General features: G+C 39.4%; 1 protein-coding gene across 1 annotated transcript; it reads left to right on the plus strand.

Annotated features, from left to right (window-relative positions):
- Positions 1-15,267: 15,267 nt before the first annotated feature.
- Positions 15,268-49,672, plus strand: SYT10 (synaptotagmin 10). The gene is made up of 7 exons (XM_059472685.1): positions 15,268-15,418; positions 28,298-28,655; positions 34,740-35,304; positions 46,221-46,341; positions 46,671-46,842; positions 48,338-48,467; positions 49,544-49,672. Exons 1-7 carry the CDS (start codon positions 15,268-15,270, stop codon positions 49,613-49,615), a joined length of 1,569 nt encoding a protein of 522 aa, XP_059328668.1. The 3' UTR covers positions 49,616-49,672.
- The last annotated feature ends 22,417 nt before the right edge of the window (positions 49,673-72,089 follow it).

The following is a 72,089-nucleotide window of genomic DNA, read 5'->3' on the forward strand; positions in this document are numbered from 1 at the left end:
ATATCTGATTTGAAATCTAATGTTTCTGACCAGCAAAAATTTCCTAAAAATTTTTCTTCCATAAACTGTTATTTCAAGACAAGCTCTAAAAAGAATTATAAAATATGAGATTTAAAAAATATATGCATGTAAGTAATGAACATGTTCATTCATTACCCAAGAGCTCAAGGCATATATTTTCTTGAGGCAAATGTGAGCACAAATTTGGTGCTACAAAAGTTCCATCTCAACAATGGGAAATAAAAGGTGTCAAACAACACATGGTTAATTTGCCATAGCTTGGTGTTGTTCTGCTTTATGCTTACCATAAAAACTGAGCCATTAAATCTCTAAATCTCCTGAATACAGAATGGATAAAGCAGTGCAAAGACCCCTGTTCTGCAGATGGCTTTGTGCTGACAATCTTCTGTGGCTTACACAGAGACCCAGCAACAGAGCTCACCTAGAGAAAAATTTGCAGACTAAAATTTTTCCTCTTTCACCAACATATTTTGTTTAAGAATTAAGATTAAAATAAAATTTAACCTTATAATGAGCGCTGTTCACAAGTTCCGTAATTCCTTGAGAAGCCTAAAAAGCCCATTCTGCTGGGACATTTACCAAAGCTTGTGCACATTCAAAAACATCTTTTAATGTAGCTGGCAGTTACAGTTTCTTCTGCATTCACACTTTTATTCATTTATCTATGCAGGTGTGGCATCTTGGTATAAAAATCCACATAAGAGCATTTAGAGCTGTGTTTGGATGAGGTCAATGGCATATATATTTAAGTAGGAACAGACTTTTGTTTGAAAAATCATGTTTTCAGCAATGTAAAATGTGTTGTGTTAGTAAAAAAATGGATAAAAGTCTTCTCTTTTGGTATTTTATTGTGTGGATACAGTAGATGCTGTTATGCAAAACAACAATGATTCCTCCAGCCATCATTAACATTTTATTTTTCAAGTGAAAATAATTAAGTTCCTTGTAGTTATTAATATTTTAACATCATAAATGTGTATTAAAACAATCAAAAGCTATGTTGTTTGCTGTTGAAAGAAATGCAGACCAAATTAGTCCTGGGCAAAGAGTGTAAAATCATTTCTAAGATTAATTTGCTCTACAATGCTTATAATCAAGAACATTTTTGTGTTTGACTTTTACAGCAAATATCCTTTTGGCAGAAATATATAAAACACTGAACTTTAAGTGACCACTGGAGAATATTTGTGGAAAACAAACTGAATTTATAAACATAAATATTGCATTCCCATCCTTAGTTAATCAGGACATGAAGCTTCCCATCTGATCTGAATACACATTTTAAATCAACCAACACAACACAGATTTCAGCTTTTGAATGCTCATGATAAAGTGCTTCTGCATGGTTTATGGACCAAGGAATACTAGTGAAAATTAATAAGATATCTAAAGTATACGGATTTTGGGTTGTTTGGGCACTGACTGCATTACAAGTTGTAGAGCACATAAGAAGAGTGGTGCAGGATGAAACCATTGGTGTTGAGAGCCTGACACTGCTCTCACATTTTTAATGAAGTTTAAGGTGGTTCCCTGATGAATGAATGAATGAATGAATGAATGAATGAATGAATGAATGAATGAATGAATGATGATTAATCAATAGTGGATATAGGATGTTAGGCACACTCCTGGATCTCTTCTTCAAGGTTCTTTCCCTTAGAAAAGAATCCAACTCCTAACTCTGAGAGCACCCCAAGATGCAAAATAAAGCACAGAGCAAAGGAACAGCAGGACTGGAATAGGTGACCTGAAACACAGCCACGGCTGCAGGTGTGTCTTGTGTGTCCTGTGCTTGCTGTCAGAATTTATACTGCAAGGTGCTTCCATGCAATATGGAAAAAATCACTCAGTGTTTCTATCCAGCACTTATATTTCTGAGGCAGTCCTAAGTATTAGTGTAAGAAACAAAAATGCTTGCACATAAACACAAAATACTATGCACACATGGATGTTTCAAAGAGCATGACTATGTATATTTATTTCCTTTTGAGTCACAGTCTTCAAACATAGCATATAATTTTATGAAACACATTTAAATTAATTTCTGATAAAGATTTTTTTTCCTCACCAATCAATCCAAAGCACAGACTAGCTTCCTTTAATGAGAAATGATGTTACTTTAATTTCACAGTATGTACTTTTTTGACATGAAAGAGAGATAATATAATAAATTTTCTTCTACTATGATCTTCAAAGTCAATACCTAAATCACCAGGGTTACACATTTGAAACAGTAAAAGCCTTGAATTATGTCACACAGCAAGACAGGACTGTCTAAACTTTTAGAGTTAGCAGTATGGTAGATTAGTTTTCTACCTTTTCACCTCCACAGAAGCAGCCTCACATGTTGGTGACAATTTAGCTCAGAAATAAAACGAGTTTGCAATTTTCCTGCTTATACCCAGTGGTTAGTCCCAAAGAACTGGTGCCTGGTTCTGGATGATTACCAGGGCTAGTTTAATAGAAACTTATCACTATCATAGCAGGGGGAGTGCCATATTAATGACACACCAAATATCAGTGCTCCTCCGTCCTTGGTCTCAAAAATAGTGTGCTGGAGATTAACCTCAGCATGGCCAGGTTTCAAGAAGTTATGTGAAGAATTAGCATGCAGATGGAATAATTTCCTTCTTCTCCAGCAGATCAAATTTGAGTCACCCACTGGGAAAGCCATGAGAAAATTTGCTCTCTTTGTGTACATAATCTGTAGATTAAAAAAATGTATAAAAATGTGTAAAAATATCTTTGGAAGAAATTCTGTGATTGATGTTTCTTTCAGTGCAGATGCAGATGAACACACCTACATTTTCTGAGTTTAATCCAGACATAATAGATGATTTCCATGTAAGCATAGAAGGTCTTTGTGAACAGAAATTAAGTGTTCATGGAACACTGTGTGTGTACAAAGTGTTGTACATGAGTGTGCATGTACATGAGTGTACATGAGTGTGGGTTCATGTTACTAAGTATTAACTCAAAAAGTATCCATTTTAGAAACTACATACATAACCTAAGATATTTGTGTGGAGAAAAAAAACCCAACCCAAAATCACAGGAAATACAGCTACCCTTTCTATTTATTGAGCAAAATGGAGCTCTTATATAACAAAGAAAAATATCAAAATTTTCATGCCTTATATTTGTTATATTTCCTTGTTACTTGTTGCATGCCCTTGTAAAAGTCTTCGAAGTGACACAGGTTGATTCTTTTCTTGAATTTTATTTAAAATTAAGTTCATTTGAATCTGCATTTTTCTTCATGAAAGCCAACATAATCAAATTGTTTTATCCAGATTTACACAGCAGTGCTCTTTTTATAATGATGCGATAGCTGCATTCATTAGGGTTATACTGGTATAAAAGTTAGATAAAGCTAGTGAGGAATCAGAACCCTTTTCTCCTCATATGCAGATCAGTTTCTGCTGGAAACAAAACCTGCATGTTTTCAACTTTACATATTTTAAATTAGCTGTACCAAAAAAGGGAATGATGTCTATTACCAAGACCTACACTCACTATTCATTATATCCAGAAAGAGAGGACAGGCTCAGTTCATTACAAGGTTGTTAAATTTTTTATTAGACCCTGGCTAGTTAATCCATTAAATGGAACAAACTTCTTTTCCTCAAAGTTTAATAGCTTGCTTATATCACACTGTGAAGAACATAAGAATGTGCACAAGAGACAGCTCAAGTTTTGAAAAGTTTTATCTTTTCATAGAGTTGCTTATCAGATGAAACAGATGTAAATATATAGTAGCCTTGTTTAAGACACAGGAGAGTTTTTAATGAATACTTTGCATCATGTTTAGTGTCTTTTATACATTATTTTGATCTATGATTTGTTCTGAGTGCCCTCTACTGAAAAGTAAGACGAAGTGCTTAATTATTTAGTACCCAAAGATGTAATGCTAACAAAAAACAGTAGAGAGTTGTACATTCTTAAAAGACACATGTATTGATACATGAAAGGCTTCAGAGCAAATTTACTGCTTCAGAGATAAATGCATTATGTGAATGTGTTTATGTGTATATTCAAATATGGTGTATTTGTGCCTTTTGCTTTCAACTCTCTGAACATATTCTTTTATTATTATCTAAGATTGTATAACAGCAGGAATCCAGTGCATTTGTTGAGTAACAGGCATCTCTTGAGAGTTTGCACCAAAACCCCTGGAACTCAACAAGAATCTGCTCATTAATACAAGTGGATTGGCCCTGAGTAGGTACTGTACAATATTAATCAGGTACACAGACAAATTCAGGACCGTTCTGCTACTGTAGGACAACAACAAATTAGAGGAAGAAAAAGCAGTAGGGGGCTGGAGTTTGGACACAAAGAAACCAACTTTAGATGCATATATGTATTTTATGCATATACACATATATAAAAATGCAAATCTCTGTCTCTCTAAACAGCTAAAATGAAATGTTCATCTTGAATGCTAGTTGAATGCTTACTGTTCAACAAGCTTCCCATCCACCATGAATTATCATGGCTTTGCTCAACAGAGATTATACAAAACTCATACTTTTAAAGTGCTGCATTATTATATTTTTTAGTCTTTTATAGCCTATTGGCATATATTTTTTAAAAACAGAGTCCTCTTTGATTACTCCCAGCCAAAGGACATGCAGATTTTTTTGTTGAAGTAAAACAATAATAATTTTTAAAACTGCATGATTTTCTGTTTGATAAAACCAGCAAGATATAATGCTTCCTCATGGTATTGGTTAGTAAATGTGGGTAAGGGATTGTTATCTGGTACTGCCAACCCAAGTGCATGAGCTGGAGATCCCCTGCCAATAAAGCTCTCTCCATCCCACTGCAATAAACATGATGTGTCACCTGCTCCTGGATCACAGCTCAGTGCTTCTGAACCTTATTGGCCACCTTCACCAATTGTCTCTGCACTCAATGCACTGCTCACTAACATTTGGGCGTCAGTCTCACCTCCTGTTGCAGCCTGCTTTTCTTCTTCAGTTCCTGTCTTATCTTAATGCAAAGTTTTCTGCTTTTCTGGGGGGATTTTTTGCTAGTCAGAGCCGGCATAACTTTAAACATTCATTTATCTTTTATTTCCCCGGTTTATTTACAATTTTTTTGATTTTAACTTCTCCAACATGTTTCCTTAGTCCCTCTGAAGAATTTCTTGCTGTTAATTCTCACTCAAGTAGCTGACTATTACTCAGGTCAGTCTTTTTTCTATATCAGACTCTATCTTCTTTAGATTTGTTCACCAAATATCATGTAAATATTGTACACTGCAACTTTTTCTAAATTTTTAATGGATCTCTTAAATATCAATCTCCCTTACATCCTCATGATGCTTCTTCCACAAAAACTGCTTTCACCATCACTGCCATAAAAAATATTGTTATGAAATTATTAGTTCACTAGCTCCCAGCTTTGCTGTTCTTTCCAATGAGTTCAGATTACCTTCAGAATTAGAAATGATAGAATGTTATTTTGTTGATGATGTAGAAAAATTGAGAAAAATTGCTACAAATATAGTTTTTATTTAGGTTAGTTCCTCACACAGAATTTGTATAAAACACACATAAGTGAATTTGCAAATGTGCAGAAAAACGCATTTACTTTATTCTTTTATTGAGGATGTTCCACTCCAGACAAGTTTGAGCTCATTTTTTGAAGAGATTTACCACTTCCTAGAGGGCACACCTGTGTTCATTGAAAGTAATTCCACATACCCACACAGCAATGTCAGCTGGATCCATGGATGTTTCATGAGTCATGCTCTCATGTAGGAGACCAATGGAAGGGTTCTGGCCTCCCAGAAGATGAGTGGCTGAAGGAGAAGGTTCTACAAGAAGACTCCAAAAGTATTTTGGACTATGGCTTCCATCTCAGATGATGTTCATCATGAAAAAAACATTCCAAAACTCCCATGAGATCAGTCTGTGTGCGAACTATAACGCTAGTGAAAGGGTAATTCCTTTCCCCAGAACCTCTGACTTCCATAGTTTCACAGAATAATGCAACATCTGGATGCTTTCTGTGTGAGCCACTGTCTTAGAAGACTGAACTTCTCAGTCTCAGAGTTGGACTTACTGCCCTGCACTGCAATTCCTGTTCCTGTTTGGGCTGGCCATCCCTCCCCTGTCACTCTCATATTTTACGAAAAATCCCTTAGCCAGGGTTTTTCTCCGGAGAAGATGAGAAGCCTCAGAAACGAAATGTAAACAGTAATTATCTGATTGCTTGGAATGTGGTTTTGAGGTTGCTTACCAACAGCATCTTTGATTGGTTCCATGTGAATTGTTTTAACTTGATGACCAATCACAGCCAGCTGTGTCAGGACTTTGATCAGTCATGGGTTTTTTATTATCGTTCTTCTCTAGCCTTCTGATGTCTCCTTTGTGTTTCTTTAGTATAGTTTTTGTATAGCATTTTTAGTATAATATCATAAAATAATAAATGGACTCAAGATTCTCATCTCTTCCCTCATTCTGGGAATCCTCAAACACTTCCCAATCAATGGAGAGTAGATATGCCAAAAGAAAAATTTATCTCATCTGAAGGTAACCAGTAAGAGGGCTCAGATAATTCACAGCGCAGTGCCCACTTCTGTCCATAAGCTATGAGCAGATGGCAGATAATACATCTACACTATAAATAGGTAAATGCAGGAAAGACAAAGAAATTCTTCTACACTCTTCTTTTATAGGCCAAGGCCTTCAGAACTCGAGGGCTCTGAGTTTTACCTGATTTTAAGCTGATGGACAGGCACAATGGGTTCACTATCTATTAGTGTATATTCGAAAAACATTTTAGGATGCTCTGAAATAGAGCAAAATATGAAATCTTCATCAAAATATTAATATATTACCAGTCTCACAGCTAGACCTACAAGTAGCTTCTTTGTGAGCTTCTTTCCATTAAATCAAATGATAATTTGATGTGGAAAAGAATGCAGCAATATATTTATCCTTTTTGGCAGAAGAAATCGCTGTCTACAGTGCCTGCCACAGAATTTGTGCAAAAGCTTTTAAGTTTACAAAAAAAAAGCCTCTTTTATGTTTTTCTGCTTTTACTTTAAAACCTGCATTTTCAAAGTTCATCTCCTAGTTTTCTCCCTAAGTGCATCATTCACAGTTAGGAATATGAAACACTCCATGTTCACAGTTATTTGGCAGTGATTCTCCCCTAAAACTGTGTCTTGATTTCTGAATTTTACAGTAAATGGAAGATGCTGTAATTGCAGTAGGCCAGTATTTTGCTCTCAGTCAGGTAATATATGACTTTATGGAAGCATAATTATATTATTTTATCATTATATTTGCTGCCTTTGACTATATGCATTGTAAACCATTTGGGAAAAACATTTTTAATAGAAAAAGCACCTGTGAGAGCTAATTCTGAAAAACAAATGTAGCATTTTGCAGGTGTAGATTTTCTTTTGAAATGGTAAAGCATCCTCTACAGTGCTACCATGTTCCTGCTCAGATAGTCATTTCTGGAATTAAAGAAACACTACAACACCTCCCTGTAAGGACACAGAGAGCAGCTGTCAGGAGAACCTTCCCATGAAAGTTAGTGAATCATGTTTTAGAGACTCAGATGTCCTACCATGAATGGTTGAAACTGCTTCCACCTCTTTCATGGTGTGCCTCACCAGAATGTATTTATTTAAATACTGTTCATATACATACACCATGACTATATGACAAGTTAGACACCCATGATATGAAATCTTGATGAAGCATTCATGGTTCAGCCACATTTGAGACATGATTTTTATATGTTTGGGTTATGTGTATTTACCCATACATATTTTTATATGTATGGGTAAATATCCGTATATCCTTACTCTTTCCAACATCCCCATATGCACCCCAGGACTCTTACCAATGTTGGGGGGCAATCTGCCAGCATATTCAAACAAGCTGAAAAATATTTTCTTTCCATAAACACTAAAAAAAAAGAAATGTGCTTAAAATAAAATACCCCTAATACAGCCTTCACATTATTAATTGCTTTGACCTTTAGGCAGGTTCTGCTGCTGTCAATCTCCCCAGTGCTCACACACCAGATCAACAAATTTGTAAATATTGTACTTTGTGATATGATTAGTAACTCAAGAGGGGTAACCAGACTTGGAGGTGAGGTGGAAGGCATCAGCATCCTTACCATTTATTTAAGCCTTTTGCAAAGCCTCAGTTGTGGGTCCCCACCAGGAAATGTCACCTCCTTGAGGCTGAGGGCAAAAATTTGCAGCTCACTTTTTCTGGTGTGGCAGACTTGGCCATTTTGTCAACCTGTGCAGGAAAACACCTGATGCCACATAACAGCCCTGTGTCCTCCCTTCCCATCCCTTCTGGGAAGCTTTGCCCACTGCCAAATAGCTCTTCCAACCCTTCCAAAGACTCCAGTCAGCAGCAACCACACTCTGCTTTTATGGAAGACCCCACAAGCAGCTCTCTGCATGGTACTAATTCATTGTCTTTGGGTATTGTGTCTGACTTATTCCCCTGACTGTTTACAAAAGCAGCGATTCAGGGCTAGGAAGAAATCCCTGTATTGAATGATTATGGAAAATCGGAGCTGTGTTAATTAGAATTACCAGGGATTAGCTCCTTTCTCTCACAGAAAAACAAATTAAATGACAAATTATTAGAGAATGGAAAAGCTCATTTTAAACCCAACAGAATTTATTTACCATGATCCAGGTGGGAAACTGGCTTTCTGAGAACCAGAACATGAGATATCACTTTATGTCTGGGCACACTGTTAAGGTTCCTCGACCCAGCCAAAATATTATGCAGCAGGAGTTATAAGTGCAAAAGGCACAGCGAGGGGAATCAGATTAGTTCTCAATTACCTAAAGGGACTGCTCTGGTTGAGGATTGTGAAGGACTACTGTGCTCTTGCTGGCACTGTCAGACCTTGCAAGAGCCCCTGTCACTGTGCAAGGACGTGTCAGACACCCGCAGGCAGCTCTGCCTGTCCCGCAGCAGAATGGGAAGGGAGCAGGGTGACACTCGTCCCCAGATGTGTGAATGGCACCTTCTCTCTCTAAAAGTTACTTTGCTGTGCTCATTTTCCAGCGCCTGTTGTGAACAAGGAAAGTTGTTCCTTGTTCCATGATCCGCTGGTTAAGAGCTGAGAACCGAGCAGAGTCCTGACGCAAATGAACATAATTTCTATTGTGATTAAAGGACACTGTACCCACTTAAGTCAAAGCTGAATTTGGCCAGTAACATGCACCAAGCTTCAAACTAGTGATGACAGAGCTAATTAAAAAATAATGACAGTGGAATAGAACAATGTCACAGGATAAAGGTCTCCTGCTCTCAACAAATGCTGAAATGAGGCTCATTTATCATGAATGAATGTCGAGGCAGAGATGCTATCTTCTAAAATCATGGAGCTTCACTCTTTTGACAATACTGAGTAATAATTATTTGTTTCTTTTATGTGGAACTTAATGATTTATATGGATGTAATAATTTTATTACCTACATGTACATCTCTACAGTGGCTATTGATAGTGTAGGTGAACAGGTGTTTATTCCATAATAGTGGATCTATTTCATTCTAATTATCTTGGGATATGAATTTAATGTATTGCAGCAAAAGTGTTGCCCTTCAAAACAAATGTTTTTGCTGTAGCTGCGCTACCACAAATTAATTCAGTGAGTTTTGTGCTGTTGCATTAGGACCTAATCACACATTCACTGAATAGTGTTGCTGTGAGAGCAGGACACAACCAAATGGGCCACAATACCCTTAATTTATCAGGATTTTTAAATTAAATATTTTTAAGCAGAATAAATTTGGAGCTGTTATAGGAGGCACTCAACCATGAAAATCAAGTAGAGAGGAACAAAACTGGAACAAAAATTATATTCACCAAACAAACTCCTTGTGTCTGTGTTTAGGTTGATAAAAGAGCTTGAAAATCATTAAGGAGCATGCTCACAGCTGTATCACTAGAAGGCACACAGAGACAGAAATTCATTAGGTGCAGAGGAATAACCCAAATTAATCAGCAAAACCTGGCTGCATTGAACAATTCTAGCAGCAAAAAATACCTTATTTCACCAAAGCTTAGGGTTGGCTTGTATTACCAGAGAGTATTTTAACAAAGTTGGCTTTCAGGAAAAACCTTGAAAAGTATGCTGAGAAAAGAAAAATTTTTTTTCCTATTATTCTATGGGTTCTTCAAACCAACCAACTTTGCAAATCATTATTTCAGTGTGATATCTTGTCCTGAAGCTGAAGAAACCTTGCTAATTCCAGCGACAGCCTCATTCCTCAATAAGTGCAACAAAGAGAAAGAAGGGAAGGCAGTAGGAAGAAAAATGGCAACAGAGATTGTTAACATGCTATGATCCAATAGAACATGTCCTTTTGAGGCACCATGTCACACACACATGCTCCAACACATTGCTTCTCTGTGACCTTGCTTTTCTTCTGCTTCAAAAATTCTGGGAAAATGATAAATGAGAGGCTGTGTGGAGACAGCCACAGAGAGGAGGCAAGGAAGCCCTTCAGGTGAGAAATGGCAGATATAAAAGGTTGATTGGACCCAAAAATACTTCATGTACTTAAAAAAAAAAAAAAAAAAGAAATAAAAAAAAAAGAAAAAAAAAGTATCAGAGGTGGAAACTGTCTTAAATTTACCCTTCTAACCTCTTCCCAACAGTCTGGACACATCAAGTGAGGACCAAACTTTATCCATCCTCCCTATGAGCCAGGACGAGCTCTAGGGATCTGCTGGCTGCTCTGCCATTCCTCCTGCTCAAACAGCCATAAAAAACACCACACTCCATGCTTAGGGTTTTGCAGTGAAAAAAGGGATTTTATGTAATTACCTGCTAAAAAGCAAACAACAACTCACAGTGGATGCAGGGCTCCAAAACACCAAGAATTTGTCAATGCCATGCATCACATAAAAAGCACAATTTGAAATAAAATACAGTAGTAATCACTTTGTCCTCTCTCCCTAACCAATTATTCTGCAGGACTTATAGTAAATCTTCATAAATTGTTCCAAGCTATACATCTTTTAAAAAGTGTTTTCACAAAACTGCCAACACTGTTAGCTGCTGGCTCTCAGAAGTGGCTTCATCTGTTTGTGCAGGTCCTGAAGGACTGTCCTTGCTCAGATTTGTAGTCTAAAGTACCAACTGCACCAAATCAAGTGGAAAAAAAATAAAGTAACAGTATTTGCTCAGTATTTCTGAAAATTGAAGAAGCATCTTTTTGGACAAAATATGGGGAGCTCTCTTTATGATTATGAATTTTATTCACAGTAAATTAGTAAATTAAAAGTTGGAAGAAGCAACTCAGAGGAGGACTCTGTAGTACCACATATTATGAAACTGTGGAAGCAAGAAGAAAAAAATATAAGAATGGTAGAAAAAAAAAATTAAATTAGATGGTTTTTGTATTACTGCTTAAACTAAGGAAGGGTCCCTGTTTATAAGTGCTCATGGCAGTCTCCCTTTCTAATTTGCAGGTTAGGAACATTCAGCTTTGACTGGCTCCTGGACTGCTGTGTGCCTTTTTATTTCCTTCACTTCTTACTCAAAAGTAGAGGATTAAAAATATGTAGATAAAGCGATCTTTAATATTTCAGGGTTTATTTTGCTGTTTACAAGGAATTTACAGAGATGTTATCAGAGAAAAAATGTAACTGTTACAAAAACATTTGTAACTATTGCAAAGGCAAACTGTGTTTGCAACCTATAGTTTCCATCTTTTCTTCAACTCGCAGCTTCTTAAAACCTGAACGTTGAAATGTCTCTTTTCCCCCAGTCCCAATGTTTGTTGGTTTGTTGTTTTGGTTGTTTGTTTTTTTTTGGCATCCTTATTGGATTCCAAATCAAGAGATCAAGGCCAAAATTTTTATCTGTGTTTATATATAGGCTACCTATGTTGCCTAATCTTCAAAACCCCCCAGTGAAGTATGCCCATTAAAGGATGCTTCTCACAAAACCGAGCGTTTTGCCCTGTTTTTCCTGTCCAGAGCATAGTACCCTTACCTGTGGTTGGACACTTCATGGACAACATCAGGATGTGAATACATGCAATTGATTTGGAGAAAAAGAGGAATTTTCCCCCTTAGCCAAGAGGAAGCTGTCAAGGCAGTGTGAAGCTGGTAATGACCAGCATCAGAACAGCAGGAGCTTGTATGGCCTGCTCTGATGGCCCTGCCTGGAACCCACTAGGCAAGAGGTTCCTGTGTCCTAAAACACCGTGTGAGACCCCTCCCACAGGGAAAATTAATGGTCTTGGTGGATACCAGGGCACAGGATGCAGCTGCATATTAATTTAAAAATTGCCAGGCTATTGAAAATCAAAGCAGTGGGAGTTGTAGCTCGAAAACAAGCTGTTATGTCCTTCCATATGCAGAAAAAGTTGTTTTCCACTGAAAGAACATATTGGAGGGAAAAAAACGCCGTGATTGGTAATCTGAATTTATATTTAAGACTAAAATTCTCAATAGAAAAACATTTACTTCATCAATAACTTGACTCCAAAAATAAAAGTTGTTTCTGGAACTGGTTTAGGACAAGTTAGTCAGCATATCTCACCAGAAGAATCATTAATCTCCTGGTGAAACTAATCTCATGGTACTTAGAATGAGAAAAACTATCCTATTGATTAATTTAAGTTTATATCCATGCTGCTTACTGAACAACAGGATTTAGATAATTTAGATGCCTCTGATAAAGGTACAGTAGTACTAATTAGGGTGGCTGGTGTTTGCTATATACCTAAAAGCATTTTTTAAAATATTTAGGCCATCTAAGAGAGATGAGTTGGTATCCAGTTCCAGATACCTACCTGAAAATCTTCAAAAGCAGGAGCCTTTTTTATTATTATTTACTGTAGAATACATCTTTTTGTGCTTTTCTGCATCTATGTATATGTCAATAACATCTATAACACCAAGGTGGTGTGATTTTCACTGAAATGAAGTTCTTGTGTGCAAAGACAAGCAGTTGAGAAATGCACCAAAGTCTCACTACACAAATAAAAAAGCAGGATAGCAAACTGGTCTGTGTGTGGAACTTCACTATAATCAGGGGCAAAAAATTTCATTCATGGGCTGTGTGATTCCTCCATGGGCACAGTCTGTAGAAAAGTTCAAAAGTGAAGGAGCTTAGCTCTCAGCCTTTAAATGCAGTCCTTGCTCTCATTAATACCAATTTCTGATTAAGACCTTTTCTATGTATGTGTGTCTCCTGTTAGCTTTTGCTGGAGTTCTGGGTAAGTCTCAAAGATAAACAGACTGCTTAATTATTAGTTGGTGATGCATGACAGAATTTTGGGAACAGGACTGTAAATGTCACAAAGGCAGTAAATATGTTCATATTTTGAAGTTTGGATGTAGGCAGCAGTTGCCTTCACTCTAATGAAAATATCTACATACATTCTTATTGCTAGCAAGTCTATTTTAATAATTATACAGATTTAGTTCCCTGTGAGGGTGAAAGGAGTCTTCAAATAGACCTCCACAGTTCTGTGCCCTGCCTAGCTACAGTCTAAACATGTTAAGATTTGACAGAACATTTTGCAGCATTAACAAAGGGTTTTGACAGTGCTAGTTTCAGGAAAGGCATTAAATGGGGAACAATTTCTTTAGTAGCATCTGATATTTCTGAAATAGGTGTTATATCTCTGAAAAAAAAAAAAAAAGCTCTGTGGAACAGATTTTGTGTTGATGTTACAGTTTCTGTACAACTCAGCCTACTACTTCCCTAAGATTTTGAAAAGTGCATGTGCATGAATTCATCTGTGTAAATGCATGCTCCTTCAAACCACCAAAAGGCTGGGGTTTAGAAATATCTTCTTGTGTTTTTAACAAGTATCTATGCTATATAAAGTATAGAATTTCAGAATTAAAACTGGAATAATAATCCGTTTTCTTATTCTGTAATTCAGGTATCAAAGGATGGCTTTAAAGTTTTCAACAGTTAAACTTGACAGTTTGCTAGAGATATTCATTTACAGGTAATAGATAAAAAATTCAAAATCCAGGGGGGAAAAAAACCCACAGCAGCACAGAAGTTAACTTCTCATGCCTATGAAACCAAGACTCCCAAGCAGCAGATTACAGGCAGTGCTGCTAAGTAAACTGCTGGCAGACACCCTTCCATCTATGCCTAGTTAGAATTAAGCATTGCAAGACATATTTATGCAGTCAAACTAGAGGAATCTTCCCTCAGAAACATAAAATTGTGTCAGAATTTCAGTAAGCAGATGAACAAGTTAACAGACGAAGTCTTGCTCAGCTCCATAGCCAGCAACTGAAACAACCACTAGTGGTACACACTGCGCTGATTTTTAGAAGTATTTTCAAACACACACCATCGCTACAACTTTTTTACCTATAAAATAACCCAGCTTTACAGAATTTGTAGAGGAAACAAACCAGACAACAGTAAGGTTCCTCTAACTCCTTTAGAAGTCAAAGAAATCGACAGAGTCAATGTCGATCGCGGGGAAGCGGAGCGGAGACGGTGATTTGGTCAGTGAAGTTACTCGACGCAGCGAAGATCACCTCGCCGAGGTCACCTCGGAAGAAACGCGGGGGGACGAACCGGCGGAGCGCTGGGGAACCGGCTCCGCTGGTGAGCGGTCGAGGAGCAGCGCCCGGAGCGCGCCGCTGTCCCCGCTGTCCCCGCTATCCCCCCGCTATCCCCCCGCTGTCCCCGCTATCCCCCCGCTGTCCCCGCTGTCCCCGCTATCCCCGCTATCCCCCCGCTGTCCCCGTTATCCCCTCGCTGTCCCCGCTATCCCCCCGCTGTCCCTGCTGTCCCCACTGTCCCCGCTATCCCCCCGCTGTCCCGGGGGTGCTGCTGCCGGGCGGGGACCGCGCTCCGCCCACCGCTCCGCACCGCACCGCACGGAGCGGGGCCGCGGGGCGGGGGCAGGAAAAGTTTCCCGGGGGATGCGAGGGCCCCCCGCCCCCCGCGCCGGGCTGCCATTGGCCGAGCCGCCTGCCGGAGCCCGGAGCCACAAAAGGCGTTGCTAAGTGGATGTTGATTTTTTTTCCCCCCTCTTTTTATTTTTTTTCCCTCCCCCCCCCCCTTTTTTTTTTTTTTTTTTTTTTTTTTGCCTCCCCCCGCTCCTTCACTACTTCTTGGGAGCACTCGCGCCGCTCCCGCCGCCGCCGCTCCGCCGCGCTCCGCTCCCCGCGGAGGCAGCGCGGGTCGGGCGCGGAGCCGTCCCGCTCCGGCCATGGCCTAGCGGCGGCGGCCGGGGCGCAAGATGAGTTTCCCGGCGGAGGACGGCGTGGGCAGCCTCTGCCATAAGGCGCTGCAGATCATCTCGGAGCTGTGCCTGGGCGGGCAGGTGGAGCGGGAGAAGTGCGCCGGCATCTTCCCCCTGGAGAGCGCCCGGCAGGGCATCGGCGGCACAGGTACCGGCACCGGCGGCGGACGGCCAGGCGTGGGCGGCCGGAGAGCGCAACTTTTCCCTCCGCTTTCCCTGCGTGCCGAGGGGGCGGAAGGGGGGCAGGCACGCAGCCCGCTTTAAAATCCGCTCCCTCTCGCAGCGCGCCGAGGAGCGCTGAGGGGAGCGCCGGCACCGGGAGCAGCGCGGCGGGGCAAACGCGGGGGCAGCGGGCGAGGCAGCGGGCGTGGGGCCGGGGAGCACGGACAGGTGCCCTGGGGACGGAAATCGCCGCCGGACACGGCCCCGTTCCCGCGCAGCTCTCTGGTTTGCCGCCCGCAGCTCCGCTTCGGCGAGGTTTTCCTTCCCCACGACGGGAGTTTGTCTGTACGGAAAGCCCGGAGCCGGGATGCTGCTGCTGCTGCATGTGTTAGCGGGGCCGTGCGGGGGGGCAGAGGTCCGTGCTCTTGTCACGGGTGGGAAGCGGGACAGAGGACTGTGATCCGTGCTCTTGTCACGGGTGGGAAGGCAGACAGAAAGCTGCGGTCCGCGCTCTTGTCAGGGGTGGGAAGGGGGACAGAGGGCTGCGGTCCGTGCTCTTGTCACTGGTGGGAAGGGGGACAGAGGGCTGCGGTCCGTGCTCTTGTCACTGGTGGGCAGGGGGACAAAGAGCGGTGGTCCGTGTACTTGTCACGGGTGGACAGCAGGACACAGAGCTGTGATCCGTGCTCTTGTCACGGGTGGGCAGCGGGGCATATAACTGCGGTCCATGCTCTTGTCACAGGTGGGAAGGGGGACAAAGAGCTGCGATCCGTGCTCTTGTCACGGATGGGCAGCAGGCTGCGGTCCGTGCTCTTGTCACGGGTGGGAAAGGGGACAGAGGGCTTAAGTCCGTGCCTTGTCACGGGTGGGCAGTGGTTCGGTGCCCAGGCGCGCCACGCGTGGTCTGCACCCGCTCTCCCTCTCTTGTCCCCTCTCTTGTCCCCGCTGTCCCTGTGCGTTTGGCTGCCCGCACTGCGTTTGGGGCCCGGGCAGGGCGGGCAGCCTGCAGGGATCGGGCGCAGCTCGGCACGTCCCGCCTCGCAGTCTCCCCTTTCTGAGTGGGGTTGGAGGGCTTTGCATCCTCTCCGCTCATCGCTGGGGGAGGCAGGAGAGCCGTCTGACAGGCGCTGGGAACCTGTGGAGTCAGGGCAGAGCTTCGGTCCGGCCCGGGACACTTGCCCGGGAAAATTTGGGCAGGGTGGGAGGAGAAAATTTGGGTTAATTTAAACGTTCCAAATTCAGAAAAATTGTCATATTGAAACTAAGATTTTGAGTCTTAATAGCGGTGCCTTTGCTCCCTGATATCTGGACTTTCTGCACCTTTTGGAACCAGCTCTGCACTTTTACCTTGTCCTGTGTGGTGCTCTCTGGACACCTCGTTTTCCTCGGCACTTATTTTTAGGACAGGGCTTGAAAGTTGCTCAAAGTTCTGTGCTTAATTTCTGCTAGATGGGATTGATAACCTCTACTGTCTATCCATAGAAGCAAATGAACAGCTTGCATTATGGCCAGCAAATGCCAAGTGTAACAGTGCAAATTAAATAAATTAACACCAGGTCATGTAAAGCAGCAGGTTCTCAGCGTGTGCCCCAACTGCGCTGTCGCTGCTGCTGCTGATGGGCTTTTTGTTGGTGTCTCCTTTTCTTTCAATACCCACAGATTTTACCACAAATTTGGGGTTATTTGTAGTATCTCAGATCAAAATCACTGTTGTCTGACCCTGCCCTAGTCAGCCCAGCCAAACCCAGCTGCTGGGTCAGGGCAGCAAGGCGAGGAGGGTAGAGGGGGCTGCAGCCTTTCCCCCAGCACGGAGCATGAATATTCTGATCATGCTCTGTGTTAGTCTGCATAGTCTGAATGGGAGAAGGTTGAATGAAAACAGCATTATCCTATGGAGCCTGGAAAACTGGGCTCTGCAAAGGCGGTGTATAAACAGGTGGGATATGAAGGACACAAAACATTCCATGAGGTAAACCAAGATCTGCTGTTTGGAAAACGAGAATCTTCAACACTTGGTTCAATGCTGCATTATGTATAATAAGATGAGCTTCTTTTTAAGCATTCTTGAAGTCAACAATCTTCTTTGATTTCCATTTATAATACCTTCCAGTTGTTGGATTAGGGAAAAAATATAGTTAACAGGAGCTGGAACCACTGGGTGCCACATCTCAGCTGAATTCCTGAATCTCACTTTTTCCCCTTTAAAAGGAAACCAATATTAGATGATGGGTGTCAGCTTTACTGAGATGCACAGTATATTGAGCATTATCTCGTTAACAACACTGCTAATGAACATATAGTAATACTCTGTCTCCAGAGGAGGACCAGACACACTGTCATTGCTGATAATTGACAATATTTTAACATGTAAACACTTAAGTAGATGAGATATAAATATAACTTTCATCAATTTTATGAGCATAAATACTCTAAATACAGTTTAAGCTGAGAGAAGTGGTGTCATTAAAAGGTGAGCCATGCCACATCTCCTCTTCAAATGCACGTAGAGTTCCTTGTAATCTCTATGAATAAAGCTAATGTTGTCCAGAGCACTGAACAACCATGGATCCTCTTCATTCAAGGTGGAAATGTTAAGTTCATTCCATTTTCCTCATCTCAGAAAGATACCTAAAAGTATCACAAAGGTTGATTCCAAAAATCACTAATGAGATGTCACTAAAGGAGAGAAGTCTAAGCAGCACCAAGCCTGACAGAGCTCAAGAAGCATTTGGACAATGATTCCAGGCACATGGTGTGGTTCCTGGGGATGGTCCTTGTGGGTCCAAGGATCCTTCCAACTCAGAATATTCAGTGATTCTGTAAACCATGAGGAGACACATATTTGAAAAGGAAAGAACAGTGCAAGCAACCTTTCAGAAAGTAAAAGAGTAGATGGTAAAAAGGAAAGGAGACCATTTCTATTTAATACAAGGATAAAACCATGTTCTGGGAGTCAAAAACACTGTGAAATGCAGCTAGAACTGCATTGGTGTGGTTATGTTAGTGAGTGTGGGGATAGCCTTCTGTTCAGCCAGACCATGAAAAGCAGCCCAGCTTCTCAGAGGAATCAGCAACTTGAGGCAGAAGATGCATCGCAGGCTCAAAGCAAAATATGAGACAGTATTGACCCCATGACCCAAGAAGTCTCAGAAGGAAGCAGAAACGCTGGGCAGTGAGTTTTTTTTTTGATAGTGTATATGCCTAGATGAGAGAAATAAGCATAAAGAAGATAAACGAACAGAAGAGGAAGCTGGAGATATAGTCAGAAGAAAAAATGGTGAGTATGGCTCTGGGAAGGCAGCCTGTAACAAAATGAAGCAACAAAGCAGAAAGGAGAGATATTCAGGTTTCTTGCCCATAAGGAAACAGACAGGTTTACATCAAAGAAATTACAGATTATTCAACAGGTTTTTTCCTCTCAGTGCCAGCACCAACACCTTAGGACCCTCAATTACTGCTCACTACTTGGGTCAAGAAGGGGTGATCATATTTAGTGTAATGAAAAATCAATCTACAGAACTCATAGCAAATAATCTTCATGAGACAGAAAATTTAGTAAATTTCTAAGAACTTTAGACAAGTGTATATAGACATCTGCTGTTATATTTTCTGCCCCAGCAATGACAAGAACTATTTATTTGCTAATCTCAGGGGAATGCTCAAGTGAAAAGATTAGGAAGATGTTTAGGTTTATAGTACCTCTGTATGATTAGATGACTGTGAGCTTTCTTCTGAAAGTTGTAGCATTTTTGGCAAAATGCACAATTAGATGTGCAGCTGTTTTGTTTTTATTTTACACCTCCAGTACATTTGGGCAAAATAATTAAGATGTCAATTATAAGAGTTAAGGTGGAAAATAAGTGGGAGATGGATGTGCAGGATTTCACATAATAAAATTTATCTCTAAACTTATTAAATTACTCATTTTCTATAACTGTCCCAAACTCATATAAGCAGTGTGGTTATACTGGTGTCTTGGCTCAGGTTATCTCATTAAAAAAGGACTCTAATTAATTTTTTTCAGCTAAGCATCCCTCCTCATTTTCAGTGGAACCAAGCACATCAAAGGTCCCAGTTGTGAGCATTTCTGAAGATTAAGCCAATTGCATACAGCATAATGAGAGGAGTTTGGACATTCTGCTCTAGGGACACATGTTTAAAATTCATTTTATGTCCTCTGCAAATGGTGGGTACTTTGTGCTCTTTGCCTTTTTTTAGGCCTGCTGGTCATGCAAAACTTTACTCTCTCATTATCAGTTCCCATGGGTGACAAATGTTTGTTACAGAGCTGCAAACCCAGCTCTGCTATAAACATTGAGGGCATATTTTAGCCCACTAGAATGGGTACTGAATATCCTGCGAGTGATGTTCACTCTTGCTCCTTTGTTTCAGACAATTGATTTTTGAAAGTTGACCATGCAAAGAGCATCAGCTTCTAGGGGATCATTTGTTATTCATGTAAATATTCTACTGACAGTTATTCTGTTAACATAACAGTTTAACATACCAAGTTTTTAACCCTACCCCTGACTGCCAGTTTGCTATAAAAGTACAGAGGGAGCAAGAAAGCACTGGAGCACATCCTGCCCATGGCCAGCGTGTAACACAGGCTCACTCTTCCACGGAGAGCAATGCCTTTTGTCCTCCTGCTGTAGCTGCCATGTGCCTCCTGTTGGCTGTCAGAAGCTTCTCTGACAGCTCTCAGCCTGCTGGGTGGCAGCTGATTTAGTTTACATTTAGTCCTGGCTCCTTTGAACACGCTGTGCTCATGCACACAGTGCACACACATCCACAAGCAGTGCGAGCTGTGCCTGTATCTATTTAGGGGAGGGGGAAGAACAGATTTACCCCACAAAGTGCTTGTAAATTCTGCTCAGCTGTGCCAAAGCGTGAAGGGGATGAGAAATGACTTGGACAAATGTGAAGGCTACAGTGATCAGGCTGTCATACAAGAAAGGAGCATTTTTCTTTGTGATAAAGTAACTGTTGCGTGAAACAAGTGAGCATTATGTTACAGAGAAATGAAACTGTGTCTCTGCTACAGAGGAATGTGAGAAAATCAAATAATAAACATTTTAACAGGTAACAGACGGACCAGATTATTTACCATACAGTTCATCACCTGGTTAGATCAATGTTGCTATCAGAGAAGTAAGGCTTGGTGGGAAAAAAAGTGCAGGGTAACTAAAAAACATGACTTACAAAATCAGTATTAATAAGCTGTGAAAGGCAGAAATACATCTAATTCAGCAGCATAAAGGCAAAACCAGGGGGGTAAAAGTACCACTGAGACCAGACTTATTTACAGAAAATATGAAGGTAGTCACAACAATGCAGACAGCAGCAATACACAGGAAAAAAAAGGAGTTTACAAAATAATCTTACTCTATACACATTTCATAATGAAATACAGGGGAGAAATACAGAAAGATTTATACCATCTGGAGAACAAATCTATAAAGATGATGAAGAGACACAGTGTTTCCCTGGGTCCTGTCATATGTGTGAGGTGTTTGTTACATAATGCTGGGTGAGAATAATCATAGCCATAACAATTCAAAGGTGACACTTGAGCTGCAGGAACCTCCTCACAGCTTTTGGTGTGCTTGTGGTGAGCAGCCCAGTGAGCTCATGGTGTGTTCTGACTGAAAGAGGATAGTGAGGGCTTCTTGCAGACACAAAGAAATCCTTAAAAGTGTGAGAATTGCACAGGCATAAGGCTGTAGTTTGGTTTTTTTTTTTTTTTTCATTTAATGGAAAGCTAAATGGGAAGATGTGGGTCTAGCAGAGAGTCCCTCCTGTTGAGATTAAGTGAGAGTCAACAAGCAGAAAAGCATGTAGGCTAGAAAAAGCCTTGAGAGTAAAGACCAAAAATTTACAGACCCAGCCAGGCAAAAGTGAGACCCATCATCTCTAATATAGCTTAGATAAATTGATTTTGACAAGAGATTAATAATTCTGCATGCTGTGATCATGTAGTAAATCACAGTGATCCCTGAATTCATTTGGCTCCCTTCCTGTCAGGAAAAAAAGCTATCACAGAGTTCTGCTAGCATTAAGAAGTGATCTATCAGCCAGAAGATGGTGGTGGCTGAGTGAAAAAATTCAGACACCAGAATGAATTAACAGGGAGGGAACACATTCACAATAAGGCCAGAGTAAAAGTCTGAGGAAGATCTTCTAAGGATGCTTCTCCATGGGAACAGGAGAGGAGGTCACACCTACTCTTTTAAGTGAAAGGCTTTTTTTGCCATTTGATATCTAAGTCAGGTGTTTTGACAGGTTCAGATTGAGAGAGAAAATACAAGACTCTGCACCTGCCACTTTCTGAGGCACGCTAGAGCATCGTGTCCCCATCTGAAGGGATTTGGATGAGACAGGATTAATTGTGGAAGATCTGCTAATGCAGAGTGAAAATTAATACCAGCAAGTTTTTATGTGCTTAAAATTTCCCCAAGGAAACCTAACAGCAGAAATGATGTGTTGAACCAACTACTTGATCTACATGGGGATAGGGGAGATTTATTGGCCCCAGACCTTTTATAATTTATAAGGGCCCTGCTTCCCTTCAAATCCTAGAAAATCAGAGACATTAGTTTATCTGATTGAGCTGACTCCTGGTGTTACATACACAAGACTTCCTTTATTATGGAAAGAATGGCTTGATGAACAATAGAACAAATTCAAAGTTAAAGAAAAATATGTTTGAACACAGGTTGCAGACATTGCCCTTTAAATATTTAAGGGAACCAAGAGCAGATGTAGACAAAGAAATGGGCCAGAAGGGACTAGATCCCTCCTTTCCCCAGGTGTTTCTTTCACCCCTGCTCATTTTCTGGGAAGAATCCATTCTCTTTAAAGTGGCTCATATCAGATGTGTCTGACCCTCACACCTGGGCATCTACAGCACAGCACTGTATGTGTTTCTGTCTCCATTCAGTACCATGGGTTTCTGGAGTATGTTTTTACAAATTCAGCCTCATGAGGCATAGGTTGTCTAAAATGTAAGTGACCTTAATTTGGTCTTGAAGTGGAAGTCTGCCAATGTGCATGTTTGCAAACGGATCCATGGGCAGAACTTTTCTGAGGCAAGTTCCGAACAAAAACTTTTTGAAATCCATAGTACCAAACCCAATACTCATGACATTACCTAGCATACAGAAAAGAAAAAAAAAAAAAAAAGTAACACATGGGGATATTTCTGAAGTACTTGCCTGATACGAAAAACTGACTATCAAGAAGACTTCTATGGTAGAAATGTATCAGAGGGTGTTTATAAAAATACAGAGAATTTTTGAGGCTTCTCAATAGACATGATTTACTTAAATAAGAAATATAAAATTGCCAAAAATTTCATATCTTGAATGAGTACTTTTAATTACAAAACCATGAGGAAACAGGATGCTTTCAGTTACTAAATTTTATCAAGACTAGAAATATGACATTTAGGACAAACATCAGTAAAGGGAGTTCACCAAGAGTGAAATGAAGCCATTGGAAGGTCTCCCTCTGACTAGAAGGGGATGGTGTGAGGCAAAAAGATCTTGACATTCCTGAGTATGCCAAGCATGAGAACAAGAATGGGAAATGCAAAATTCTGCAATGTTTCTGAATTTTCAGAGGGATGTCCTGTTCTGTGCAAATCTAAATCATTGCAGGCAATCTGCAATTACCAGTTCAGAAAGAGTTGTTCAAGATCGGTTTTGGGTATTTTTGGACCAGTGAGAACATTATTAACAATGTTGACAATTATTGCTGTACCAGCATTATTTCCTTTGCCATTAAAAACTTAGTCAGTCTTTGAATTTGTCACTAGTTCTATATCTTAAAATAATACTTTTATGTGAAGTGCAACCCTGGTCTGATGGCAAATCCATCCTTCAGTACCCATTTTTTTTCACAATCAGGATTCCTTAGCAGGGATGTGAAGAAGCTCCAAGTCTGCGGAACTTCATCTTAATGTTCTGCATTCTTGAACCAAACATCCTATAAAACCTTAATATAAGAGGCATATCCAGGGTTTGACTGCTCTTCAGATGATTTCACTCTTCACATAACAACAAATCTCTCATAATTTCTCAGTTGAGTGACTGACAGAAGGAAGGACATTTAACATTATGATTTTTATGTAAATTTTTATTTCATGGCATAGTGACTGTTTTTTAGCAATTGTGGCAATAAATGTAATTAAGCAGTTTTTTGTAACGAAGTATTTTTTGTAATTTTTCTGGCAATTCAAATATTTCCTGTATTTTTTCACTATGAAATTCAACATGTGAGGCTGTTAAATTTATTAATAAAATAGCAAAAACACGAGACTACAACTGTTTATAGAATTAGTTCCTTATCTCTGCTTGTAAAACTTTAGATATTTCATGAGATTATTTTAAAGATATAAAACATATTTTCTGTAGAGATTTTGGGAGCTTTTTCAACTTTGAAGTGGCTTAATGGAAATCCAGAAAAACAGCTTAGAGAAAGTTGAAGTACAGGAGTAGGTGTTGAAAGGAGACAAGAAGTTATTTGAAGGCTTGAAAAATGTCTTGCAGTGAAAAACTTAAATTAGAATTGGCTAGAAATGCTTTGATGCAATGTTTTTCAGCTGATAGTATCTATTCATCAAATTGAAGCTCTGCTGGAAGGGATCAATTTTCATATTTCTGGTTTTGAAATGTTTCCAGCAGTTTCAAAGTTGTTAAAACATCCTCCTTCAACATTTTCCAAATGGAAAAAAAACCCTACAATTTTCAGTTCTAAAAGTCTTCCTCTCAAAATAAAACCCAATTATGCCAACTGTCCCTAAACTGAGCTGGCAATATTGCAAATCAACCAAAATTGAATTTAATTTTTGTTTTCTTCTCTTTTTTTTTTTCCTAATTTTTATTTATTTCTGGTAGACCATCAACATTTTCAAGAGTTCCACTTTTTGTAGAGAAAAAAATTTGGCCAGGTTGCCTGACAATTGGTCTGGTCCAATCTATCAAAGAAGATTCTTCAGTGAGGCCTACCTCTGTAGGAATATATTAAATTCACTTTTGACTGTGCATTGGGTTTGCCTGGCCAGGTTTTGGTGGCAGGAGGGGGTTTCTGTGAGAAGCTTCTGGAAGATTCCCCCATGTCCAACAGAGCCAAGGCCAACCGGCTCCAGGATGGCCTAGGCCGAGCCCTCCAGATACAGGGGTTGCAGAAAAATGTTTTTAAGAAGGGAGAAAAAAATTAATCTGCTGTGCATCATCAGCTGGAGGAGGGGAGTGAGAATTTGTGAGGAACAACTGTGCAGACATCAAGGTCTGTGAAGAAGGAGAGGAGGGGGAGCTCCAGTGTGATGGTGTTCGCAGGGGTCCCGGGATGAGGGAAGAGACAAGGATCTGACTCCATGTTTCAGAAGGCTGATTTATTATTTTATGGTATATATTATATTAAAATTATACTAAAAGAATAGAAGAAAGGATTTCATCAGAAGGCTAGCAAGGAATAGAAAAGGAATGATAACAAAATCCTGTGACTGATTGAGGCAGTCCAGGCAGCTGGACTGTGATTGGCCATTAATTAGAAACAACCACATGAGACCAATCACAGATGCACCTGTTGCATTCTGCAGCAGCAGATAATCAGTGTTTACATTTTGTTCCTGAGGCCTCTTAGCTTCTCAGGAGAAAAAATCCTAAGGAAAGGATTTTTCATAAGATATCATGAAACTGTTATGCTGCACTCCAGGTGTGAGAGCGAGGCGCCTCCCACTGCAGGTCTTCACTGCGGCAGCCCATCCCAACCCCAAGGCAGGTGAATTCCCAAAGGAGGCTGTGACCCTGTGAGGAGCCCACCCTGCAGAAAGCCCCCGGCAGGACCTGTGCACCTGTGGAAAGAGAGAGGATCCCTCACTGGAGCAGTTTTGCTGGCAAGTTTTCCTTGTCGCCACATTTCTCTTCACAGAGAAAAGCAAGGCACAATTCTCCCCAAGAATATTTCTGGGTTTCACATTCTCTGAACTTCAGAGAAAGGAAAAACAATTATTATCATTTGCTGTGCCTGTGTTTGTGCAAAAGTAGAGTGCAATATGGACATTGTTTACCCAAAATGATGGTGTTTTGTTTCCTTGGCCTATCAGGGCCTAGCGTGTGTGTGTGTCGGAAGTGCCGCTGACAGTCACGAGATTCTGCGCTGTTGTGTGCAGTTGAGTGTTCGGCAGATTCAGTTTAGATGTAATGTAATATAGTGTAATATAATATGGAATAATAAAATATTATAAAGTAATTAATTACTCTTCTGATAAGATGGAGTCAGATGCATCATTCTCTCCCCATTGTCAGGGGGAAAAATATCTACAGTGAGTGCTGACCCTGCAGTGGGCTGGTGCTGGAGCAGTGTGCTCCCCAAGGTCTGCTGCCAGCTGAAGGGACACCCTGGAGCAGTGTATGGGAAGGATTCCCACTGGAGTTTGTGCAGGACTGGCTCCTGTGCCAGGGACCACGTACTGCAGGAGAGCAGCAAGGCAGGAGTGTGAGGAGTCCTGAAGAGGATGGAGCAACAGAGACAATGTGTGATGAGCTGATGCAGCCTCATTGCCCCTGTGCTGCTGCAGGGGGGAAGCAGAGGAAGCAGGAGTGAAGCTGAGCCCCAGAAGAAGGGAGAGGTGTAGAAAAGTGTTTTATGGCTTGGATTTATTGATTTGATTTGTAATAAATTTATTTCCCCAAGTTAAGTCTGTTTTGCCCATGACAGTAATTGCTGAGTGATCTCTCCTTGCCCTTATCTTGACCCTACAAGCTTTTTTGTTATATTTTTTCCCCTGTCCATCTGAGGAGGGGACTGACAGAGCAGCTTTGATGGGCCTCTGGCATCTGTCAATCAATCCACTATAGACCATTCCCTGGAACTGAGGTCATGCAAGAGCCTCTCTCATTGCTATTAATGCTTGTCATCTGCTGAAACAGAAGGGCACATCCAAACCACCCTCTAAGAATGATCATTTACCTATTGTAATTCCTGATCCCTGACTAGGAATTGGCTGGAAGGCTATGATCTCCAGACTACAACATTTTCTATACATTTTTGCTTTTCTCATGCATTTTCATGAAGAGTGGTCTGTTTGGTTCAGTTTGGTTCTGTAAGTTCTGTTTGTTACTGAGAGATGCATCTGGATATTATATATTAACAAAGAAAACATTGCCAAATTTTCACCTTCAGCTTTCCATCTTCATCATTCTGCTTCATCTTTCTGTCTTCAATTCTCATAAGCACTAGTGAGGTACATAATGTTTCATGGAGCTAATCCATACCTTTATGCTCACATGAAAATCTATAAAAATATGCTCAAACCCTCTTTGCACTTTTCCAGTGATTCAGTTTAGTAGCCTGTAGCCTGGAGTTATGGATACAATCAAGTATTAGCTGTTAAACTGCCAAAACCCATTGTAACAAACAGCAGCAGCCATTACTTGAGGGATATTTAAGCAGGGCTTAGTGAATAATTTTAAGGCATATAAAAGACTGTTTTGAAAAGAAAAGGGATGTTTTGGTTATAGTATTACAGGATACTGGAAAACTCAAATGGAAGCATGTCACATAGAATAAAACTCCTAATTAGGGCTCAACTAATCACCAGGCAGTCCTGGTGATCCACCATCTTGTAAAGCTCGTGTGCGTCCATGGAATTTTGTTGCTATGAAATGTGTTCTCCTATCTCTGGCCAGGCTATTGGATATTCTAAGCAGTTTTGGCAGCAAAAGTCAAACACAGGGCAGCCAGAGTAGCTCAGTGTACAGCATGATCTCTGTACATCTCGGGGCATTTTGCTGTGTTCTCTGAAGCCAGCTGCAATTCCACAGCAGAATTGTAGATACTGATATATCTGTGCTATCTCGGTCTGACACAGCCTTAGTCCAGGGCTGGTGATTTAACCACAGAAATCTCTTATTTATGACAGACTTTATCTTGTTCCTATTTACACCTAAATGTTGGGGTTTAAAATGTTTCTGAAGCAGTTGGTGCACAGAGTCAGAAGTTTGGCAAATCTCAAAGAAATTTGTGCATCAACCTTTAGCAGTTCAGATGTAATCTCTCTTCATGTGTACTGATAGAAAATGTTGACTGTGGCTTAACTTTTCCAGCAATGTGTTCTTGATGTTCTAAATACATGTTCTAAAGAACTAAGTATCAACAACCTCTGACTGAAATTAAAGTTGTTGATGTTTTCAGCATCTGTGTCCTCCATCTGAAGCTAGTAAGCAAAGGCATGTGTACATTACCCATCAGGAGAAAGCTGTCTATATAGGTGCTTGTTTTCAAAATAGGAAATCTAGACTTGAGAACAGAATTCTCTTGTGTTTGCTTTAAATCTCAGTGAGGATATTTGTTATTTGATTATAATAACTTTGCTTTAGCAAACTAGGTCAATATTACTTACATCTACTGATCTCAACATCCTTAGCCAAGAGTGGCTGGGAGGCTTTGGGGTTGTTTCCTTACTACCTGAGAAAGGAAAATTCCTGAGAAGGATGTCTGAGTATGTGGTGAGAGGTACACATACTGGCCCTTGGCCTGAACAGCTAAAGGAATGTTTGTGAAGCAGATATTAGAAAATAATAAAGGAATTGTTTATTTATAATTTATTTATTTAATTTATTCATTAATAAAGAAAATAATAAAATAATAAAATAATAAAATCTTAAAGGTGCAGGCTGAGATATCAAAATGAAAAAGAAAAAAAAAGACAACTCAACAACTCACAACTTTTAATAGGACTGTAAAGCTCTACACAGACATAATAAAAAGAATGCTTCTATCTTCTTGCTTGTGTCATCTTTAATTTTTTTTTCTCTGCATGTTGTCTGTCACGATGTTTTTTGTTTCTAATTCCTTGCAGATGTCTCAGTCAGTCTCTTAGCAGTGGTTGTCAGCTTCTGCGGGCTCGCCCTGCTGGTGGTCTCGCTTTTTGTCTTTTGGAAGCTGTGCTGGCCCTGCTGGAGGAGCAAACCCCTCACCTCCAGTGCCAGCAATGTCCCACAGAGCAACTCCAGCGCTCCCACGGAGGTTTTGGAGAACAGCGAGAAAAAGGAAGTCAAAGAAAATGGGAAAGCAACGACCAAGGTGCTCGAGGCAGCGCTGAAGATCAGCCACACTTCCCCTGATATCCCAGCAGAGGTGCAGAATGCGCTGAAGGAGCACCTGATCAGACATGCCAGGATGCAGAGGCAGATCACAGAGCCCACGTCCTCATCGAGGTAGGTCAGGGGCACCCACACCTGTGGCACCTCTCCCAGGAACAAGGAGAGCAGGAACACTGCTGAAAATTTCCAGGATTGCTGGATTATTCACAGGTTTCTTAGAAGTTATGGGTAAAACATCAGTCATGTGAATGTGAAGCCACATTGTTCTTTGGGCAGAATATTCTGAAACATTTAGTGTACCTTCAGTTACATAATCATTTTAACATATGAAAGGGAAATCTACATTTTCTACTACTTTGTAAAGATAGCTGTTGCCACTTTAAGCATTTCCCTTTTGGGTTTTGATTACAGGAAAACATATTTCAGTGCTTTTTTAAAGAACTGCAAGTCTAGATTTTCGCAGAGATGTTTTTTATAGATGCATCAGTTGTTTTTGCAGATGAAAGTTTCCCTTTCAACCAAATGAGTGATAGACTCATTGTTAATGGCACATTTCCTGAAGACATGGTTTGCTGATTGTGAAGGAAATTAAAATTCCAGTCTAAAAATACAGATCCTTATGGACTGATCTTAAAGCTGCACAGATTCCATATAGGTCTACAAATAAATGAAAAGCATGCAGCATTCCTTAGTGGTTTCTTTGGTATTAAAGTGGAGGAAACAAACTTTAGTTTTGCATCAGGTGCCACTTTATACTGAAAAGCAGTGAAGATGTGTAGGGAACTATAGATTCAAATGGAACTTTCTTCAAACACTGTCAGGAAATTGAATGCATGGAAACAAACAATGAACTGCAAAGATCAAATCCTGAAATAAAAAGGGGATTTTTTTATAAGCAAAGATTGGGAAAATTAGGGCTGAAAGAGGCACCTGAAGTATTGTGTAATGCCATAAGTTACAGTACAGGTACTGTGTAGGAAGTAGCATTTTTCTCAAAATGCTGTTTGCTAAAGAAAGATATATTACTAAAAAAAATCCCCAAACCAACCGTATGAGAAAACCCACTAAAACCAAAGAAACACACAAACAAAAAAAGGCTCACATTCACAATAATTAGAGGCAAAAGGAGGAGAAGACACATGCTTTACACTGAGTGGGCACATACTTTGCTGGCCTCCTGGGAGCCCTAAAGACAAGGTTTTGCCAGCTCAGTGCGCTCATTGTGGCAGTGAATGCTCAAGTGCTTTTTCTCAGCTGTTCCAGCCTCACAGACCAGCCAGCGGGAAGGCACATGAAGCTCCCAAAATGAGAGCACTCCAGCCAGAGGAGGTCACTGACTGGCTTTAGCAGCCCAAGCATCTCCTGAATTATGAGACTGTCCAGCTGGCTTTAAGCCACATTACCCTGGCTGTGCCTGGTTCCTGCTACTGTATCCATCTGCTCAGAACAGGAGCACAGCATCCAAACACTGAGGAACATTCCCACCACACTCCAATAATTCTGGACTTGCAACTGTTGCTCTAAACACAGAGGAACAAAGATTAGTACAGTTTAGCATGGCAAGTCCATTACCCAGCTCACTGCTGCCTAAAAGGGTATTAACTGAAAAAGTTTATCCATCAAATCCAAGTTTTCAGACTGTCTGACCTCCTGAATAGACAGAAGAAATAGCTGGCTGGCAAATGGACTTGAATAGTCCCAGTTGTACTATAGGGGGAGAAAGAAGTTCCAGGGATATGCTCCAGATCTACTTCAGGCAGTGAAAATATTCTCACAGGTCTCTGGAGCGATTTGGACTGGGATCTAATTGAATACAAAATATTTGTGAAGCCAAGGACAGTTTTACATAAATAAAACTTGCTGTCAATACCAGTCTTTCTGCAGCCTTGTAAGGGAGGTTTCTTTTTGTCTTATCAAGATTATCAGGGTTAAATCTCCTCTGAAAGGGACAGTTCCTGTGCTTTGAGTAACTGATTGTCCCACCACAGCCAATCAATAGCAGGGTGTTAGGAAACATCACCTTCTTTTAGAGTTTGGTGAAAAATTCTTCATCCTTTTACAAAACATGTTTAGAATGGCAGGTGCCTTAAAAATTACCCAGAAATTGTGATCTTTCTGTTTGTAAACATTTTATCTACACCCTGCCTGCCTTAAGGGAGTCCTAACCTAACAGCCCATATTAATTGCTGCTGTCAAGAATATCATATATGAGAATGAGGCTGGACATTTAGACCAGGTTTCTGAATTACTCCTTTTTTTCTTTTTTTTTCCTTTTTTTTTTTTGTGTCAAGCCCAGCTGGCAACAATGTACCAGCAAAATGACTGAAATCTGGCTCTTATATTCTTGACTAAGGAGCCTCTAAATATAAAGGAGGCAAAGGCAGATGCAGAGGTAGCACAACTTCCCTTGCACCATTTTCAATGCAGCGCTGCTTTGTTGTCCTCAGGACTCCTGAGGGATTCAGATGCACCCTCTCCTAAATGTATTCCTTTGTTAGGGTCTGAGAGGAGTGTTTGCTCTCTGGATTGTCTCCTGTGCACTCAGCTCACCTGAGATGGGGCAAATTAAAGGGTTGTAACCAGTTCTGTGATGGCTTCATGCAGCCATCAGCTCTTAATAAAATAAATTAATCCATATTAAGCAGTTGTAATTGAAGCATGAGGATTTTAATAAGCCAATCAGAGCAACAATCAAATGTGCCTGATCACATTTTTTAGATTGTACATTAGAACAGAGACAGCATGGGAAAATGATACCTTTCTGTTTAGTTATAACATATTTTAGTTATAAACATATTTCTGTTTAGTTATAACATATTACATATTTTTCATAGTCCCTGATAACATGAAAAGACCTGTTTCTTAAAAGCTCTTTAGTCCTTGATGCCAATTAACCACTACATTAGAAGAACTGCAGCAGTGGTACTCATTTGCAAACAACTTTGCTCTGTGTTTTTGAGAACCACCCTATCTCCTACTTTGTGATAGTATTTTGCAATATAGTTTATTGCTCCTATGGAAATCCATTCTTAAAACATTCACCTGTACTTTCCAAGAACGTGCTTTTTGCTCTTTAGTGTCAGCTGGAGAGGAACATGTTGAGCCAGTCAGTTCCCAAGAGGCACGAAGGCAAAACTGAGGTGCTTGGGTTTGTTAGGGTTAAAGAAAAACAAATATATCTGTTGATTTTAGTGGTTGCAAGGAGAAGCTTTTGTTCTGTCTAAATACCACCAGTGATCATGCTCTTTTCTGGATTTGGGCCAAAAGATTGCTCAAATGCATCTAGGAAAGCAAGACCCAAGTCATCCTCATAAATCTCAAGTCACATCATAAACCAGCACCCTATCCCTCCCTTTTGTCACACATGTGGCAGTCTCACTGAGTTATAAATAAGCTTCATAGTGTCATTATGCCCATGGAAATACAGTTTTATATTACATTTACATACAGATTTGCTAATACTCAAAATGCATTTGTTCTGCTAGCAAGTCTACTGTAGGAGTGCTGCATGTAAGAGTCAGTAGAGGTTGACATACCTGGATTTGCATTTGTTGGTAGCTCTGCCACATTTTAACAACCTGGTTTTCTGACATCCTTGTATTTCATTATCACAGTCATTAATCCCTTTGTTACTGCAGAACAAAGGAAGATAAATATGTTGCCATGACAACAATGAAACATCTTAATAATTAGCAGACCAATTAGCTGTCTTGGTGAAATGCTGTGACTCAGAACAAATACTAGGCACTGTGTAATTAGGACTTTGGCTTACTAGAGCAAAAGTGCTGCTGATTCCCACAGGGAACAGCCATACAAATGCATTCTTTTACTTGGTGACATCTCACAACAATTCAGTAGAGGATCTGAAGTGCATGAAGTCTGAAAATTTAAAAGAAGTCTAAAAATTTAAAAGAAACCTTGCACCTCAGAAATCATAGATTTGGGGTGTCATATATTGCTTTTGCTTGCATTAACACAGATTGTCAAAAATGCAAGAGAAGCTGAAGAGAATTTGTCATGTACCTGTTTCTGGTCAAACAGATGTTGTATAATCAGCTTCACTGTTTCCCATGCAAAGGCAGTTTTAGCCACACAAGTTTTGTACACAAGTTTCGTGGCTTGTGTACAGCAGGGTTTGAACACCATCCCCCATGGCAGGGGGATTGGAACTGGATCATCTGTAGGGTCCTCTCTGACTCAAACTATTCCATGACCCTGTGATCATCTGGGCATCTCAGTAGCACAGCTGCAGGTGTGAGGAGCGCTCAGGGAGCCCTCTCTGCACAGGTTTCCTCAGCACTGACAGAAGCAGCACTAACACAGATCTGCCTGGACCTCCTTAGGGGTCAAAGATACTAAAAAATAGTCCCTAAACTGCTGCCTGCTCAGGAATTCATTGCCCTGCATTTTGGGTTGAGTTCAGCCCCTTCCCCATGTTTGGCACACCCATGAGCTCTTGTGCTTCTTGGAGGCAAAAGCACAGGAACAGCTGTGAAACTCCCTGATGACAATATTCTACTTTTCTGACCAGTCAGGGCCTTTTCATTCCCCACTCCATTCCAATGTGGAAATTAGACACTGTGAATCCAGGGAGTTTTAACATTTAAGAGAGAAGAAAATCTTTCCACTTGTCTATCTGTAGAGAAAGAAAGGCCAAGTGTGTTACAAGAGGGGTGCAGTGCTCATCTAAATTTGACATCCAAACACCTGGGTTTTTTTGAGCTACTTCAAGTCTAGACTATGTAGCTCTCCCTGCCCTGTTCTTGTGTTGAGCTAGGACTGCTCCCTGCACCTAGCAGGGCTCAAACAGCTGAAAGGGGAAAGGTTCTTGTCTATTATTTAATAGCTGCAGATTACCCTCTTGTGTCTCTGCTCAGCTGAACTGCAGCAGTTTTGTGCTCCTTGCCTTCTGCAACCTCTTCACTTACAGCAAAAATACAAATAGTATCTATGAAATGAGTCCTGGTTGCTTTCAAATGGACAATTTGCATTTCTGTTTTAAAGAAAGAAACACACAGCTGTGACACCTCTTGTTTTCAGAACACAACACCACAGGGAAACCAAGCAATAAGGCAAGGCTACATGTGGCATTAATAAGCAATTGATTGCAAAAAAGCAGAGGAAATTCTGACAATTGGATTGTTCTTTAATGGCAACCAAGTGTGCTCACAGGAGGAGGTGGTAAGCTTCTGCAGCACAGATTGTTGGGGTAGGGAAGTACCAAGGAAATGTGAAAATGCCTAAAAAAGAAACTGGATAGTGTAGTCATAATGGCATCTGCTGCTGATAAATGCTGTGAAGCCTTTTGTCCAGTGTTTTTATACTACTCTAAGGTAGTATGGCATGCCAGGGGTTTGATTTCACTCTTAGTAGGAACAGCAAAACTTTCCATTCAGATTCATGAGCCAAGATAAGCCCATAAGTACACATTGTATTCAGAATTGCAAGGAATTTAACATACTGTTTCTTGCTAGTGGCACAGGAATCAGCTTTCTAATTCACTGCATGGCACACCGTGAGAACAAAAGGAAAAGCAATGGCAGAAAATTGTTGGCAAAACTCTGAAATGCTTTGCAAGCAGAACAAAATATTCCCAGTGCTTCTGGAGAAAGCAGCCTGCACCTCAGTGTAGCAGATACCAAGCAAGTGTATATAAAATGTTGTAGGATGGCAAAGCACTATGCTAAAACCCTCCAGACACAGCTCTGTATTTCCCTTTCAGGTGCCTTTTACAGTCATCAGTGTGAAGGCTGGTAAATATTTAATTGGAAAACCACCATGGAATGCCTCCAAAAAAGCAGAGAGTACTGAGGAAAATTCTGCAAGTGCTTTTTTGTTTCCTGTTTGACCATACTTTACTCAGGCCCTGGCAAAGTGGGATCATGCAATGTTGGAACTGTCAACTTGTTCTGTGAAGGAACATGAATTCAGTTTCAACTGCACAGTCTGAAAGCAAAGCTATAAATATATTTATTTCTGGGACAGTGGGTGTCTCCTGGGCCAAGAAATTAATTCTGAATGCTCATTTCCTCTCAAGGATGCTTGAACTCTTGCAAAACACTGAAGGGGGTGTGGAGAGGACTATTTTTTAATTATTTTAGTCTTTTCACTAAGTTGTTCTTATATTTTCTATTGAGAGATGGTCTTTTCCCAGAGATAACCATGGCTTGCTTTGTGTGTCTGTGTGTGTTTGTGCAGGCACAATTCCTTCAGGAGGCACTTGCCAAGGCAGATGCAGGTGTCCAGTGTTGATTTTAACATGGGGACAGACCCAGTTTTGCAGAGGGGAGAGACCACAACCAGCATTGGGAGAATAAAACCAGAACTCTACAAACAGAAGTCTGTGGATTCTGATGGGCAACAGGAAGATGTGAAAACATGTGGAAAACTAAACTTCACTCTCCGGTACGATTATGAGAATGAACTTCTGGCCGTCACAATTGTCAAAGCCTTAGATCTGCCTGCTAAAGACTTCACAGGAACATCCGACCCCTACGTGAAGATTTATCTGCTTCCAGATAGGAAAAAGAAGTTTCAGACACGAGTTCACAGAAAGACATTAAATCCAGTCTTTGATGAAACCTTTCAGTTTCCTGTAGCCTATGATCAACTCAGCAACAGGAAATTGCATTTCAGTGTTTATGATTTTGACAGATTTTCTAGACATGACATGATTGGGGAAGTTATTCTTGATAACCTTTTTGAAGTCTCAGATCTCTCCAGGGAAGCCAATGTATGGAAAGACATCCACTGTGCCACCACAGTAAGTAATGTTACAGAAGAATTAACATCATATTTTCGTTTCTCTTTTGTAGTTTTTGGCAATGCACCCTGTTTATCAGCAGAGTCCAAAATAAAAAAAACATTTAAAAAGAGGAGCTGTCAATATTTTCCTTTGAGCACAGAGAATAATGCTTGGGAAGATATAAAATTTAATTACCAAAAAATCTTCTGGGAGCATGCTGTCATCTTTATGGCTCACTGTCTGTATATAAATCACATTTGTTAATTAAATGCTACATCATGAAAGTCATTGCTTAGCCAGAACTAATAACATTTTCCTGTTAGCAAAACACCTTGTCCTGCAAAGTGACCATCTATTAAGAAGAAGGGCCCATCCTATCCTGCTCTTGTTAGGAAATTTTCATAGGTTAGAAACCTTGGTAAGGAAAAGAGGCTGAAAATTCTTGAAGTGTAAAATGTTTTTTGCTGACTGCACTGTGCTTAGGGTCCCCAGTAGTTGTATCTGCATTGCTGATGGTTGCTAGGAAAACTCAAGAGGCACAAGCAAGAAGAATTAGGAAATAGAAATTAACATTTTTATTGTTGCAAGCAAGAAAAGGAGGTCTGTGCACAGGTGGCAGGATGAATGACAGGCTACCAGAGAACAGCAGTCTCCAGATATTGCTTTATTAACCTTAAATTCCAAACTCATCCTCCCTGATGGGAATTTGAAAGGGGAAAAAAAAACCAAAACCAACAGTCAAAATAGTGAGGTGTAAGGTGTTTTTTTGGTTTTGGTTTCAGTTTCTTTTCAACTAGCATGCTATTTCTATAGAAGTTTTGCCATCCTTGGTTCTGTGGGCGTATCCAAACAGTGTGACTCATCCCAGGGTTTCAGCACGGGCCGGGTTTCCACATGGGGGTGAATGGAGGACAGAGCTGGGCTACACATCAGTGACAGGAGCTTCACACTGTCCCTTCCCTGCAGCCAGAGACTTCCCAAGCCTTTTTCACCAGAGGCTTTCCTGATGTTCATACCTGCTGGACAGGGCAAGGTCTGCATGATTAGAAGGACAAGGAGCACTAAATGTCCTCACCAGTTTGAGCATGAGCACTGTGATCCCTGAGGAAAGAGAAATATCAAAGAATGTCAAATAGTGGAGTCAGTATTCAAAAGTGAATTCACAACAGCATCTATTTATTTCGACTGCTGGGCCTATCAAATTGCTCTGAACAGCCTTCAGCACACCTCCAGAAATCTGTGTATGCTTAGTTTGACCAAGCTCAGATTTCAGGTAAATTTAAGAATTGTGTTCTCAAGCTTAAAACTGAATCTACGTTTAAGGTCTTGGAATAATAGTCCACATAACCATTTACAAAATTTCTTCTAGCTTTGATATTGTGTTTAATACTTTAGTAATTACTTAAAAGCACTGGTCACTGGCAGCAGGTGCATCTATGAGATTTTCAACTGATAACTAGAATGGTTTCAGCAAATAATGATCTCTGGACTGTTCATCACTGGTTTTGAGCAGATGGAAACGCCATACCAGGTTATGCATTTGGGACTGACACTAAAACACATATGGATGAAAATGGTTGCTAAACTTGGCACTGGATCCTGGTTCAAGTTTCTTCCTCACTAAGAGTTAAGGTTAAGACATGCAGTTTTAGTGCCTAACTCACTCTGCTGGTGTTTTCTCTGTGTCAAGCTTAAAAGAAAGCATGAGGTTTTTAGATTTCAGCCTTTCAGTCAGTTTAAAGTACTACATGTGTGTGAAAAGGTTGTCTCTACTTAAACCATCAATAACAGGCACATAAAATTGAGATATGTTCTAGTGCTGAGTAACCTCATCAGCTTTCACAAACCTTATCCTATTCTCAGAAAATTATGTAAGAACTTGGCAATTGATTTTTTTTCCTAGAAAAATTAAGCCTTCCAGAAGATGTTCAGTAACTGTGTGTGCAATGTCCTGCCTTGTGTTTTACTTGAACTGTTTTATTAAATAGGGATACAGGCTTCTAGTTTTGTCATTTCAGAAGCTGTAAGTTGAGAGAGACAAACCTTCAAAGGAATAAACACTGTGTGAGATGTTAATCAGTGAGGACTCACTGTCTTGAACACCAGATATAAAGTTTACCAAAGTCACTAACTAGTAGTTAAATGACTAGTGATGGCCAGAGTCAACTGGACTTTGATAAAACTTGAAAAAGAAAGATACAGCTGGTTCTACAGTTGGTGGAAAATCATTCTAATCCAAGCAAATGTGCTTTGGTGTTCATAAAGAATCCTTGCAAATCAAGCAGGCTGCGTGAGTGGAAAAGGCCATACCCACCCCCTAGAGCCCAGGAGCCAAGGTGCCATTCTGCAAATATATTTCTATCCTGCTTTTACTTCTTCACCCTTGCTCTGTTTTGTTGTATGTTCTGAGAAGTTTTTTGTCTCTGTTCAGATGTGATACCTACACCCAGTGGTCTGCTTGTGCTGTTGCTAAATGATAGATGTGGAAAATAATAGAAGTGACAGATCAAATAATTAGTCCAAAACTTACAAAAAACAATGGAAGCAGACTCTCCTCAGCTGTGAATTTTTACATCTCTTCTACAGTCAAGAGTTTTCTACTCAGAAGTTAAAATGAGGGTTAAAACCATTCCTATTACCAGTCTGAAAAGAATCTATTCTTATAACACCAAACTCTGCACTATTAAACGCTACTAGAGAGATTTACCAAGAAGACGAATTGCAACATTTTGCCTATGAAGGAAATTGCCACAGGAGATCAGGGGATTCTTTGTTGTGCAATTAGTCAGTAGCTAACATAATTTTTAAAAGATTTCTTGTCCAACCATAAGGAGTTTTTATTGGGTACAGGAAATGCAGTCTGGGAAAATCAGACTGGATGGTTGCATTGAGTCCTTTTGGCTCTAAACCAAATGATTCTGTGAATCTACATTTTTAATACACTTCATTTGCTCCTAATAATAATTTAATTTTTTTTTCTAGAAGTGCAGGATTGCCCCCCCCACACACACTCATTTTTATTCTCATTGTTTTCAGATGCTGATATTTATTCACATTTTGTAGTTTGGGGTTTTGCCTTCATTTCTTCATTCATACCATTGCTTCTCTGTTGTATTTCTGTGTTGTTGTTGTTTCTATATTGAAAACATACCACATTTTATAATATGTAGCACGTACCTGTTTTAAGTGCTAAAGTTAGATTATTAATGTAAATTGAGAGTGAAATCAGTAGTGTAGGAGGAGTATCTTAGACATCTGATGTGTCCCCAAATTTTGCTTGAATAGGTGATTGAATTTTCAATTAATAATCCATCATTTGCTTCTGTTCACCTGATTAATTAAAAAAAAATAATCAAGAGTCAGTTTTGGACTTCCTGTGAAGGTTGTTCATTATATTGCAATACTGTAATTCTCACTACACTTGAGAAAATTAATTCATTACATTAGAGGCAAACAAATAATATCAAATGGATTGTTTAATCAACACATGAAGCTTCTGTTTTTGTCAGGTGTTTGCAAGTTTGCATAAATTTCTTTATCAAACTAGAGTGCATACTTTAAAAAAAAGTAATCTCTCTGTTTGGAATTGCTAACAAGCACTTCTAATTAAAAGCACTTTAAAATTTTCTTGGAAAGAAGTCCACTGCTTGTGATCCAACAATTTCTGCATGTAAACATTTATTAGGTTATTATTATACTTTTAAAAATACTTATCATCTGCTTTGGAAACTTCCTCTAATGCTGTTGCCTAAAAAAATTGGCAAGTGACTGTCGGAAAGCTTTTTTTTTCTGAAGGTATCCTGTGAAATCTGTTAGAGCAACCAATTATAGGAAACCATGCAATTGGGAAAAAAATAAAGCTCAGAATTTAGAGGAAAGCCATTCCCATTTCCAACAGTGGTAGTCTCTTGGGGATCTTAGTCATCAAATTGTCATGTACTTGTACCCTCTTGAATTATCTCATGTAGACAGATGGAAATTGATTATTATTTAGTTCCCCAACACCAGGCATTTCAGTGCTGCAGTTTGCTCATTTGTGAAGTGGAATGCAAAAGCAGATTTTGTAAGGACATAGTCTTCATGTGCACAACTGCTGTTTCTAAAGCAATTGGAATATAATTATTGGCATCTCTGGGAAAGACAGAAGTGCTTAAATATATATATTTTTAAATAAGTAGGACAGTAACATTTGTCTCAGCTCATTTATATCAAACTCTTGCCAGAGCAGGAAATAACACAGGTAATTCTGCTGGCTGGTGGCCTCTGTTATGGAAATAGATTCTTCTGATTTCCTCATCAAACAAGAATGAAGATCACCTCTGAATTTCACCCAGAGCATAATCTTTGCTTCATTTTCTCCATCTCCCCTGTTTTGTAAGTGGACAAAGCTTTAGACCTTTTTCTGAGTAAGGCAGTTGTGGTAGAGAGCTGGCAGAGACTTTTTTTGTAGCCCAGCCTTGAGGCCACATTTCAAGGATTGTCCTTTTTCCTTGTGTTCAAAGAGCAGCACTATGAGGAAATGTTTCATCACCAGCAATGTGGTGGGCCAAGCCCTACAGCTACCCATCTTCATCAGAACGCGCTGAGACTTGTGAATGTCTCTGGAAATGCACCTGAAGGGTTCAACAGAACCTCAAACAGGTTCCTAAAAGTCCTTAAAAAACCTTTAAGGAGGTTCTTAAAAGTCCTTAAAAGACTCAGGGCTTGTCAGTGTAGGAGCACTGATCATCTCTGCAAATGGGAACAGCCCCTTCCAAGGCAAGAACGGCTGGCACTTGCATTTCTGCTCAGGGCCAGTGATGAAAGGGATCCATGTGACCAATGCTGCTGCTGAGCAGGTGAGAGAATACTCTGGAGCATTCTTTAAACCTTTTGGAGACCTTCATTTACGATTGGAACTGCTTTAGGTCTGGTTGATAACTAGAAAAGGCAATGGAGAAAGGGTGGGTTTCTGTCCAGTTACTGAAGGCAGAGAAGGTTTCTATTATTATTATTTAATGTTTTCTTTTCATTTGAAATGAAAAATTATTTTAATATTTTGATTTTCTACAGGCAAACTGCTACTTTCACTCTACCCTAAAGGCAATAAATATTAGGTGAATGAAGGGCATGGTTTCCTCAAGGGATTTTAATATCTCTGCAACTGCAAAGATATTTTGCAGGCATTGCACTGCAGCTCTAGAGAAACATCTTTCTGTGGGGGACCGCAGACAATTTGGTTCATTCTCCTGTCGCAGCTGGTTCACAGAAGCCCTCTGCTCTCAGCTGTTCTGAGGCAGGAATGGGCAACCCCCCAGTGCACCAGACAGATGGTTCTGTACAGAGGGAGCAGCACAAGGAGCGCCCAGGAGGCTTCCAGGGCATTCTGCAGCCTCAAGGAATTCTCCCTCTGCCATCAGGGCTGCAACCAGCAGCAGAGCTTACCCAGAGCAACCAGGGTGACAGGCTGAGCCAAGCAGAGGACACAGCCATTATAGAGCACAGGCCCCACAGCTTCCATACTGTCCCCCACAGAGGCAAGAACAAACACAAACTTAATTGATTCATTTCCCAGGGCAACAGCTCAATCAGGAGCTGGTGCTGAGAGGAAGGCAAGAGCTGGGTTTGATATGCAAAGAATAACAGGAGATGAAAATAAATATTAGCGGTGGGGACAAGGTTTCCAAAGGGAAATCCCCTCGGGAGGTGGCAGAATTAGCTCTGCAGCCTGAGCCTCACAGAACTTTTAATAATTTCTGTGATAGCAAGGGTGCCATTGGATTCTAAATGCATAAATGAGAAAACAGACTGGTAGATTTCTCTTCTGTTCTGTACTATCACCCTTTGAACTCTTGCTATATGCTTCAAAAGCAGGAATGCCTTACTACATTCTTAGCTAATTTTCTCAGGGCGTGAGTCTTCTTTCTCCATCCATCCAACTCCCAACATTCATTTTTATACTTTTATCCCTGATTCTTGAAGTTTAATGTCAGTAGTTTTTTTACTGCAAAGCAGAAATATATATAATATGTTTCTAAACAGAGAAAGAGAAATCTGTGCTATGGGGGAATTATCCTCCTGCAATATTTGAGTAATCCAAAGGTCTAACTCTGCCAACGCATTTTTCTTTAAATTTAAATTTAAATTTTCTTTAAATTTACATACTATACAGAAGAACAGTTTTCAGTATTACTAAAGGAAACAGCTAAAAGTCTAGAGAAGCAAATGCTTGAATACCGTCTTAGGTAGCTAGAAAATTACTATTATTATTTATTACAGTGACTTACTCAAAATATAGCAGGAAAATTGAGAATGAAATTTGCAATTAATTTGGTTAGAAATCAAGTACAAATGGAATTCATGCTGCCATTAGTATTTTTGTTGTGCTCCTCTTACATGCAGTCTTTTTAACATCATTCCAATTACAATTAATAGGAAAGTAGTTCCATATATTAAAATTAAGAACTGAATTGTTACTGTGGATTATTATAATATGAATGATAAATAAAGTAGCAACAAGTAATTTTTTTGAGGGAATCTAATTTCTACTGCACTACTAATTATGCAGATACTTGTTGTTTTAACCATGGAAATTAATGACAGACAAGTAACAACAAAATCATGTAAATTTTCCAGTTCCTGCAGCATTTACATAGTTCATTGTAAGAATAGAGAGCAAGCTGCTGTTTTAAGATTTTGTTTGAATTTCAAAGCTTGAAAAATTAATGGAAAGTAATAGGAAACAAACATCAGTGAAAAAATGGTCTAAAGTTCCCTTGTGACTCAGTAATGACACCTTTGCTCATATATCAGGTCCCTATAAGCTTTTCACCCCTGCTGTCATTGGTAATCAGTTAAGATGTTGGCACAGAAGAGGGAGACTATGAAAGTCATAGAAAGTATCAGTATAGGCAATAAACAGTTTTCCTGTTCAATTTCAGAGTATTTCTACCTGAGTAGAACCACCCTGAACATGGAAGGATACATAACCACCTTCCCCACTGAACTTGTGGGGGTTCCTAGTTAAAAGTTGTCTCTTTTATTGAATTTTGTGGAGACTGCTGAGAAAATTAATTGGCAGCAAAGCTTTTTCCAGCAACAGCAGTTCAAAAACCTCGATCAGTTTAATTGATGCTCCCCTACAAGTTCTCCAAACTTCTCTTCATATCCCTTCCCTTTTATCCATATTGTGAGTGGGGAGCACAGCCTCTGTAGAAGTGCTGCAATTTTTACAGGCATATGTGTGGAAATGAGAGCACTGGTTTCCATTGGGTATGATAACAAATAGAATAGAATAAGAATTTTTTTATTTCTGACTGCGCCGACTCCTGGACTGATTTCCCAGGAGCCCACAAAGCAGAGAATGTGGACAGATCCTAATGGATCCATCCTAATGGAAGTAATGGAAAAATATTATTAGCACATTCATTCACGTGGTTACTAACGTGGGATGAGAATTATGCTAATTTTAAAAATCTGCATTCTGTAGCTCAAAACCCACAAAGTTCATCAGAAAAACTGATATGTGCATGTGAGACCATTTTTTTTAGTTTGTTTTATTTTGTTCTAGACCCACCAAACCAGAAAATGGATGGGGTAGAGGTAAAAGGGTGGCTTTGAAAGTAGAGTTCTGGGCACTGTTTCAGGTCCTTATTGCTGTGTAGTGGCTGGGAAGGGAAATATTTCACAGGGAAATAAGTGAAGGAGAGATTTGAGGTGTCAACTGCCATTTGCATAAGTGCAGCTGTGCTCAATGCTGTTTTTTCTGTACCTGTTATTGGAAGCCAGTGGGAGGCAATCATTACAAGAATCCATGAAGCTGGCTGTTAATTGAAACCCAAATTTAGTTCAAGAAGAAAAAGAAAAAATCAAAATAAGTCTATGAAAGAGATGAACTGTCATGGGACTTAAGTCATGGGCAATTTTCATAAAATATGTGATACATGTAAGGCAATCTGAGGATTATTTTAAAATATGCACAAATCACAACCACTGGATTGTGTCCTGTGAGTAGTGTTTTGTTTGAGGCACACTGTGATGCAGATGTGGTTGTTGGTGGCAGTCTGTGCCTTGGTTTTTCAGGTTTGCTTGCACTGAAGGGCTCCTGTGAGACTACTTGTGTCAACTTAATTATCTAGTGAATTACAAAGTGAAAAAACTTATCAATTTTCCATAGCACTGCGATTCTAAATTAAATTGAATGCTATATTTAAATCTCAACTAAAATTAATAATGTTTAAGGATCCAGGGAATTTTAAAATGTTACTCATGATAATTAATGTGATTAACAAAACTGTCATGAGAAGTTTAAAAAAAACCATAAAAAACCAAAGTTATTATGTTTATAATCTAGGTCTGAATCTGTGTTTTCAGATCCAAATTTATGAATTTCTAGTGCTCAAATTGACAATAAAAGTGTGTGTATGAAAATGAGATATCTCAGACAATTTTCAATACCCAGTTTCTTATACTATTAATTATGTAGGTACCATTTTAATCTTAATTCTTCCAATGAACATATAGAACTTCACACATTCACACTCTTGTATGAAAAAAGATCACCAGTCTTGGCAGATCCTCAGGGCAGAAACTGCTTTTCTCTGCCCCTCAAAAATGCAAAGTAACAACAGAGTGAGTTTGGCAAGCATTTTGAGCAATGCTTCTTTCAAAGTATTTTAAAATATTAGTACATAGGCTGTGTTCTGCTTATATCAGCTGAGCTCGCACAAACCTTTGAGTGTCTGCCCAAATCCTCTTCAAAAAGAAATAATAGAACACTCAAGTTCATACTTCTATCTTCAAAAATTATTTTTTCTCTATTCAACTACACAAACCATCTCTTTGAAGAAGAAAAAATTAGATCTTTTTATGAGCTACCCATGGCGTTTCATGATCCAACCCATCTTCATCACCTTTCTCTACACAGACCTGAGGTTACTTTGAAGCACTAAAACTCAGGGGACTCTATTTTCTTTTCAAACAAAAGAGTGAGATCTGTTTGATATATGGACATGAGAAACAACCACCAGACTCTAAATTCAGAGAGCAATGCCAGTAGGAGAAGCTCTGCTTGAAACAGTGTTCACATATGTCAGAACTGTAAAATTTAATACATCACTTGCCACTGTAACAAATGAGTGGAAATAATTGCCATTCAGTTGTTCAAGTTTTATTTGTTTTCTGAAATAGAAAATTTGGTTTGGTAATTTAGTCTCTGACACAAAATTCTGCACTCTTTTTGGCAAAGAAAGGTGGAGGTCAAATAGCTGTATTTGTCCTGTGTGAACTGAATGGGCCCAATCATTTTGAAATTCTGGGAAATCTGAAATTCTGACAAGCAAGAAATTTGCCCACAGTGCATGTTCACATGCTTATCAAACTAGTAATTGTCAGAACAAAATCCCAGCAAAACGACTGAACTTGTGAATTGACCAACCTGCACAAAAGTCGATATTGTATTACCACTGCAACAGAGACTTTAAAGCTATTCCAAAACTGTATTCTTCAATCTAGTCTGCAATGCAGGGGAAAAAAACAATAACAAAACAAAATACAAAAACCTCACACCCCGAAGCATGTGATTAAGTTCATCTTTACTCAAGAAAGATGTGAAATACTTGTTTCAATTTAGACAGAGTATTAGCCTGAAGGAAGTCAATAAAACTGTTCACAGCAGCTGAAGAATGTGAACAAGTAGCCCAGTCTTGTCTTGTAACAGTAAACAATATATTTTTCATTGACACAGCAATCATTATTTTAATATGTTTCATTTAAAAATATATTATGTTTGCCTTCCCTTCTGAGGCTAGAACAGCTGTATAGTAAATCCATCAGCTCTCAAACAAATTTGTGCTCTCAGGGTAACTGTAGGTTAGACAGATAAAATACTGAAGCTGAGATGCTAAAAATATGCTTTTTAGTATTAGTCCAAAAACAAAAGTCCTTTAAGATCTCATGAGCATGCTTGAGAGTGGCTGCCTTACAGAGTGTCTTCCTTACATGCCCCTTACAAACTCATATCCTAAGTTCTTAATGTGCAATTTTTGGAGGGTCGGGAGGTAGATGTAGTTAAAATTCAGAACAGGAAAAATTTAGAACATAACAAACATCTCGAAACTTAAACTTTTGCAGTGCTAGGATAATTGCATAGCTGAGAAAAGGAAAAAATAAGAACTGGTAGAAACTCCCTCAGGTTACTCACCTCAAGTATTGTAGTATCTAAACTGTACGGCAACATCTTATTTAATGAGTACTTAGCACATGGTCTCGATATAGAAACTGTTATTAAAATTTGTATGGAACCTATCCATCCTTCTGAATATACTATCCTCCAAAAAGTTGTTGTTGATCCAGAAAAGCTGTAGGTGCTACTCCTTTACTTTGCTTTTCTTCTGAAACAGAACAACCTCTTAAAGCACATTGAGAGCAGTAAAGAGAGCAACTTTTACGAGCATGTTCTTCTTTTTGAAGCACTTTGACAGGACTAGCTTTCTATACACATATCTGTGCAGAAATTATTCTCCTACATAAATCCCAGAGTCTAAAGGGCATGTAAATGTGCATGATCTAAATATTCCATCAGATTTCTTTCTATTTGCGCTGATGGACTATGAGCGTTTTCAAGAGCAGAACTTGACATTCTACTTCCAGCACCTTTTCATTTGTGTGAATTCAACACAAAAATATCAGGAATCCAGAAAGTTTTGTCTCTGATTTTGTTTTAATTTCTCAGTTTAGTAATTGAAGATCTTGTCTCTAAACTATTATTTTGTGGTTACTTCTCCTGTACTTTACAGAAATAATTTTTGAAAATTGCTTGTGGTGGTTTCTTCAGAAGCATCTGAGGCTGCAAAAGAAGCCTCTCTCTGTGTTAAAAAAAATATTACAGTTTTGCATGATCTGAACTGAATTTGGGTAGCATGATCAGGTTTCTAATAATTGCTATTCTTTTTCAGGAAAGCATAGATTTGGGTGAGATCATGTTTTCCCTTTGTTATTTGCCTACTGCTGGGAGAATGACTTTGACAGTCATCAAATGTCGGAATCTCAAAGCAATGGATATAACTGGTGCATCAGGTGAATCTATTTCTTTTAAAAAAGGCAGAGTCCTTTCAGGAAGGGGATGAGTAAGAGCTCCTTGGGTTTTGTGTGTCTAACATGGCTGTGGGATGGAAGTAGCAGAGAATGAACACAGACCCTGTTTGGATGGACTGGCAGCCAGTGTGTCTGTTCAGAATGGCCGTACCTTTCCTTTGCATTTACAGCATGATGTGTTTTCCAGGGTCACTCAAATCTTTGCAACCTCTTATTTTAGCAGTATAACATTCCTACCACAAATATTGTCCTTATGCTACCATTTGAATGGTTTTGAGTCCCAATGCATGAGCTGATTATCTGTTACTCAGATCCGTACGTCAAAGTGTCGCTGATGTGCGAGGGACGGAGGCTGAAAAAGAGGAAAACAACCACAAAGAAGAACACACTGAATCCTGTTTATAATGAGGCCATCATCTTTGATATCCCTCCAGAGAACGTGGACCAGGTCAGCCTCTCCATTGCAGTGATGGATTATGACAGGTAAGCACAGTTCACTTTCTGACCAGAGACAATTCCTGATCACTGCAAATGACTGCTTACTGCCTTGAGCTTACAAGCAGCTTCAGTGTCACAAAAGATAAAACCTTGGGGCTTTTTCATGAAGAAGTTTAAAGCTTCCACACCTTTTAAAGCACATGGCTTTTCATCTGTGTCATAAATGACTGAGATAAGGAAGAAATACGGCTCAATTTTCTTCCAGGCCACTAGGCCTGACATATATTCCTGCCCAATTCTGGGGGCTGCACTATGTACAAACTTTATAAATCAGGTATGTGTTCTAGTTTAAAAGAGTTCCTCACACCTCTAATTTCTATTTAAATAGCAGGTATTTGAAACTAAAGAAAGTTTCAATGACTAAAAAGGAATTAAATGCGAATTATGTTATTGAACTAAGTCGTTAATTATTTCTTTGATTGATTCAGTAAAATAACCTTTCAATGTGTAACCTTCAATATGGAACCTTTGGGTTCAGCACTCACTGATAACGTCTTAGGCTAATTATCTATGGCTTCACTGAGAACTGACAGGAAAAGACTCTTGATCAGAGCGGCTCAAGGACTGCAGGTTGATCAAGACTGTGACTGACAGAATCCTGCCCAAGCCAAGTCTGCTTCATTCAAGAGCTATTAGTGATGAGCTCTTGAGATTGCAGGGCAGATAAACAGTGAAAGTCCAATATAGTAACATCACCCTTCAGATTGTTTTCCCTTGCCATCAGATTTCTGGTTGTTCTCCAAGCTCTGCCAGGAAGACTCTCTCACTCAGACGTGAGAGTGGCACCGTGGTGCCATTAGCAGGGAAGGAGCAGAGCAGCTTGCACACTTCCAGTCCTCCTCAGCTCCTCCCTTCCCAGAACTTGCTAAGGGGAAATTGGAAAGCATTATTCTAAGGTACACAGAGTCAAGGTACAGAAAATTACTTTCTGGTGTTCCTCAACCAGTTTGTGGCACTGTGAGGAGCACGAAGTATTAAGGTATAGCCTATTATGACTATGACTCTTACCTTTCACAATTTTGACTGAACTTCTAAAGATCACAACAGCTAGAGCTAAGAAATAGTTACGAAATTATGTCTGAAGCATTTGCAGCAGGAAATGTATTGCCCACCATTTTCCCTCACCTTCCTCTCTCACAAAATTCAAGCGTGTTTTCCTTCAGATAATTTTGTGTATTATGCTTCTTTTCTGTCCTTGTGTCCTTTGGGTTGCAACCTTTTAATGGCAAGGATTATTGTTTTCATTGCTATTTTTATAGCTGCTAGAAGCACTCTGGTCGTGGCTGGAGGTTTTTGATGTTACCATTACAGAATTTAATATTACTCTACTACCATTACAACTAATATCTGTAATAAATGATGCGAAAACTTTGGCCATGTATTCTGTGCCACACCAAGCCAGTAAAGAGGATTGTATATCAGATGTTATTAAAACTAATTTTTATTAAAAGTTAATCATTTCTCACTCTGCAATTCTCAGAGTAGGGCACAATGAGGTCATTGGAGTGTGCCGGACAGGAATTGATGCCGAAGGCCTTGGAAGAGATCACTGGAATGAAATGTTGGCTTACCCACGTAAACCAATAACTCACTGGCACCCACTACTAGAGGTAAGAAGTAGCAAAATTTTCTCCTTGATATTGAATGGTTTTGCCCCCCACATTTATGGGCTTTTGAGAATCATGAAAATCATTGCAGCACCAATAGAGCAGGTAGAAGATCATTAGCACAGCCTAAATCTACTTGTATGGGTTTATCTATCATTTAAAAGGGCCATTTCAACAGTTTCCATGATGCTCTGATAGCATTGTAAGATTGCATTTAGGCATTTTAAATTCCCAGAGATAAAGAGCTTACAGCTACTTAGAAGAGATCATTTGCAAAAATTTCAAAAGCAATCATTTCCTATTCAAAAATCTTTAGCATAAGCTGCTGTTGCTAAAACATTAATCTGTAACTGGCCTGCAAATTAGGTTAAATTGTGGCAACATACCAGCAGCTCCCTCCAGAGTTATTCAACAGATGCTTACTGGAAGCTTTTTCAAATGTAGGAATGATTATATCTACAAGTCCTTGGGCTTGGACTCCCTCTGTGATCTGCTGTGGCCACACATTGTTGGTGCTCTGTACACAAAAATCCTCACAGCTCTGGACTCAGAAAGACACATATTGAAGCCTTAGGAAGCAGCAGGGGCACAGAGGGGCTGTTTAGCCCATCACAAAAGCAATCTGTAGAAAAATGATTTGCTGCCTGAGGCCATGTGATTCCCCCACTCTGTAGCGCATGGCTGCACAGCATGTCCTGTGAGAGGTAGCAGAAGCATACCAAGGGTTCAGTAAATCACCACGAAGAGTGTGGGGGCAAGAAAACTGAGTCAAGGAAGTGTCTTTTGGAGGTTCATGGCTCTGTCTAGTCTATGTAAGTTAGGAGAGAGAGATGCCACCCCTGTTGGTGAAATAAACCCATTCCTGTGAAACGAGTCAGAGCATTTTTAGAAGGTCACTTCAGAAATTTTCTTTCCATTATTAGTCCTGCTGGAGACTTTGACACCAGAGACTTTGATCCAGAGTCTAGAAAGGGTCTGGATGTGATCTGGATTCTTTTTTGAGTACTCTCATCCTCTGAAATGAGTGTGATGCACAGCCAGATGTGATGACATTTGTAACAATAACACTTTTCTTGCAGCTACCTGGCCGAGCAACCAGTTTTGACAGCCAGGGATCCTGTTCCTCGCCCAAACCACCGCTCACGCCCTAGGAGCCAGAATGGATCCATCCTGCTCAGTGTCCAGAGCTCCCCCCTAGCTCACATCTACATCAACGGAAGGTTTGCATTCTGCAGATGAACTGTATCCATATTTTTTTATCAAAATGCATCTTTCCTATTCTAAGTCTTATATGACAGTTTATAATAATTTGTTAAAGCGTGAATGAAGTTGACTCGAGTCAAATATAACCCTTCCTTGTGCAAATCCATTCACCTGTTTTATCTCTGGCATGTATCCAGAGTCATATTCAAGCAGTGATTTGATGGGGCCTGTATCTTTTCAGAGGCAAAGAAACCAGACAAAAAGATCCCTTAAGTAATTCAAAGTTACTGCACATTTTAACACCTAATTCTTTTGAGTAAATAGTCATATACAGCTCATGTAGTAAATTCCTTCTAAATTGCGCTAAAATCTCTATGACTTTGCAAGATAGCACTTCAAACTGAACGTTGCACGAAAAAAACCAACTGTTGTCATGTTTTGAGTAGCTGGAAGATCAGTTCATTCCTTGGGCAGGGAGGCAGGGCTGATTTAAAGCCCTCTGGAGCCAATGAGGCAGATCTACTGACTTCAGTGGGTTTTAGTGCAGCCCTTCTGAAACAGGTATGAGAACTGGATCTATGCAGTTATAACCTTCCAGCACTCATGATGACAGCTGCATCTCCACACAAGTCAAACTGCAGAGGAGAGAAGGCTCAGATGTAAAGGAATTGATTTAATGTGATTTATCTCTTCACAAAATTGACCAAATATTGCAGTTCCTCACGACATTTCTGTGATTCTTGATTTAATGTGACAGACTTAGATTTCTTTGAAGTTATTTTGACTGAGTGCACAGCACACATGGAATTTAGTTTCTGGTTGCTGGCTGGATGCCTCTAGACACATATGCTAAATATGAATTTGAGATGTGTTTTCTGTCAGTCTATGGAGAGTGAAATCGAAATGTGACTATTTTACAAGCAAGCAAACTCATTTATTAGAATACACAGTGACAGCAAATGCAAAAATCTATTTGCTGTAGTCGGATATTTTAAATCTAAAAGAGAACTACATATTATTTTGTGGATTTATCTCCAAACACTGCAGTTTACCTCAATCAGATAAATAAGATAATTACTTTATTTTTTTTTCTTTCTTTCTGTGAAGAGTGTAGCACAGACAGTATGATTGGGTCTGAGGTTTTGAAAGCTGGACTGTAATTAGAAAAAGCTAGGAGGTGGCACTTTTTGTATCTTTGCAATATATATGAAGAAAACAGAGGAGACAGTGTTTTCCAAAAGAAGCATTTTACAGAAGTGCCATGCAGGAGAAAAACTACACAGAGAGATTGATTTATGATAATGAAAGGTATTTTGAGAATTCATCTGGATATGAAGGGAAAAGGTCGTTTTGGCAAACTTCTGAAGAATCATTTGGAGTTGGTTTAGCCTGGCTGACACAAAATACGTTCCTGAAGATCCAGTTCCTCCATGCCACTGAGTGATCTCTAAGACAGATAAAAATACCTTTAAGTGTCTTAAACTGCTCCGGAAAAGCAGGGCTGGTCTTAACATTACAGGTGTATCTAAGTCAAAGAAGGAGGCACTTTTATACCTTGCCTCCTGTGCCTATGGACACAGCAAGCAAGTGAATAAACATAAAAAACAACCTCTCAGACAGTCTTTACAAATAAGGGGGAAAAAAGAAAATAAAAGAAATAAAAAAGGGAAAAAAGCAAAGGCTCCAGCCCAAGTTTTTTAATCCCTGTTTCAGGTTGTTTTTCATGGCCTCTAGGCAGAAATGTTTTCTCCCAGAGAGGATTGGTAATGCTGAACTCTGATCCTCCCTGCTTAAGATTGTATTTTCATCACCATAAATACAGAGCAGCCTTGCAGAATTTCATTCCTCCTTTTGCTCTGGATGAGTAATTTTTTTAATAGGACAACAAACTCTCCTCTGTGAGGTTTTTTCCCCTCCCATTGTTGTTATGCTAACAAAATTCTGTGGCCTAGATAATTTTCAACATGATTCTGCAAGGCTGATATAGAAACAGATATATATGTGTATATATATATGTATGGAGATTGAAAAACTATTTTATGTATACATTTATCTTAATATAAATTATATCAACAGTGCCCTTTGTGGCCTAGAGAATACTTTTTGTAATGTGGTACTGTAACAGTTAATTAAATATTCTTTGCACTTTTTTGCACCTAATATCCAAAAAGCGAACAAATTCACGATCAAATGTAGCATAAGTGTTCAGCAATGAGCAACATCTTTTTACCTATTTTACTGTTCTCTGAGTATCCTGTGTGTTTCATCATAGGTAGTAAGGTATTTCAAGATTCATTTTCTTAAATTTTAATTGTTGTCAAATACCAAAGGCTCAGCTTGTGCCCCCTTGTTGTGTTATTTTTGATATTGTTAATAACAACAGTGAATGACTTCTGTGTCTAAACCTGATTGATGGGTGCTCTGCATCTAGGAGAAATCAGGCTGCAAAATTGTCTGGGCATCTAGCTTCAAAAATGATCCCTTAAGTATTTATCTTTATTCTCCTAGCAGTAATTAATAGAACTAGTGAAAAAGATATTTTTTTCTCCATTGTTTCCTTAGCCATCTCAAAAGACAGGATATGTACTTAGCATAACCCATCTATTGGATTTAGAGCCTGGTTCACAAGTTACTCCCAGTGACATCACAAAAGCACCAAGGAAGAGCTTACACAGTTTAAGTCAAAGAATGTGTTGCTTGATGCATATCTTTATTAAAGAATTCTAAATATTTGAATTTGGAAAATTGGAGAGGTTGGAAGTTCTCTCTCCCATCCTGATTTTTTTCCCTGCTTATCCGCATTTCTCCCATATCTTATCCATTACCCTGATTTGGGATAAAACAAATGTGGCAAAAGGCTGGCTTAAAATATATTGCAGTACTTTTACAACAGTTAGTAAATCTTCCTTTCCTAAAGACCTAAGTTATTTTGCTTGAAGCAGTTTACTGGAAATAGCACCATACTTAAGAACTGTGTTTGCATGGCCTGGATTTCTTTATATTCTCACACTTCACAGCTGAGCACAAGCTCAGAAAGATTTAAGTCATGTTCTGCACTCCATGACCTCAACTTTGGATTCCAGCATTTTACAGTCCTGCTGACATGGCCCTTCCCCTCACCCTCCCAGCAGCTCCTTCCTCACCATCTTTTGTCTATGCTGGTCTTAGGGATAAGAATATTGGTCAGAGATAAAGTGGACAGCAACATCCCCTGCAAAATTTTTTCTTCAATAAATGAAATTCTTTGGACTACTTATTCTTAAGTAACAAAATTATACATTTTTCTTAAAGAATCACCACCACTTCCAATATTTTTGAAGAAAATATTGATCTACCAATAAATGTTTTCATTGGATTGATTTTTTTTTTCCAGGGAAAAAGAAGCTAGCTAATTTCTTTTTGTGGATGCATTTTTGGAGCAATATTAAGAAAAAAGTTTAGTTACAAGACTCATTTGAACCATCTTTTTCTCCTTTTTCTCAGCTTTTCAATTGGATTCAATGCAATCCCTTTTAAAATTTTTAACATGATGATGTACAACATGTACATCATAGTCTAGTTACAAGATTATTTTGCTATCTCTTTTTTATAAACTTTTGTATGTACTAACTTTTTATTATACTCCATTGATTTAACAGGCTTTATACATCTGAAATCATTTGTCTGTATTTTTTGAGTGAGAAAACATTCAAAATTTCAGAATTCAGTAATAGATTTCTTCTGCTGCTGAAAATGTTACATTTTTCAGAAATCCATAAATGTGCCTGCCAAATTTGAAAATCACCTTATTTGAGCATGCAAAAACCTAGGTTTGCACATACAAGTACTTGCACTTGCTGGATGTACAATCACTGTTATTTAGCACTTCTGTTACAACAGAACCCTCACAGCTAATCAGAAATACATTTCAGTTCATGATAAACACTTGACAAATCTGTACTGAGTGACAGTTCCTTGACCTGAGAAGTTCATATGACATTATTTCTACAAATGAACAGGCTTGAAAATTTGACAGCTGCTAAAATATGATGTATATGTTAACCAGTGAGGTGACTTCTGGGCAAAGCTCATGCAATATGTGTTGGACCATCCAAAATATGGATAAAATATACCATATATATGAGAAATATTAATGCAGGTTTTGATGGGACATTTTCTCTCTCATTCTCACCACAGCAGACACTCAGTTTAGCTCAAGATTCACTTTCATTTAGCTTCTGAGTCTTGCCAGACTAAGCTGAGCTCTCTGAAAACAGCTAAATTATGGCACAGAGCAGACCAAGAGCTAGGAAATGATGAAGGAAAATGTGGCAGTAGACACAAAGCTGTTCCATGCATCTGCAAATGCCCTGAAATTGAAACCTTCCTCCTGAAACTGAAATAATTCCAGTAGTTTTACCACTTGTACTTTCTTTCTCTGCTGTAAAACAGGACAAAATAAGCACATTCCTGAAGAAGCATCAGCATTAAGCATAGGAATTTATTGAGGTGCTGATCACAGCCATTTGCCTTTTCCAAGGCAAATAATACCTTAACTTCTAAATGTCTTTTGTTTACTCGTTTAGATGAACAAATATCTCCTGCACAAGGCACTTTTCCTTAACCCTGGAAAATGGCAGGTTTTTTAACAGCATGAAGGAAACCAGGAGCTAGAAATCTAAGAGAAAGTGAATCTGCAGGTGGGATTTGAATTTCACAGGGCAATCTGGTCAGGAAAATGGAACTAACACCTTCAATCTTGTGCTGAGTGCTAAGGGATGCTTGATGATAGCAGGTGCTCAGGGCTGTGATTTGATGTTTTATCTGATAGCACCTCTACAATGTTGCTGTTGCTGGGAAACCTTTTTGCAGGCTCAGAGAGGAGAATGCCTCTGCTATTGCCACGTGAATTTTTTTTTCCACCCAAGTGTAGACTGTGATTCTTGTGTTCCATGGGGCCCAGTCCCTGGAAGGGCACAAAGCATGTTAAATTTGCAGAACAGGAAAAATCAATTTGGGACTGTGCCATCATGGGGACTAGTCACTTTGCTGGTATTAAAGACAAGTGTTTGTGCCTTGCTGATCCAAGGGAGGACATTTCTTACAGCACTCTGTGGCTGAGCCATGCTGATGCTATTGAAGATCCTCAGTACCAACATTGTCAAAATATAACCAATACATATAAATACAGCTTAAATGGGTGGCCAGAACTCCAAAGCTCCCTCCTGTGGAAAAGGAATGATGGCTTCCTGAAAAATAAATCAAGGCAGTATGTTCTGGAAGTTGGATCTGCAGGTAGTCACAGAGCTGCTGTGATGAAAGTGGAACTGCTCAGTAATAATTTATGAATACAATATGTTGAGTTGACTATTGGTCCCGAGCTAGGTGAGTTCCAAAAAAATCTACTTTAGGGAAAAACAGGCAGAAAATGTTTGACAGGAGAGTGTCTCTCAGGAACAAATGAGTTGTATAAAATGTTAATGTCCATCTCGGTGGCCTGGGAGAGTCTGCTGATGCTATAGCCAGTCTGAAAAATGCATCTCATCTAAAATGGAGAAATCCCAAGCAGGCATAGGGAAAAAGGCACAGGAAAGATCAGAGCACACAAGATTTATGTCTGAGCAGGCTGGGGATGCAAGATGGTACTGTGGTTCACAGAGAAAAAAGGCTTGGTTGCTCTCCCATGAATGGGTGGGAAAGCTTGAGACAGAACAAATATGCATATAGACTGTTATTTTCAATTCCATTTATTTGAAATATTTAAGTTTGCATATTTAAGATTAAATATTTAAATAGCATTCCATTTTTAATGAAGTGGAGAACTCACAGGCTCTCTAAAAGAAAAGCTGCACATCCATTCAGACTGCCTGCTTTGGCACAGCTAAGTCAGACACTGTGTCCCAAAGCCCAGCAAAAATTAAAGAATTGTGAAATCCTGCCTCTCCCCTAGAGAGGTGAAGTCAGGAAGCCTGACATAAAAAAAGGACTGAAGACAGACCAAGGAAAGGATGAGGGCAGGGCTATTTCATCACAACTTTAGGGTTCACAAAGCCATTGATTAGGAAAGAGTGCCAGAAACATGTTTTCATGGCAGCAACCTGCCTTTTATACAAATTTCCTCTCTTTCAAAATACAAGCATTTAAGTGTCTTTGAGAGATTGCTTTTAAACAGTTCAGGATATTTTCATACCTTACAAATACAAGACCCTGAAGTAAAGTAAATCCATGCATCCATCCATGAGGAAAATAAAGTAAAATTCAAACAAGAGTGGGGAATAAAAACTTTCTGAACAATAAATAAAGCTCTAGAGCATGCTCAAAACTGCTTTTCTGTGTAGAATAATGGTATAGATATAAGACCTAATACCCTGGGACCTCTTAGTTTAAAAAGGAAAGATGTGCTTCTGACTGTAAAGCAATATTTTCCTGCAGGTATAGGATTCCTAGTTGCCAGGCCCTGTGTGATTCCAAATATCAGAAATGTTCCAACAAATATTCATCAACCTCACAGATAGGGATTTTAGGCACTTAAGATTAGCACTGACAAAAAGGAATCTGGGTTTTTTTGGGGACACTTTCTAGGTTAATTTCAGGAGAAATTGCAGGCTGTTGGATGTTTTTGTGAAGCAGATACATTTCCATAAAAGTAGTCTGCAGGAGGAGAGAGAAAAAGGGTCGAGTTGCTTTTTTTCAATATGCTATGAGTTGAGACTGATAATAGGATCAAAAAGTGAAGAGGACTGAACAAGAAGATATTTAAAATCTGAGCCATAACAGGAGACAAGAGAGGACAGGAAAAGCCTATAGAGTAAGAAGAGAGCTATCTGGAAAATTAAACAAACAAACAAAACAAACAAACAAACAAAAAAAACCTCCAGAAAGCAAAAAACCTGTTAAAAGGCAAAGGGGAAAATATAAAAAGGGGTTGAAGAGTCTGTTCAATAGAGAAAAATATATGAGTAAAAAATATTCCAAACAGAAAGGGATTTTTGACGTGATTCTCCACTTCAAATCTTGTACAGCCATTTGCAAGCTCACAAGGGTAGTAGGAGCCAATTTCAGAACCTGAGTCTGTTTTTAAAATAAAAATAACCCTCTGCCCCACAGATCTTGCTCTCAGAGGATCCACGGAGCAAAGAGCACTGGTAGTTGCTCATGGCACATCCCATCCACCTGGTCTTCTTCTAGCAGGACAATTGAGGCAAAAAAGGACATTTCCCACATGTGCTCTGACACATTCCTCTCTGGATGCTGTCAGGGCCTCCTATTTATTTGCACCTGACATAGGTTGGAAGCTCTCCAACAGGTGAAAAAACATTTTTATATAATGTCACCTCTTCACATGATCAAAGCTCCTGACAAAGAGTGCTTAAATAAGCAATAGGAAACAGCTCTGGAAATGCTGCTGTGGTACACAAAGTACTGGTTTTGTTCTCAACTCAAGCCTCAACTAATACCACAAAATGGTGGAGAAGTCATTGGGCTGCCGCAGGTGCTAATTCTCTGATGACTCAAAAATATGAAGTCATAATTATGGTGTATTTCTCCGTTAATATCCCACAGGTCTTTGTGCATGAATAGGGTCCTGGAACTGAGGTTTCAGCCAAATTCCGTCTCCTCCTGTTCTTCCTATTCATGGAGGTTCAGCAGAATAATGAATTCTTATTCCTTTGTCCCAGATTGTCACAGAGTAGTGGGTGTACTGTGACTGTTTCACCCTGGGATTGGCTGCCTCTTATTAAAAATCAGAGTGATCAACAGAGGACCATTACTTCCCTCACCACGGTTTTCTGAGGCTTAATTGTGTAATAATAGCTATGAGGGAAATGACTGCATAGCTGAACAAGACAGAGAATTGCCAGCTGTAATTATTTTTGTCAAATGGGTATGTGTGGATGGGTGTGTCTTTCTTCTCCATGTAAATGGAGATTTGGCTACCAAAGAAAATGAAAAAGGAGACTTTGGGGACTCTCCAAAGAGCATGTCACACTCTTACATCTACTCCTTTCAAGCCTCATGTATTATAAGTGTTTAATGATCTTAATTACCCTTATAGCACAAGAACCTGATTAATTTATTTAAAGCTACAACCTTTTCAGTTCTTAGTCCACAAAGGTAACTTTGGGCTATGGAATCAGAGTCACTAATGAGAAAGTGTAGCTTTATCTCAGCCAGCAGCCGAAATCTGCGCAGCTGGACCTTTTCTGTGTTCCTCTGGAAGGGAGCCTGGCACTACTGCACTTTAGCTACTTGCCAGTAGCAGACAAACAGTTGTAGGTCACAGCCAGGTTTCAGAGAAGCTCTGAGGATTAACCCCTCAAATCCTGGCTCTTATTCTGCCTGCCCACCAGGCACAGGGCAGTCCATGAAGTCAAAGAGCAGTTCTACCCAAAGAGGGCTTGATGATGAGCAATCTGTGCTGAGAAAAGAGATTTCATTCAAATTATATCAACATAGCTTTTAAATTTTTCTTTCCCTTTTTTTTTTTCATGTACTGTTGTTAAAAATTGACTTTTTCTCTCAAGATAGAACATTCTTATTTAATCTCTAGCAGGGCAAAAAATAAAAAATGGTACTAGAGTACCTATCTACTCATGCACTGAAAATAATGCTGATGCAAAAAAAAGAAGTAAAAAAGCCTTTCAGCAAAAAATATCTGTGGCAGCAAAACACAAAGATGCTGCCAAAAAGGCATATTCCCTTATATGTGACTTTTTCTGACTAGAATTAGAATATTCCACCTCCATTTTTGGGCTGAAGAAAAACACAAAATGGTAAATGTATCTAATGTAGTTTTAATAGTTATTGGAATAATATAGCACAATAAAAGTGATTTAATTCATCCTCTTAAGGTGTAAGTGTTAACAATACACATTTATTTATATATTTTGGATTGCTAAAAAATCTATTTATCACCCTATTCCAAATATACAAGAATTCTAGCATGCTTTCAAAAGGAGCTTTCTTTTGGGCTAATCACTTGCTACTTTATACGCCAATAGTTCTTGTATTGATTAAAACAAAAATATTTTCTTAATATCATGACAATAGAGCATTAAATGGATCCAGCAAAGTCACTCTGTAGGTCTTTTTAATACGTAATTTCCTCTGAGAGCACTCTGTACTTGGCCAGCCCAACACTGAAATCCAGCAGGACCACTGCTGTTGATTTTGGTGCACTCCGCATCAGGTCACATGTGAGGATGTGCCAAAGCATCCAAAGAAATGAGCCCAGTCTCAAGGCAAGCAGAATGATTTCTCTTACATCCACCATGGATTTTTGTCACTTTCTGACAGCTCAGACTATTTTAGAAGTCTTCAGCACATCCCTGGGGTATGAGCTAGTATTGCAAATGCTGATTTTACTAATACAGGTAGGAAAGATGAGCCTCAGCTGCCTGACTTGGTAAATAAAAATGTCTGCTGTATGTAGTCAGACATGGAGGTGATGTGTTTTTACAGATTTTTAATTTAATGGTGGCCTGCAGGTTTCCACAAAATGCCATTTTGTTCTGAAGCTCAGAGGGTGTGTGTATAGAGTAAACTTTGATATGGAATTTTTAGATAGTCCTGTTGCACATCAGATATAAAGCACTTCTTTTCAGTCTATATTTCTATGGAAAAAAATATTGAACAAAGTTTAATTTTGTTAAATAAATAGAAAACTATTTCTCAATAGAAGGAAAAAGCCTAGATATATATTTAGTATTGTCCCTTGTTTCTTTTTCTTCCAAGTGTAGGTCTAAATTCTTTCTATGCTTCTCTATTTAGGTTTCTGTAGGATATGTTGGACTTAAATGCACATGTCTAAGGATGGGATATGGGTTGTTGTATATCCTAGAAGTTGGCAAGCTGATTTGGAGAGGCACTTCTGACTTGTGCTTTCTCCACCTTCTGGGGGAGATCACGAGGGTGCTTGTTGAGAAAACCATGTGAAATATAGTGTTAACAATATGAACCTGTTAACCTCAGCTCCCTCCATGGCAGCACAGCCCCGCTGGCTGGGATGGGAGCCAGATGGCATCTCCTGCTTGCCCTGCTCTGCCCAGCGCCCACCACCCCGGGCAGCAGGACTGCAGCATCACTCCTCTGAACCCACCAGGTGCTCCTCCAGCCCCCAGCCACAAGGAGAGTCCCAAAAATCCTCTCCTTCCTTCCCATGAGCTTGTAGTCCATGCTGCATTCGAGCTGACTGGCTTCAGTGGGCTCCTCGTGAGCGCTGAACCGGGGGAGGAGATGAGAAATCAGCCACATCTCTGCTTCAGCACAGACCATCCTCTTTTCCTGGATATGCTTGTTTGTGGGGAAGGCATTCTCCAGAGTGTGTGCTTCAAAAGGTAGGCAGTTAAAGTGGAGTTCCTGGCCACAGGAAATATTGACAGCTAAAAAAACCCCACTTAGTATTTAAACACTTAATATCTTGATATCTTAAATGAAAGGACCCAACACAATGTCTGTCAGGATTTGCTGTGACAGTGCGGGCTCTGGATTTAGGCCCTAACTGGCCCAAACTCTAACAGAACTCCCTACCTTTAAAATAATCTTTATGATTAGATCAGAAATGTTGCCAAGTCTATGTAGCTTACAAAGAACTGCAGAGTTCTTCTAAGATTTTGTCTCTTCTTGCTATGTGGTGTTGGCTGACCAAGATCTACTATTAAATACCTGACTGTTTTAGTACCCTTTATTCAGTGTTCATGATGTGACTTTTTTAAATGAAGTCTGTGATTTGATACCTAGACATTGTTCAAGTCAATATCCTTGGCTTCTGCGTTATAGAGACAAGAAAACAAAACTTTTTGACCTTGTGTTACTGGCTTTTTGTATGCGCTAAATGGCTATTTGTGAAACTTGACAACATAAATTGTACTACTGATAGTAAATGGGTTTTTTTGCACTAGCCTTTGAGAGCTGTAACACATTTCAGTATTTTTACAATGTATTCTCTAGAAAGTGTGAATCTATTTGTCAGTTCTGAAAAAAAATATGTAACAATGAAACCTCAAAAATGTTATGAAGTGTACAGTTTGTGATAATTTTATATTTAAAAAAGATGAGAAAAATCAAAGAGTTCATTTGAAATAATTTTATTCTAATTGTTTCATATGTATTTTGAACGAGAAATAAAGTGATTAAAATTATTCACTTTTTTCTGTCATTCCTACAAAAGGACACTTTGCAAAGGTCTATAAAGATCTGTGGATTACAATGCCCCCAAGTTGAGCAACCCTGTAAATATCCAAGGTCTTTTCTTCTCATTAACTTGTTACTTTAAAATTCTACACCTTGAAGAAGCAAAGGATACTTTTGCCACCAAATTTGCAAGGTTCAAGGGAAAATGCCCTTGAGTGAAAACAATTAAATCAAGCGGCTCCATTACTTTGTGTAATTCTCTCCACATTATCTTCCATTTCCTGCTATGATATTGTTTACTGTAATCTTCAAAGTCATTAGACCATGCTTTAAATAATGGATTAACGATTCAATTAAATATTTTTAAAGTATTTAAGAATATTGAAGTATCTCACTAAAGAGACACAAGCCTAATTTCCATCTTCCTTGTTTCTAGTTGCACAATCATATAGATCAAATAGACAAGAACTTTAACACCATTAAATGGAAAAGAATGGACAGATTTGAATAGGCTTTATGTTTAAACTGAATTGGTGTTAATGACAACACCTTATGAAGCAATGATTATTCAGGATAGATAGGCTCAAGCATGGCAGATTTTTGCTGGCACTTACAAGGACAGTTTAAAGAGGAAAACTAAACTGAAAGTGTTCGGTATCAGCTGGATGTGATCTATTTCCATTCTACCAAATGCTTAAATTCCATATTACAAACACTGGGGGGGGGGGGGGGGGAAACAGCATACAAGCAATTGACCTTTGGCAGAAATATGTAATTCTCCTGAAGAGAAATGAGATATATATATATATATATATGTGAGGTTCCCACCCTCTTTCTGATCTCTAATGGCTGAACATCAATTTATCCCAAGATAAGTTTTTTCTAAGATATTAAATACAATTCTGTTCTCTGTTTCAATTCATAAACTTGGTCCACATCTGTGATTGAGATATTCTGTTTCCTTTGGAAAACTGCTTTCTCTGTCTAGCAAGGCTAATGTCATTCCACTTTGCCACTGCCTTTAATCTTAATATTCTCTCTCTCACATATAAAATGCTGATTTTCATTAGAGTGATGGGTTCTGAGGGTTATGAATATTACAGTTTATTTTGAAAACCTGTCTGTAATTCATGCAGAGGAACACGATCATCTTTAAGATTTCACAGGAGTCTGTGAAGTATAATTTCTGCATGAAGTCCTAATCCTTTAGCTTCAGTCACTCCTGAATATATCTTCATTCCTTACAATAATGAAATTTACTAGCCCACAGAGAAGCTGAGCAATGTGCAGCTTAAAATGGTGCAAGAACCAGAAGGAAGCAGATTTGTCAGGAAGAGAGGAGAAGAAAGAAAGGCAAACAAAAGCCAGTGAAAAGTAAACACAATAAAATCTTGCAAATTATTGAATATTCTTGCACATGCACTATCTTTCAGTCACTGAACAAAATATACCACGCCTTTAAAAGTGATGCAGAGAAAATCAGGGATCAGAAGTGAATCCAGATCTCCCATCTTCTAGACCATAAAACTCCCATTCCTCTACTTGGATTTGTACTTTGCATGGAATTACGTGACAGTCTCCCAAAGGAAAAGCTGTGATGCATAAGGAGGCAGCAAATGAATTAAAAATATATGTGTAGTAACCTCTTATCCTGCTAAAACACATTGGTTCAGATAAGGAGACAGAAATATGATTTTCACACAGTATTGTTTATATGTCATTCTGAAAGTTGAATAAATGCCCTCCTGCTGCTACTGCTGCAGATAACAGAACCTGTTTTTCAACTCAGAAGACAGACACACATATTTTCAGAACAAAAGGTCCTGAAAGAACTCCCTCCTCTGTGCTCAGTTTATCACAATGCTGGTTACAGTAATACAAAACATTTTAAAAGCTTTAAGTCTGTGGCATAATAAAGACAGAAATCTTTATCCCTTATCACCTTCTGAATTGTGGCATTTTGGGAGCAGTGCAAGTGCTCTGATTTGCACATGCATTGATTTTGCTTAACATACCCACCATGCTTAAATTGATCTATTACTCTCCCCCTTGGAACTTCAAAATGCAGCAATCACAGCCTAAACTCTTCTGCTGAAGTGATGAGCATACTCGCTCACACTCAGGTGCTTCATTTGCCTTCTCTAGAATGTCTTTCTTATGTCCTCAGCCTTCAAAAAATATCAATTCTCTTTGTGTCTCTTTTGTACATCCCATGGAATGCATTTCCAGTTAAGGTTACCAGCCACAGTTTCCCATTTTAATTTCTTTCATAGCTGTTCTGTATAAATTCTCTTTGCTCTACTGCTATTTCTCAAGAAAAATGGTCAACACAATTGCCTTGCTCCAAAGAGTGAGACTGACAAGAGTTTGTTTTGTGTCCCAACTCTAATATAATGTCAAGCTCAGAGCATTTGAGGATCAAAATTGGAGCGACTGAAGATTTTCTGTGAGGTTTTCTCTTATGACATGCTCACTGACTTACAGGAACCAAGTCAATATCTGATACTTTACATATTAAATGCTATATGTGATGTTATATAAAGTATTTGTAAAGTCCTGACAATAGTGGGATTGTGCAGACATGTTTTATGCAGAATTGATAGTGTTTCACTCATTGAATATTAGTTTTGTCGGTATTGACAAAAAAAATCCCCAAAAATATTGAAATACAATAATGGTTTTGTGCTTAATTATAGATGAAACTAACAGAACGGAATTTACATTTGGGAATTCTTGACTTTTTGACTCTTTATTTCTGAACTCTGAGCACATTAAGTCCACAAAGAACCTGCCTAATAAGTTTCTGTGGCCTTTAGCCTTGGTCTTTTGAATGTGTTTGCTAAATCCATCTGGTTAAAACCAAGTCATAACTATCAGTTTTGGACATCTCTGAATCGTATAGTCATTAAATATTTTTTGTTAAGGAAACATCCTACTCAGAATCCCTGTGATACCAAGTGTGAAGCAAGCTGGATAACCATCCTAGTCACCCAGCACCTTCCTCACCATTAACAAATTACAGCCAAACAAAGAAGTGCCCGTGCCCAGGTTCTTAGGGTCGGGGCCTGACCAGCACAGCAGCCAACCTCACAAACCTGGAAGGCATCCAGAGGGACAGCACCAAGCAATTCTTTGCTTTTCTGCTGTAGCTTGTGCCTCTGACTTAAACATGCTGAGGTTTAGACAGTGCCAGGTCTTACAACTGCTAAGGAAACACCTTGGTATGGTGTTAGCTGGAGAGCATCACCCCCAGGCAACCAACTGCTCCCTTCACTGGAAGGAGTTGGAACAAAACTTTGGTTAGGAGCTGTGGCCACTGGCTAGAAGTTGAAAGTAGGTGCTCCTGGAACTGTATGTCCATTTTTTATTATTAAAATTTTGTTCCTAAACTCCTGATCGGTTCTTTATTCCTGAAACCTGGTAAATTCAATCCACGAAGGTTAGAGGTTGGGAACTGAACCTGTCACACAAGCATGAAACAGTGGCATCAGAAGAAACATTTGCTTATCTTCTTCCCAAGCTCCATGAAATCACTTTTGTATTCAAAACTGTCCATTGCAATAACATGAGGGATCATTCTCTTTGTCTCACAAATGTTTTTGTTGGCAGCAGAAACTGAGTCATGTGCCCTAGCTGTGGCACAAAGGCTCCTAATGAGATCAGCATAACCATAAATTCAACCACTATTCAGGAGGTCTCAGAGAAGCAGCCTTTGAGGTGAGAGAGAAGGAAGAAATCCAGGGTAGATAAGAAAAAGAAAATGAAATATATTGTCAAACTACACCAGGTTTGGCTGCTTTCATCTCGTTCCCATTATTCCCTTGGTCTGATTTTAAGTGGTTTTAAATAAATATCTCTAGCAGAAAAACAAATGTCATTCAGGCATATAAAAACCATTTATCTGAGCAGCAGTAGAGCTTGGTTTCTAATTCTTTCAAATGAGAGAAGGAAAGCTGACACTGCCCAGCCATGGTGCCACATGGGGTCTTAGCTGGAGGATTGTATTAATCTGCCTACAGCATGGTAATGCAAGCTAATTTTCATATCCATTTAATTGCATAAAGCACTCACAAGCTCATATAAACTCTGGTTATTTTGCAAGTGCACTGAATTATGTGTAATTTTGACTGACATTGTAGTCTGATAATATTTATGCGTGTGCTTGTCAGCTAGTAAAAATTAGATTAAAATATTTACATTGAATTCTTATTGAATTTTGGATATTTAAGTTCTATTATGCAGACAAATGCAGGCAGCATACTCAAGTAAAATGATACCAAGCATAGCTTTCAGAAAACTAATTGAACATCTGCAAGTAACGTTTTATAAGTGCATGCTATATGATTAGCTCAGTCAGCATATTAGGAAATTAAAATCTTTTTGAGTATATTTATTTTCTCCTACCTCAAGAGCTATATATGTAACTAGGAAACTCACATCTAGATTCTTTCCCATTTGCCAAAGAATATAAATTTCTATTTTGTTCCAGCTAGAGACCATGCTTCAGCAAGGTGTGGGATTGAAAGGAAAAGTTGTCTTGTTCCCTTCTAGGCATGCCACCTCTGCACCAATGAGCTCCTGTACTTCTCTGTGGGTGACATTTCGGGGACTGGATTGAGCCTCACTTCTCCCTCCAGAGACAGAGCTGGCAAAGCCCAGGGTCAGCCTGGAGCAGTGTGATCTGTGGCATTTCATTGTCTTCATGGGATCGCTCTTTTGCTTCACAAAGGAAAGCATGTGTGACTCTTCTCATAACAAGTTATTATCTTCTCACAACAAGTTGTTGTCTTCTCACATCCAGGTCATTTCCACTTGAAATGACACTTTGAAAAAGCCAAGCTGAGCCCTTTCCCTACCTTCTCTACCTCCCCACCTGCAAAGAGAGCAAGAACTTGACATGAAAACAACCCCACTCTGCTCTGAATGACTTCACACACAACACAGAGCAGTTGTAGGAGATACTGTGGGATTCTGCTCTTTCTCCACTGTGTAAGCAAGAGCATGTCCTGTCCTCAAAGGAACTGGCTGCCCCAGCTCCTCTGTTCCTGCAAAAACAGAGTCCCACCAGAACAGCTCGTTTCCTACCAGCACAATTTTCAGTTGCAAGGGTGACTCTCTGCCTTGCCCATCAGTATCTGCTCTTATTAAACTCTACTTCCATCCTAAATAGATTGATGAAGAGTTGTCAAAAAAAGAGGAAAGGAAGGGAAAGGGAAGCAAAGGGAACATACTAAATTCCAGTGAAAGTCATGTGGTTTTTATTCGCTAAGTGCACCACAGCCCGTGTTGCTCGGTTTTGTTTATAAAATTCTGTGCTCAAATCAGCACTGCAGATTGCCAGATATGTCTAAATAACTGGTCTGTCCAAAGAAGTTGAATTTAAAAATGGATCTATCTTTAAACTGATTGTGCAAGGTGAAATGCTAAAGGGTAAGAATATATTGTTTCATATCTTCAAACACTTCCAAAGTTCCTGCTGATTGTCTGGTGAGTGATGACACTTGCCAAGGGCTGGTTTCAGTCCTAGACTCATGAGAGATCTACTAAAAATATTTTTCTGTGTTGAATTCAGGCTGCCTGCTCCTGTTGGTATTGAATTAGTCACCAGAATGTGCTATTCCTCTTTTGCTCCACTGGCACAGGGCTTGGTGATGTCAGTACTAATCCAAATGCCCTAGGGCAAGATTAGAGAAACACAGACACATTTCCTTCTGCTGTTTACCTAGGAAACAGAAAATCTCAAGCAGCTTTATCTTCTATCTTCAAAAGCAATGCTTGGTGACAGCAGTCAGACAAATTACTCTGAGTGCTCAGTGTCACTTAGTATTATTTAGATTTAATATATCAATAAAGCATCTTCCTTTGGAACATCCATTCAAATTGCAAGCATTTTGATTCAAATATAACTATGCATTCCAGAGAAACAAATTGGATAGGTAGATAGGTAGGTAGGTAGGTAGGTAGGTAGGTAGGTAGGTAGGTAGGTAGGTAGGTAGGTAGGTACATAGATAGATAGATAGATAGATAGATAGATAGATAGATAGATAGATAGATAGATAGATAGATAGATAGATAGATAGAGTGAGCATGTCTCTGCATACAAAGGTAGATTTTTCCCAGGAAGAAGAATATTCTTACTCCCTGCATCCCAAGGAGAGATCCTGAATATGCAGGTGGATTCACTGCAGCTCACAGTCCTGTTTCTGGAACAATCCCATTGCCCTCTGTGATGATTAAGGCCAAGGTAGCACTGTTCATTTCTTGTTTCGGAGGCACACTGGCTGCTGTATACAATCTGTAAAGGGTTTTCAAATTCACAGATTTATTTATTGCCTATCAAGATTACTACAGCCTTGGTTTTAATCTTGGATAAGGCTTTTGTCTGTATAAGGGACCAATGAAAACACAGACCTGCTCCCTTTCACCAGGGAATTGCCAGATATCTCATGTTTCTTATGAAACCTACAGCACTTATTCTGAGGCATTTGGGGTTTTTTTCCCCAAAACTTCAGCCTTTGACCCCACAAGAAGGTACTAGGTGTTAAGTCAAAAAAAAATTGAAAAATATACAACTGAACCTGAAAATTGAAAATTTGAAACTCTAGCATACCTGGAAGGCTACAAATTCAGGCACACGTAAATACTGATATAACCCGTAAGTACTGCTTCAGTTTTTAGGTATTCCTGTGAATTTGGAACTACTGGAGATTGATATTTACTCTTGTGAAAATTCTGTAGTTTTCTTCACCTTTGAAGTTTTTTGGCCACCAAAGCTAAGGATTTCCCGTGTGGATTACTGAAGAGATGATGGGCAGGAATTTGCAAAGTAGCTTTTTCTGTCTATGAAAGGCCAAATTAAGATCCCTGAACTGTAGAGAGCGTGAACAGACCTCAAGTTTATGCATTCATGCCTTGTCCTACCCATCTTCATGGAAAAATATTTTTGCTCATCCCTGAGAATACCTGGTACTCTTCAAACCCCCTCAGTCCCCCTCTGCCTCTCCCAGCTTCATAAACCTCATCCTGCTGCACATCTTTTTATTTTAAAAATGAAAATAATATTTTCCCTTTTTGTCACAACAAATGGAATAATTTCCCTTTCCCTTTGCTGCATCTTCCCTTGCATCCAAACCTTGGAACACTGCAAGGTCTCTCTGGTATATTTCCTCCTGTACTGAAGTCTCCTGAACAGCCAAATGTAGATGAAGTTAATTTGTGTCACTGAAAAATTTCACCTGCTAAGTTGTCCCAAAACTATATGTGAAAGTAAAGTAGATTACAAATTATATCATCTTCTTAGGTAACCAAACCAGAAAAAAGGCAACCTCAAAAGAAGCCCAGAACAAACCCAAAAATCTTGAAGCAGCACAATTTAACACTAACCACATATAACAAATATGTTGGTGATATTTGGCATCTAAACCACAAAAAAAAAAGAGAATAGCTCATTTATTCCTTTAAAAAGTTTTAAAGTAATTCTAAAGGCTCAAAAAAAATATAAATAGGCAAAGCAAAATACTGCTTGAGCCTGCCTGACTCTTATATTGCAGCTTTACAGACATTTTTATATGTATCAAATATTCACTCATCTCTGCAGTAAAAAAGGCTTTTTTTAACCCAGAGAGGATCAGGAACAAGGCAGTGAGGAAAGCACATTGAATATGAACAGGCCCCAGTGGCAGCACCCAAATCCCTTATTTCAGGAGCCCAGCCCTCATCTTCCAGTCAAGTCAAGCTCTGTCAGGAGAGACCTTGGACACAAGCACCATCCACAGCTGTGCATGAGCTAATATTTACATCAGGTCATGATCTTACTTGTTTTTGTATATGTCAATAACAAAAAGCTGGATAGTTCAGTTCACAGTGGTTACCTGGGCTAGCAATAGGAGTCTAACTGTATTCCAGATGCAGGATTAATTCTTGAATGAACAATGAGAACATTTGCAGCAGTGAGAGTTTGGAAGCACTCAGTATTCCCACTGCCAATTTATAAAAGCATAAACTGCAGCCAAGAGCCAAAAAAGAATCAAAATAAAAGCAGCAGGATGGAAAAAGTTCTTGAGAAATAAAAGAGAATGCAATCCTTTCTGAAGAGAATTTTTCCCCTGAAGAGAATTAAATTTCCCCTGTGGTTCCTCCTCACATATAAACTGCAATCCCACCTGCAAATCTGCAGTTCTATGTCTGTGTTTCTCCACCAAAGATGCCAACATTTGTGCCAGGAAGGGCTATACAGAGAGGTTCCCAGTGGATGAGTCCTCCATGAACACTGTATCTAAAACTACTGAAGTTCAATTTGATTTGGTCAATAAAATGAGAATGAGTCCTCTGACAAAGAGCTAAACTGATTAGGTGCCTTTTGAGGTTTTTGAGAAAAGTAAACATATCCCTCTTGGATGTCTTCTTCAAAGCCCCTTGTATACCCAGAGTTTCTCGTGTAATCAATAATAGATGCAGGTAATATGCTGCTTTATCTGTTTTCCACAATTGGCCCATGGATACCTGCCTAGGGTAGTAATCTTGATAATCACAGCTGACATTTCACTCTGTGCCTAAAATCAGATGTTTTTCTAGGTGCAAAAAGAAATCCCTGCCTTGCCATGTGTGGGATTGTTTGAGAGGTCCTTTCTGTCACTTAGTCCATGGTGAGTTTTATCTAAGATTAGCATCTCATGAACGGTGATGTGCAGGTTTTACAGCCACAGACCAATGTCAAGGTACCAACAGCCCAGTTTAGCCAAGAGCTTTGGTTTACCACCCCCAATGCACAGAGATCTGCTATGCAGCTGTGACCTTACTGTTACAAAGACTCATCTAGTGAGTGGTTCTGGATAATTGAATTCTGAACTCGCTGTCACATGTGAGCTGACACACACTTGTTGTATCAGATCTGCCATTCACACTGTGTCAGCTGAACATGTGCAGGGACACACAGACTTTCTGCAGACCCAAATAATTACCCCAGTGGAAATTTTATGGAAAGCAGTACTTGGAAAGAGGACTAAATTTCCTTTTTACAGTTTGGTTTTTGTTTTGCTTCTGTCAGAAAAACAAATAATGTGGTTATCCTTGATCCCAGGCTATGCAGTGTGAGAACAGAGGTTGACTTATTTTCCATCTGACACTGACATTTTGGGCCTGAGTGTAGTTCCTTGCAACAATTTCCTTCCTTACCTTGGCACTGCTCTGCACTGGGTCGTGTATTATACCTGCATTTTCATGATTACCTGATTCAGATGAATTGGTTTTTGACTCACCTGAGGAACATAGGGTCCTACACAAAGTTATGTGTCGCAGACATATTTTCTGAAAAATCATTTCCTTAGGATTTTTCCTCCTGAGAAGCTGAGAGGCCTCAGAAACAAAATGTAAACAATGATTATCTGCTGCTGTGGAATGCAACAGGTGCATCTGTGATTGGCCCATGTTGGTTGTTTGTAATTAATGGCCAATCACAATCAGCTGGCTCGGACAGAGCCCAAGCCACAAGCCTTTGTTATCATTCCTTCTTATTCTATTCTTAGCTAGCCTTCTGATGAAATCCTTTCTTCTATTCTTTTAGTATAGTTCTAATATAATATATATCATAAAAATAATAAATCAGCCTTCTGAAACATGGAGTCAGATCCTCATCTCTTCCCTCAACCTGAGACCCCTGCGAATACGGTCACAGTTATGTTTGTTGCTACTGTGTTTGTCTATATCACTACTGCAAATAATGGACTCAGCTAGAACAATCCCCACCTCTGCTGCCCTTAGAGACAATGTGCTAATGCACAGACTAAGGGATCTCTTGATTGCCCACTGTCTCCAGCCCATTTAGTCTTAAAAAATGCACCAGCCAATGTGAGGCAAGCATGTAAAATTTATGCCAGTAAATTTAATCCTGTTCTCAAAAGGAAGGCACAAATGTAATTTTGCATTCTAATTTATTTGGATGCATTTGCGTGCTCCTTCTCCTCAAATAAATGGTGTCAAGCAAGCACCCATGTAATTTACTTTAGTCACAAACTGCAGCTATTTGCAGTGACTAATATCTTGTTGCCCATCAGCAGGGCTATTACAATGCCAGATATGCTAATTACTTCCTTGAATGTGCAGTACAAAATGTGCTTGCCTTGAAACCACTCTTTAGACAAGTAAAGCACGTTGGTTTTCTTTCCTGGCAGTTTAATTGCACGACTGTCAGCTGCATCAGAGCAAACATCTTTTCTTCCCTCATCCTTCATGCCTTGGTCTGTCTTCTTGCAGTGTGCTTGCAATTGCTAAGTAAAAAAACACAACTAAAAAAAACAAAAACCCCAAGAAAAATTTAAAAAAAATATTTACAGTTTATAAAGCCACATATGTAGTCTAAATACATATAAATACAGTTGAGTATCACAGTCTTCAGGACAAATGAAGAAATCATTTAGGAGAAGCCAAATTTCTGGAAGTATTTTTGGTATGTCCATGCTATGGAGTTTACAAAGGCCACTGAACACTTTCACAACTGAGGGGGTGTTTGATATGCCTACATCAATTACAGCCACCTGTGTGAAGGCTCTCCAGAGAATTTAAAATCTGCTTTGCAAGAGAGTAGGGATGGAGGTCAACTGACTGGCTGACTGCTAAGGTGTCATCCATAAGTACCCAAAAGCTGGAACAGCAATGTGGATCGTAGAAGGACATGGATAAATGTCATCCCAAAAGCTCCTTCTTTTTATAGATATAGTATATTAATAATACTATATTAATTATATTATATTGTATTGTGTTGTATCGTATTATATCATATCAAATCATATCATATAATATGTCATATATGCTTATAAAATATAAATGCAAAATATAGGATCATGCATCTAAACTGGCTAGAAATAACTAGCTTTTATAATTTTAGATGCTCAGAATAAGAGTTTTGGCTCCAATCAATGCACTTGCACTATTTTAAAAGTAGTTGCGCTTTAAAAAGTTTTTCCCCTGCTCCGTGTCTCCTTTGTTCTCCAGACAAAAATAGTGAGTTCTCTGAGTTCAACCATAAGGTTTCTGCTTTAGAAAACTACCAAGATCAAGGTCAACTTTTTAATCCATTTTATCTATCCCCCAGGGGTACCCCTTGTCCACAGGAAAAAACTCTTCATGTATAAAATAACCCAAAAAGGTTTTAACTCTTTGTCTGGCCCCACAGCCTCCATCCAAACTCTGTGAGCTGATGTCCTGTGACCATGATAGGAGGACAGGACAGTCTGTTGTGGCTTCCTCCTTGAAAAAACTGGTGGTGGGGGGTGAAAAGACAGCTGGGTCTGCATTCTCTTGAAATTCCAGCTG

The sequence above is a fragment of the Ammospiza nelsoni genome, chromosome 5 (assembly GCF_027579445.1).
Source record: "Ammospiza nelsoni isolate bAmmNel1 chromosome 5, bAmmNel1.pri, whole genome shotgun sequence".
Lineage (NCBI taxonomy): Eukaryota > Metazoa > Chordata > Aves > Passeriformes > Passerellidae > Ammospiza > Ammospiza nelsoni.

Bases quoted from the DNA above. Each gene is read 5' to 3' on its own strand.
- SYT10 (XM_059472685.1), top strand. From the start codon at position 15,268: ATGAGTTTCCCGGCGGAGGACGGCGTGGGCAGCCTCTGCCATAAGGCG. The intron at 35,305-46,220 runs GTAAGTAATGTT...ATTCTTTTTCAG, and splicing joins ACATCCACTGTGCCACCACA to GAAAGCATAGATTTGGGTGA. The intron at 46,843-48,337 runs GTAAGCACAGTT...TGCAATTCTCAG, and splicing joins GCAGTGATGGATTATGACAG to AGTAGGGCACAATGAGGTCA.